Source organism: Salmo salar, chromosome 21 (genome assembly GCF_965601325.2).
Source record: "Salmo salar chromosome 21, fSalSal1, whole genome shotgun sequence".
Classification (NCBI taxonomy): Eukaryota; Metazoa; Chordata; class Actinopteri; order Salmoniformes; family Salmonidae; genus Salmo; species Salmo salar.
The window spans coordinates 46,637,450-46,704,835 of record NC_138311.1 but is presented as its reverse complement, the minus strand read 5'-3'; the positions used below and the strand labels follow the sequence as shown (position 1 = coordinate 46,704,835).

The 67,386-nt window shown below is 43.3% G+C and overlaps 1 protein-coding gene across 1 annotated transcript; it reads left to right on the top strand.

The window, feature by feature from the left end:
* The first annotated feature begins 8,259 nt into the window (after nt 1-8,259).
* Nucleotides 8,260-48,589, top strand: LOC106582406 (ly6/PLAUR domain-containing protein 6). Its single transcript, XM_014165498.3, has 5 exons — nt 8,260-8,529; nt 39,828-40,001; nt 44,075-44,173; nt 45,155-45,285; nt 46,939-48,589. The coding sequence occupies exons 2-5, from the start codon at nt 39,884-39,886 to the stop codon at nt 47,110-47,112; spliced, it is 522 nt and encodes a 173-aa protein (XP_014020973.1). The 5' UTR covers nt 8,260-8,529; nt 39,828-39,883; the 3' UTR covers nt 47,113-48,589.
* The last annotated feature ends 18,797 nt before the right edge of the window (nt 48,590-67,386 follow it).

The window sequence follows — 67,386 nt, the reverse complement described above, 5'->3', positions numbered from 1 at the left end:
TCATTCTCAGATAAAGCATCCGATCGAGCCAAACAGCGCCCCTCTGTCCCAGTATGTGTAGACCATGCATCTGATGATGTCTGGACAAAAATAGTATGGCATGTCATCCTATTTTTAGCCAGACAGAATCAGAACCACACTGTAGACCCAAACGGTTACAGACCTATATCCATCCTGCCCTGCCTTTCTAAAGTCTTCGAAAGCCAAGTTAACAAACAGATCATCAACCATTTCGAATCCCACCGTACCTTCTCCACTATGCAATCTGGCTTCCGAGCTGGTAATGGGTGCACCTCAGCCACGCTCAAGGCCCTAAATTATATCATAACCGCCATCGATAAAAGACAGTACTGTGCAACCATATTCATCGACCTGGCCAAGGCTTTCAACTCTGTCAATCACCGCATTCTTTTTGGCAGACTCAATAGCCTTGGTTTCTCAAATGACTGCCTCGCCTGGTTCACCAACTACAGGCATGGCCAAAAGTTTTGAGAATGACACAAATATTAATTTTCACAAAGTCTGCTGCCTCAGTTTGTATGATGGCAATTTGCATATACTCCAGAATGTTATGAAGAGTGATCAGATGAATTGCAATTAATTGCAAAGTCCCTCTTTGCCATGCAAATTAACTGAATCCCCCAAAAACATTTCCACTGCATTTCAGCCCTGCCACAAAAGGACCAGCTGACATCATGTCAGTGATTCTCTCGTTAACACAGCTGTGAGTGTTGACAAGGACAAGGCTGGAGATCACTCTGTCATGCTGATTGAGTTCGAATAACAGACTGGAAGCTTCAAAAAGGAGGGTGGTGCTTGGAATCATTGTTCTTCCTCTGTCAATCATGGTAACCTGCAAGGAAACACGTGCCGTCATCATTGCTTTACGCAAAAATGGCTTCACAGGCAAGGATATTGCTGCCAGTAAGATTGCACCTAAATCAACCATTTATCAGATCATCAAGAACTTCAAGAAGAGCGGTTCAATTGTTGTGAAGAAGGCTTCAGGGCGCCCAAGAAAGTCCAGCAAGCGCCAGGATCGTCTCCTAAAGTTGATTCAGCTGTGGGATCGGGGCACCACCAGTACAGAGCTTGCTCAGGAATGGCAGCAGGCAGGTGTGAGTGCATCTGCACGCACAGTGAGGCGAAGACTTTTGGAGGATGGCCTGGTGTCAAGAGGGGCAGCAAAGAAGACCCTTCTCTCCAGGAGAAACATCAGGGACAGACTGATATTCTGCAAAAGGTACAGGGATTGGACTGCTGCGGACTGGGGTAAAGTCATTTTCTCTGATGAATCCCCTTTCTGATTGTTTGGGGCATCCGGAAAAAAGCTTGTCCGGAGAAGACAAGGTGAGCGCTACCATCAGTCCTGTGTCATGCCAACAGTAAAGCATCCTGAGACCATTCATGTATGGGGTTGCTTCTCAGCCAAGGGAGTGGGCTCACTCACAATTTTGCCTAAGAACACAGCCATGAATAAAGAATGGTACCGACACATCCTCCGAGAGCAACTTCTCCCAACCATCCAGGAACAGTTTGGTGATGGACAATGCCTTTTCCAGCATGATGCAGCACCTTGCCATAAGGCAAAAGTGATAACTAAGTGGCTCGGGGAACAAAACATTGATATTTTGGGTCCATGGCCAGGAAACTCCCCAGACCTTAATCCCATTGAGAACTTGTGGTCAATCCTCAAGAGGCAGGTGGACAAACAAAAACCCACAAATTCTGACATACTCCAAGCATTGATTATGCAAGAATGGGCTGCCATCAGTCAGGATGTGGCCCAGAAGTTAATTGACAGCATGCCAGGGCGGATTGCAGAGGTCTTGAAAAAGAAGGGTCAACACTGCAAATATTGACTCTTGCATCAACTTCATGTAATTGTCAATAAAAGCCTTTGACACTTATGAAATGCTTGTAATTATACTTCAGTATTCCATAGTAACATCTGACAAAAATATCTAAAGACACTGATGCAGCAAACTTTGTGGAAATTAATATTTGTATCATTCTCAAAACTTTTGGCCACGACTGTACTTCTCAGATAGAGTTCAGTGTGTAAAATCGGAGGGCCTGTTGTCCGGACCTCTGGCAGTCTTTATGGGGGTTCCACAGGGTTCAATTCTCGGGCCAACTCTTTTCTCTGTATATATCAATGATGTCACTCTTGCTGCACTCTTGCTGGTGATTCTCTGATCCACCTCTATGCAGACGACACCATTCTGTATACTTCTGGCCCTTCTTTGGACACTGTGTTAACAAACCCCCAAACGAGCTTCAATGCCATACAACACTCCTTCCGTGGCCTCCAACTGCTCTTAAATGCTAGTAAAACTAAATGCATGCTCTTCAACCGATTGCTGCCCGCACCCGCCAGCACGACTAGCATCACTACTCTGGACAGTTCTGACTTAGAATATGTGGACAACTACAAATACCTAGGTGTCTGGTTAGACTGTAAACTCTCCTTACAAAATTAAATCTAAAATCGGCTTCCGATTTCGCAACAAAGCCTCCTTCACTCATGCTGCCAAACATACCCTCGTAAAACTGACTATCCTACCGATCCTTGACTTTGGCGATGTCATTTACAAAATGCGACCTGTAAGCTCTCGTTGGCTGGCCCTCGCTACATATTCGTCGCCAAACCCACTGGCTCCAGGTGATCTATAAGTCTTTGGTAGGTGAAGCCCCGCCTTATCTCAGCTCACTGGTCACCATAGCAACACCCACCCGTAGCACACGCTCCAGCGGGTATATTTCACTGGTCATCCCCAAAGCCAACACCTCATTTGGACGCCTTTCCTCCCAGTTCTCTGCTGCCAATGACTGTAACTAATTGCAAAAATCACTGAAGCTGTAGACTTAAATCTCTCTCACTAACTTTAAGCATCAGCTGTCAGAGCAGTTTACCGATCACTGCACCTGTACACAGCCCATCTGTAAATAGCCCACCCAACTACCTCATCCCCATATTGTTCTTTTTTTGCTCCTTTGCACCCCAGTATCTCTACTTGCACATCATCATCTGCACATCTATCACTCCAGTGTTAATGCTAAATTGTAATTATTTAGCCACTATGGCCTATTTATTGCCTTACCTCCCTAATCTTACTACATTTGCACACACTGTATATAGATTTTTCTATTGTGTTATTTACTGTACGTTTGTTTATCCCATGTGTGGCTCGCTTTGACTCCTTCTCCAGTAATAGTTTTAGCAGAGAGGAAGAAGCAAAGCGAGAGGGCTCACTCTCGCCAAAGTCTGTCCAGAAAATGCCGAATACGTTTTTTATGGGCATATTATTAAGCAGAACTAAGCTTCTAGCCTGTCTTCCCGCCTTTGGGACAACGACTCCCATTGTTAGGGCGGAGACATGAGCATCTCATCATTATACAGATCTCTGTTTTAGCCTCTTGCGAAATGGAAAGGAAAGTTGGCGATAGCACATTGCTGTCACGTTCTGACCAGTAAAGGGGTTATTTGTTATTGTAGTTTGGTCAGGACGTGGCAGGGAGGTGTTTGTTTTATGTGGTTCGGGGTTGTTGATAATATTGTTTATGTAGAGGGGTGTTTGTTTAGAGTATTCCGGGGTTTTGGTCAATGTTCTATGTTAGTGTATTTCTATGTTCAGTCTAGTCTATCTATTTCTATGTTTAGTTTATTGGGATTGGGCCTTCAATTGAAGGCAGCTGTTCCTCGTTGCCTCTGATTGAAGGTCCTATGTATAGGGGTGTGTTTGTTATGGGAATTGTGGGAGGTTGTCGTCTGTTCGTTTTCTTGGTTTGTTTGGTAAGTGGTCTAAATAAAGTTATAATGAGCACTCACCCGCTGCGCCTTGGTCCAGACGATCGTTACAATTGCACTGTTCGGCTGCTGGCTTCCCCTAAAGCAAATGGATGTCTTGCCAAGATTATACAATTACTCCTGTCTAAATAAAATCATTCAAAATACTTCACCAGAGAGCACGAATTAGCCACAGAGGATCATTAGCTTCTTGAAAAAAAATAGCTGTGGATTGTTTCAAATCCCAAGTGCATAGATAGGCCTATGCCTATTATGGGAAACACGCATTTAAGCGGCCTAGCTGATTGAGTTGCTGCTGTCAGCGAAAAGCATCTAAAATATGTGTCTTGAGTATAATAGAAAATGTTGCAACAAGAAGGGGAAGGGTGTGGAAAATATATAGCGCGTCTCTCTCCAGCATACATGCACTCAGCTCTCCCAGAATGCGCTCAGCTGTCTCCCGCCAATTAGTGCGCATTCATTGTGTGAATGGTTCGCCCTTTGTATATGTTGTATCAATTACCCATTACATTACATGTCACCTGTAGAACTTGTAAATGTACCATTGGTCTACAATTCTCATAATCGGAGTGGAAACTTTGTTTGCAGAGTTCACAACCTGCTGCACTTGTGAGAAACAAGTTTTGGTTTATTTAATAACCATCATTTATGAGTTTTGTCCATTTTTTATTAATACTGTCTTTTGTTTGGAGTGCTGCATGTGAGCAATGAGCATGTGTCTGGTTTCTCTCTACAAAGCGCGCGCCTGAGCACCCAGAGAAGTAGGCCTACCTGGCCTGCTGCGTGCATATGTAGGAAAGTTCCTACTTGGGATTTCTGATTGTCTTAACTCACCACGCCCACCACTAATCATTCATTTTTTTTCTTCACCTCACACAGGAAGTATTTAAAAAAATATATGTTTACATCCTTTGTGAATAATAATAGTTTTTCACAGTATTTGAAACATATTTGAAACATACTCTCCCAGCCTCGATAATCGACAAGCCTCGGTGTGAATGAGAAACATACACTATCATGATCTGATGACCCCGTATATCCAGTGGAAACGTCACAGAAAAACAGCTGTTTGTCCCGAGCTCACAGGTGCAAGAAATTCTAGGCAGACAGGCGGAGTAGAGAGATTCATGTTCATTTGAAAGAAATCTTATTTTCATCAGAATATATGAAGGCTATAGGCCTATGTATTTTACTTAGTTGATGATGGAAGTTACAGGCTTACTGCTGCATTGGCCTATTATAGGCTATCTCTGAGTTCCATGCGCTCATTTCTTTAGCCGCCAATGGATCACAGTGCAGTCTATCAGTGTCCATATGGCAGGGGCTGGTTCTTTCGCCGTAAGTTACATTTTAACATTTATATTTTTTAATTCAGATTATTATGATTAACCATGTGACAATGAATTTGATAAACGAAAATGTTATTATTGAAATTAAACTGTTCCATGAAAATGCGCATATAAAATAATCATAACTGGCACGCAGATCGGTAGAAATGGTAGGATAAATTGTAAGCTTCCCCAAAATTGAAACTCATGAGCTGTCTCTGGTCTTTTCTTTACCATAACACCCAAAAAAAGTGTGAACCGGCAAGCGCGGGAACACACAGGAGGTCTCTTGATAAAATGTACCCCCCTAAGCAAATCAAAGGCCCGTCCAAAAATATTGAAGCCGTGATTTTAAATATAATGATGAATTCATGTTTTAAAAAATGTATTAATTACATAATAGTTGCTCTTATACAAGATAAACAAATAGTTGAGCTAGAAAGTCTGCTTCAAAACCGTGAATCCCAACATTTACTAATAACAACAGAACTCTGAACTCTAGAGACTAGACCAAGATCACAAGAAGCACCAGAGAAAATGAACCCGTTCCCTCCTCACGGGACAATGCACCAGCCATCTATCCATCAACGCTTCCACCAAATAACATGACTTTCATCCACAAGCCTGTTCCGTTCCGCTGACTCTCAGATCCGCACAACACAAATCATACTCAACATCCAGACATACAGTAGAACCTGGGCACATTCCATTTCAGGTGTAACTTTAGGCAGATCGTTTAATGTGTCCTTGATTTATTTACTTATCAAGAGCGAACAACCCTCCCGTTTGGTTTCAGCAAAGGAAGCGGAGATCTTTAAAATACATAATCAGCACGTAAATCATGCCCCCATTTATGTCTCTGTGGTAAATCTGTTATAGCGTCAGCGAGAGACGATTCGCACACAGGCCTACAGTGTTAGTACATGTTGGTACTGTGATTTGTTGTGATTAAAGTGTCATCAAATGTCATATAGGCCTACCTGTCGTTCAACAGTTATCGTATGCACACACACACACCAGGGTTGGGGTCAATTTGAAATTAAGTCAGTCAGTTCAGGAAGTACATTTGAGCTTTTTGCAATTATAAATTCAAATCACTTCCTCAATTGACTGCCATCAATTCGAATTGACTCCAACCCTGACAGCACACAGCTGCATTCACACAAGCACAAACACACACACTGTAAAAAAAAAAAAAAAAGTATTAGCCTACCCTGTAAGTAGTCTTATAAGCATGGGTGATGTTTTGTTTGTTTGCGCTCCCTCCTATTAAAGTTCGACCAGTGGAGGGAGCTGATCGGTAACTACAGGAAACGGAGAGCGGAGCACGCCCCCATCCACATCGACGGGGCGGTAGTGGAGCGGGTCGAGAGCTTCAAGTTCCTCAGTGTCCACATCACTCAATAATGAACATGGTCCACACACACACACAACGTTGTGAAGAGGGCACGTCAGCGCCTCTTCCCCCTCATGAGGCTGAAAATATTTGTCATTGGCCCTCAGATCCTCAACAAGTTCTACAGCTACATCATTGAGAGTATTTTGACTGGCTGCATAGCCGCTTAGTAAGGCAACTGTTTGGCATCCAACCGCAAGGAGCTACAGAGGGTTGTGCTATGGCCCAGTACATCACTGGGGCCGAGCTCCCTACAGACGTGTCAGAGGAAGGACCTAAGAATTGTCAAAGACTCCAGCCACCCAAGTCACAGACTGTTCTCTTTGTACAGAGGCACCAAGTCTGGAACCAACAGGACCCTGAGCAGCTTCTACCCCCAAACCATAAGACTTCCAAATAGCTACCTGGACTACCTGCAATGACCCTCTTTGCACAAACTCTTTGGACTCATCACATATGCTGCTGCTACTGTTTATTATCTGTCCTGTTGCCTAGTCAATTGACCACTACCTACAGTATATGTACAAAAGTATGTGGACACCCCTTGAAGTTAGTGGATTGGGCTATTTCAGTATAACATCTAGCATACAGCCATGCAATCTCCATAGACAAACATTGGCAGTAGAATGTTTGGTGGAGGAGGAATAATGCTCTGTAGCTGTTTTTCATGGTTCGGGCTAGTTCCAGGGAAGGGAAATCTTAACATTACAGCATGCAATGACATTCTAGACAATTCTATGCTTCCAACTTTGTGGCAACAGTTTGGGGAAGGTCCTTTCTTGTTTCAGCATGACAATGCCCCACTGCACAAAGCAAGGTCCATACAGAAATGGTTTGTCGAGATCGGTGTGGAAGAACTTTACTGGCCTGCACAGAGCCCTGACCTCAATCCCATCGAACACCTTTGGATTGAATTAGAACACCGACGGCGAGCCAGGCCTAATCGCCCAGCGTCAGTGCCTAACCTCACTAATGCTCTTGTTTTTTTAATTGAACCTTTATTTAACTAGGCAAGTCAGTTAAGAACAAATTCTTATTTACAATGACGTCCTACCCCGGCCAAACCTGAACGACGCTGGGCCAATTGTGCGTCGCCCTATTGGACTCCCAATCACGGCCGGTTGTGATTCAGCCTGGAATTGAACCATGGTCTGTAGTGACTTCTCTAGCACTGAGATGCAGTGCCTTAGACCGCTGCACCACTCGGGAGCAAGTGGCAAGATAGCAAGTCCTTGCAGCAATGTTCCAATATCTAGTGAAAAGCCTTCCCAGAAGAATGGAGGCTTCCCATAACAGTTATCGTTACTCATTGTGGATTTATTCATTCTGATACAATTGTTTCTATATTTTCTCTGCATTGTTGGGAAGGGCCCATAAGTAAGCATTTCACTGTTGTTTACGAAATATATGACAAATAATATTTGATTTGATCCACAAAATAATGAGTCATCAACGTTTTTTTTATCAATACTAAAATACACAATTTAAAATGAAATTGACATCATGCTAATGTGGGCTGCAATGAACAATAGCCTTCACTCTAGTTCTGATGTTGCCGACAAACTGGAGAAGATGGACACAGAAATATTGATTGGCCTATATTTTTGAAAGAAAAGTATTGGTTGCACTTCAAAGACGACAGAAATATTACTTTAATGGAAGAATAAGGGATAAGTGAAAGTGTGTTGTCTGTCTGCCTCATTTCAATGTATTCCTAATATCGAGGTGCGCAGCCTATTGGGACAGTCCCAGACGGTATTGAACACGCCTCCCGCAACCTCTGATAGGATCGGCGTTGCAAATCATCCCAATAACCCGTCAACTAATGCAGCTTTTTCCCTTTCCAAGACGCTCAAAGACTCACATACGTAGCTAATACACCGACCTAACGCGAAAAGCCAACAAGCGGAGGAGTGTATGTTTGTTTTAGAGCCGTGGACTATTCAAAAGCTTGGACCTGGGGCGAAGTTTGAAGGCTGCAGGAGGAATTCCTGGTGAGTAAAGTGTTTCGTTTATTTAGGAACCGCAAATACACATGGGATCAATAAGCGACAATACGAGTGGCTATGCCGTGGCATATAATGCGAACGGAGCCCCCCCACCAAGAAGGCTTTGGATACATTTACATGATTTATAATTTGAGAAAGAAAATGCATAGTACAACAGGAATAGAAAAGCCTAGTGCAATATGATACTATATGTAGTGCGTACTGTTTTTGTGTTGAGTTTCTGTGGTAATACGCTTCTTGTTGACCCACTTTGACCCCCATCCTCCTGTCAGGAGTCACGATTATAACATGATAACCAGAATAGAGAGAAGAAATATGATCCAATGACTACATGAATAATACTTCCTATATGGGTGGAGAAAATGTAACCTGTCATTTGATTAAAATGAGACGTTCTATTTGATTATAATGTGAAATATATTTGAAAATCTGTTTTTGTGTTTGATATTAACAAATGATACTCCCTGAACAAAAGAGGACTGTTTGATTCTCCACAAGATAATTATTAGGCTACAGATTACTAGTTACCGTTATTATTACACAATAATTACCTAATTTCTACGTTTTGCACATGTTATATTCCTAAATCAAGAGGTTGGTTTATTCAAGGAGTAGACACTATGAGCTCCATTTGGACCACAACACACCCCTGTCAGATTGTACTAAATACACACCACCCTCTGTGTGCAGTGCTATGCCATGCATACAGCTTCAATTTCACACGTTTGGTCAGTATTACAGGGTCCTAATCCACTGTGGAAAAGGAACCCAATATTACAATGGAGGTTAATGTAGACTAACATGTGCATGGAGGCTCCCATACCCTTGTCTTGTCCATGTACAGTGTTTACCCTACCCCCAGACAGATGCATCCATGGAGGCCAGAGGTTTTGGGTTGTACGTAACACCCTCAGTGGTGGAGAGAAGGGGGCTTTGTTCACGGGGGGGGGGTGTTGCTGCTGTTGCTATGTGGATTTTAGTGCATCTGTTTGGGAGTGGTCTCTCTCGTTGCTCCATATTCTGCAGTCAGAGGTTACTCCCCCTGGTCAGCCCTGCTCCTCCCTCCTCCTCCCTCCTCCGTCCTCCTGCTAGGCTGCTCCCCTCTGTGTGCTCATACTATGGTGGTAGTCCTGTCAGTTTGGCTCAGATCACTTTTCTGTGCATCCCTGTACCCATTTATGCCATGTATGAGTTCCACTAAAATCTGGTGGTCAGAGAAAAATGTCTGTTGATGAAAAGAGGGTCCCTCCTCAGCCTGATCACTGGAAATATACTTTGATTTCGGACATTTGAAAAGGTCCTGAGAACGTCCTGCTCAGCGCTCACAACAAAAAAAGGAAAACGATTGACCAGCACTGGGCACGAGCTCGTGATGCTCGGAGCCAAAGCTCGCTGCTCAGACCACTGTGCCACTGCAGTTCACAATGCTCTAGCAAGCCGTGAGAATACCTGATGATACTTGATGGTAATAGCGAGTTGTTTTTTTATAATACTTTTTTAAAGCCCTTCCCCAAACCATAGCCCTAACCTTAACCACTCGGAATTCATGCCTAAACTCTTAACCTTTTGAGTTGTTTCTGTTTTAACCCTGTCACCACATGAAATTAACCCTGTAAACAAGCAGAATTATTGTGTCAAAAATAGACGTTTATCCAAAATAGGAAGAATTTAGAAGGGAAACTATGAGATGTTGTTGTCCTCCTATAGTAGCATAGAGCCCTTTATCACCCAGTATGGTATTTTCCCTGAGGTTTCATCTGTGTCAACGGTTAGATAAGGACAACAATACATGGAAGGAAAAAAATTGAAAAAGCCCTTCTCAACAATCTGTGCAACTAGTTGAAATCCCTAGCACATCATCACCAACGACGACCAACGACGACCTTATGAACTGATATGTGATCAGAATAGAGGAGTATATGAAGTGATATGTGATCAGAATAAGAGGATAAGTGTGTTTAATTCAGTGTGAAGAACCATCAGTAGTCTGGCTCATATTGATAACCGTGTGGCTTGTGAGTTGGGGCTCTGCATGCTTTTGTTTGGGAGGCCATCAGCAAAACTACATAGGATGACTCATTTGTTTTTGAGATGAAAGGTCCTCCAGTAAACTAAGGATGCGTCCCAAATAGCACCTTATTCCCTTCATAGTGCACTAATGTTGTATTTATTATGGATCCCCATTAGTTCATGCCAAGGCAGCAGGTACTCTTCCTGTGGTCCAGCACAATTAAGACAGTTATACAGTTTGAAAAACATGGCAATTGATTTCACAACAGCTTTCACAACACACTGTGTGCACTCACTCTATTCCTCTATCTACCCTATTCCTCTATCAACTCTATTCCTCTATCCACCCTATTCCTCTATCCACTCTATTCCTCTATCCACCCTATTCCTCTATCCACTCTATTCCTCTATCCACCCTATTCCTCTATCCACCCTATTCCTCTATCTACCCTATTCCTCTATCCACTCTATTCCTCTATCCACCCTATTCCTCTATCCACCCTATTCCTCTATCCACCCTATTCCTCTATCCACCCTATTCCTCTATCCACCCTATTCCTCTATCCACCCTATTCCTCTATCCACCCTATTCCTCTATCCACCCTATTCCTCTATCCACTCTATTCCTCTATCCACCCTATTCCTCTATCCACCTTATTCCTCTATCCACACTATTCCTCTATTCCTCTATCCACTCTATTCTTCTATCCACTCTATTCTTCTATCCACTCTATTCCTCTATCCACTCTATTCTTCTAGCCACACTATTCTTCTATCCACTCTATTCTTCTATCCACTATATTCCTTTATCCACTCTATTCTTCTATCCACTCTATTCTTCTATCCACTCTATTCTTCTATCCACTCTATTCCTCTATCCACACTATTCCTCCTCATTAGCTTGGACACAGTCCATTATGTGGTGTTCTGATGGAAAGTGCTCCCGGTCACCAATTGTGACATCATCACCGGTCAGCGTGGTGCTGCGGCTGGGCAGAGACAGATGTGCCACCTGGGGGGGGGGGTGTAGTTGTATGTGGTGGTGTGATGGACCAGGAATGGGGGACGGTGAGACACCCCCGGGTGTAATTTGAGACGTGGTTAATAACAACAAGGATGTGGAGACAGGATGCAGGCTGTCTGGTCGTTATCCTCGGTGGCTCCTGGCAGGGGATGGGGGATGGGGGTTGTTACCTGGCTGGAAGATGCAGGTATGGTGCTGGTGGAGGATGGTAATGGGCTGCTGTAGTAACCCTCACTCAGTCATGTCCTGGGACAGACAGGTCCGCTGCTGAGCCTCCCTGCCAGGTTGATGGATGGCTTGTGTAACGTGCCTGATGGTCTTTGGTCCGTCCCTTTTTGCCTTCAAACACATGATAAACCAGGCCTGTTAAAGTACACTGTCAGTGCTTTCAACTCTATGTTGGTCTTGCTAGAATGCTGTGTTGACTGTTTTCTCAGTGATAAATTGGTTCTCCCTGCTGTTTACAGTATCTGAGTTAGCTGCAGTAATTTAGCCCCAGTAACAAGATGCTGTTGGAGAAAAAACAGGAGAGTGGTGATAGTGCGCGCTCTCTCTCTCTCGCACGGACACGGGGAGTCGTTGTGGAATATGCCACCCTGTTTCCTGGTGTAGACCTGGATGGCAGACCAGAGCATGTCTGGTAGTTAATCAGCAGACAGATAAAGAAACAGCAGTTTTCCATTCCTCTCGCTCTCTCCTCTCTCTTTCACTCTCTTTTGCTCTCTCTCTTTCCTTCTCTCCGCTCTCTCCTTCTTTCTCAGCTCTCTCCTTCTTGCTCTCTCCATCTCTCTCAGCGCTCTCCTTCTCTCTCAGCGCTCTCCTTCTCTCTCAGCTCTCTCCTTCTCTCTCAGCTCTCTCCTTCTCTCTCAGCTCTCTCCTTCTCTCTCTCCTTCTCTCTCAGCGCTCTCCTTCTCTCTCAGCTCTCCTCTCTCAGCTTTCCTCTCAGCTCTCTCCTTCTCTCTCAGCTCTCTCCTTCTCTCTCAGCTCTCTCCTTCTCTCTCAGCTCTCTCCTTCTCTCTCAGCTCTCCTCTCTCAGCTCTCTCCTCTCTCAGCTCTCCTCTCTCAGCTCTCTCCTTCTCTCTCAGCTCTCTCCTTCTCTCTCAGCTCTCCTCTCTCAGCTCTCTCCTCTCTCAGCTCTCCTCTCTCAGCTCTCTCCTTCTCTCTCAGCTCTCTCCTTCTCTCTCAGCTCTCTCCTTCTCCCTCTGCTCTCTCCTCTTTCTCTCTCTGTCTGCTCTCTCCTTCTCCCTCTGCTCTCTCTCTCTCTGTCTCTGTCTTGCTCTCTCCTCTCTCTCTCTTTCTCTCTCTCTCTGTCTCTCTGCTCTTTCTCTCTGCTCTCTCCTTCTCTTGCTCTCTCTGTCTGCTTTCTCCTCCTCCCTCTCTTGAATTTGTTTTCAGATTGCTTAATTGGTATGAAATACAATTTGTAGATATTGCCAAAGCAGTATAGTGGTACAGTATTTCAGTAAATAAAGTACAATGCAATGAGTATAAGGAAATCCAGTTCATTTCAGTAGTAGTAGTAGTAATGGTACATATAATCATGTGTACAGGTACAACACTAGTGCAGTTGTATTCTGTAATCTTCGCTCGATAAATGTAATTAAAGAAAATACGATTATAAAAAGAAATAATGGCTAATAAATAAACAACAACATGATGATGATTACACTATGTATTACTGTCAGTTATATACAATGTAAATACTTCAGGGAATTACTGGTCATGGGATGTCCCTCAGGCTATGGCAATCATATACATATATTCAAGGGCTCCCGAGTGGCGCAGTGGTCTAAGGCACTGCATCTCAGTGCAAGAGGCATCACTACAGTCCCTGGTTCAAATCCAGGCTGTATCACATCCGGCCATGATTGGGAGTCCCATAGGGCGGGCGCACATTTTGCCCAGCGTCGTCTGGGTTTATAATATTTGCGGTTCCTCCCTCACCCAGAATAATTCCCAGCTTTATGTCATTAGTAAATGGACAGAAGTTGGGAATTGATTGAGATATTTCTTGGAAAAAGATTATGTTATTGAGGAGTATTTATCACAGTAGAGGGAAAGTGCACCATCTGTCTCTACCTCCCATGTCGTGCAGTGATCACATAGACCCTCCTCTTTGGGTAGCCTTTTTCTATATATATATACACACACACACACACACACACACACACACACACACACACACACACACACACACACACACACACACACACACACACACACACACACACACACACACACACACACACACACATATATTTGGTCAGGATCGGTCTCTCTCTCTCCTCCTCTCTCTGCTCTCTCTTTCTCTCTTTCAATTCAAGGGGCTTTATTGGCATTGCCAAAGCAAGTGAAATAAATAAACAAATGTGAAATAAACAATAAAAAGTGAAGAGTAAATATTACACTCACATAAGTTCCAAAAGAATAAAAGAATTTCAAATTTCATATTATGTCTATATACAGTGTTGTAGCGATGTACAAATAGTTAAAGTACAAAAGGGAAAATAAATAAACATAAATATGGGTTGTATTTACAATGGTGTTTGTTCTTCATTGGTTGCCCTTTTCTTGTGGCAACAGGTCACACATCTTGCTGCTGTGATGGTACACTGTGGTATTTCACCCAGTAGATATAGGAGTTTATCAAACTTGGATTTGTTATCAAATTCTTTGGAGATCTGTGTAATCTGAGGGAAATATGTTTCTCTAATATGGTCATACATTGGGCAGGAGGTTAGGAAGTGCAGCTCAGTTTCCACCTCATATTGTGGGCAGTGTGTACATAGCCTGTCTTCTCTTGAGAGCCAGGTCTGCATACGGCGACTTTTCTCAAAAGCAAGGCTATGCTCACTGAGTCTGTACATAGTCAAAGCTTTCCTTAAGTTTGGGTCTGTCACAGTGGTCAGGTATTCTGCAACTGTGTACTCTCTGTTTAGGACCAAATAGCATTGTAGTTTGCTCGGTTTTTTTGTTAATTCTTTCCAATGTGTCAAATAATTATCTTTTTGTTTTCTCATGATTTGGTTGGGTCTAATTGTGTTGCTGTCCTGGGGCTCTGTGGGGTATGTTTGTGTTCTCTCTTTCTCTCTCTGGACTGAAAGACATTATACAGAAATAATCCACAAGGAGACTCAGGCACTTCTCAGCTGCCCTCACACAGTCCTCGCAAATCAAAGTTGCACACTTGTCATCGCCATGATGTTCAATTGGGTCACTGCTCATAGCAGAGGTTAGTGGTGGGCGAGATCTGAGTTCCGAGCTATGATAGTGATGTTTAAACCAGTTCAAACCAGTATTAACCCTTCAGCCAGCCCCGTGGGCAGAGAGAGAGAGAGGCTTTCTGTCTGCATTACCTCAGAGGCTGGGCGTGTAATGTAGGGTACTCCCTACTCTCCAGTCGGAGTGTCACTGAGGAGAGACTGTCAACAGGATCAGGGTCAGAGATGAGATGGCCTGCTCCATAGCTCGGTCTGGGTTTTCCTCCAGGGCGTCTGTAATACTCAGATCATTCACAAATTAGTCCAATCAGGTTTAAGATGGCTCTTTTGATTATTCTCAATCAAATTATCCATACAGTTACTGTATTTTTGAGGACAGTACTTTAATTGTAATCTATAGCCTACGCGTGTTAAAATGCATACAGTTACTGTATTTTTGAGGACAGTACTTTAATTGTAATCTATAGCCTACGCGTGTAAAATGCATACGGTTACTGTATTTTTGAGGACAGTACTTTAATTGTAATCTGTAGCCTACGCGTGTTAAAATGCATACAGTTACTGTATTTTTGAGGGCAGTACTTTAATTGTAATCTATAACCTACGCGTGTTAAAATGCATACAGTTCCTGTATTTTTGAGGACAGTACTTTAATTGTAATCTGTAGCCTACGCGTGTTAAACAACGATTACTGTAGATTATGTGGTTCCCTGTAACTGTTGTGTGTTCCTGTAGTCTGACATACTGATAATGCTGCTTTCTGGGAATTATTCAGCAAAGTTTGTGGAAGCTTAACTGCATGGATGACTTTTACTACCAGATGTTTCTGTTCGGTCACTGCTCCGACGCTCCGTACCGCCAGGGCAGAAACCCCTCTAACCTCTAGTGGAATCATAAGGGCATGGGTGTGCAGTGTGCACTCATGTCTCGGGCCCAGTGACGACAGAGGGATTTGAATTCTATTTTTCCTGGGGAGACTTTTATTGTAGAGTTACATGCAAACCCCACTGGACACATTGCGTGCGCGAGCGTTGCAAAATACATTTACACATACATGTTATACAATCATTTCACCCGTACAGCTCACGCAAGTGAACAGGCGTCTGTATACCCAACATGGTTCTGTTAGAGCCGTTCTGCGCGCTGCAGGTCCCTTCCTTATTGGATATCAGGAAGATACAGACCCATATGGATACATGAAACACCAACGAGGAGAGAATAATTAAAACAGTGTCCAATCAAGATGCATATTTTGACCAGGGGCGCAACTTTCACTGGGGACAGGGGGAAGAGGTGTGCAGTGTGAAATTGCATTTTTGGCTCCTAGTTTTATCATTGGAATGTGATCCAAAACGAGGCAATGGTGTGCTATAGGACCATGTGGACGCCTCCGAGTGGCCAGGGAGGATGTTTGGAGTGTTTACCCCACCCCCCAAAAAAATTATTTTACAAATTATGTCCCTTCCACTGCCCAAAGTTGCGCCCCTGATTTTGACCAATGTGTAAAATAATATGTTAACCGTGTAGATAATTCTATAAGAAATCCAGTGGTCCAAACCTCATGTCTATTATCATAATCAGTTCATAAGTTCTTGGAGTTTTTATCCTTGTGAATGGCCAGAATTAGGGTGACTAAATCAATGGAGGCCAGAGAAAAAAAAGTGGTTTGAAATCAGGAAAACTGCATCATGTCAGCTACACTCTTAGGAAAAAAAGGTGCTATCTAGAACCTAAAAGTGCTCTTTGGCTGTCCTCATAAGATAACCCTTTGAAGAACCCTTTTTGGTTTCAGGTAGAACCCCTTTGAGTTCCATTTAGAACCCTTTCCACAGAGGGTTCTACCTGGAACCAAAAAGGGTTCTACCTGGAACCAAAAAGAGGCCTCCTATGGGGACAGACGAATAATATTTTTGGAACCCTTTTTTCTAATAGTGTCAGCTTGATTCTGGGCTACTAGCTACCTGACAGGCTCACTTTCCTGTCGAACTCATCTTTCTTCTGGAATCCGCAGGACATAAAACAATATAGAGGTAAGAGGGATGATGATTTTGAGATGTTCATATTTTCGATTTCGCACAAAAACAGGCGTGCCTGTATGAAATGTCAACAGAGCACTGAGCATATACCAAGCTTTTTATTTTCAAAGACTTTAACATTTAATTCAGGTCGTCTCATTCTAATTTTGCTTTTTGCGACCCACGGGAACAACTTTGATGACGACGACGACCACAAAATGTATTCAAGGCTCCAACCACCCAGGGTAATAATGTAGGATATATTATGAAATCGGACTTTTTGGATTTAATGTTAATGATATGTGAGAGGAAGACCCCACTGGACGATTCAGAACATCAATAATCATATTTGTCTTGGTGAAATGTATTTTATAACATAAGGAAGGGAAATGTCATCACCAAAGCACTATTTCACTCACACTGGGCAGCGTTGGTGGACACCCTATAATTAAGCAATACTGCCTGAGGGGGTGTGATATATAGGCCAATTTACCACGGCTAGGGGCTGTTCTCATGCACAACGCAATGCAGAGTGCTTGGACACAGCCCTTATCCACTTAGCCGTGGTTTATTGGCCATATATCACAAACCCCTGAGGTGCCTTATTACTATTATAAACTGGTTACCAATGTAATTAGAGCAGTAAAAATAAATGTTTTGTCATACGCCTTACGTCATACGCTGTCAGCCAATCAGCATTCAGGGCTTGAAACACCCAGTTTATAATTAAGGATTAACTAAAAACTGACTAGGTTTACTTTTTTTGTCTGTGGATTAATCGTTGTGGAAGAGAAACACATGATTTTGTATGACACCAGATCAAATCAAATTGTATTTGTCACATACACATGGTTAGCAGATGTTAATGCGAGTGTAGCGAAATGCTTGTGCTTCTAGTTCCGAATACAAAAAGGAACCAGATACAAAGAGGTCCATATGTATGTCAGGTAAAATAACAACCCAATGTTCATCTTCCAGGAGTAACTAGCTAGCAACATGAATGTTTCATGTGTTTCGACCTGCCCCGAAATGAATGTAATTGATTCACAGTTGATTTTGGTATTTTAACCTGCGTAGTCATGATCGCGATGGCGGTGTAGTCAGTATATTAGTTCATAGAAAACCACTGGCAGGGTTTTCCTAGGATTTTCCATGGCTGCAGAGGGGTGTGTCCTTGTAGAGTTCAGTTCAGTTTCAGATTTTGATTCTAATCACCACCCCTTTGTAACGCTTGTCGTCTGTAGAAGAAGGGGACCAAAGCGCAGCGTGGTGAGTGTTCATATTAATGTTTTAATAATAAGAAACACTTCAAACAAACAAGAAAATGAACAACAGCCAACAGTTCTGTCAGGTCACAAAATGTACAAAACAGAAAACAACTACCCACAAACCCCAAAGGAAAACAGGCTGCCTAAGGATGACTCCCAATCAGCGACAACGATGTACAGCTGTCCCTGATTGAGAGCCATACCAGGCTAAAACAAAGAAATACAAAGCATAGAAAAAAAGGACATAGAATGCCCACCCAAATCACACCCTGACCAAACATAAATAGAGACATAAAAAAAGGCTCTCTCAGGTCAGGGCGTGACACCCTTGGCATCTTTCCGAATGGTTTCATGAAAACAGATGTATTTGATTTGTCCACACCGCATCCCTCACGCCACTGTGTGCCTGGAAGAGGCTTCCATCTTGGGGTGAACCTGCTGTCTCTTTTTGTCCTGGTATATTGGGGTTAGGATGCTTGATTACCATATTCTGCTGTAGCAACCGAGTGGCATATCCTAAATATTCAACTGATATGAATTCTCTGTGTTTTGATATCTGGGTGGTTTCATGCTGTGAATTTTCTCATCACAGAGTGTAGCGATGTTCATTTGCATTGCAGTGAAGTATGAAGAACCGCTGATTAACCTCCATTTTAGTATGCAGGCAAGTTCATCACCCTGCTCAACCCTTTGAATGGAACAGAGCGTAAACGGGCACGGTTCTTCTATCTACAACCAGAGATACAAGCACGTCTCTTGAGATATGTCGTTTGATGATATTTCTTTGAAGTTCAGCACTTTTATTCCATGAATGTGATTGGGTGGTGTCCTATGCATAAATCATGCTTTGTAGTAGTACTAGGAGTATCCATGTTTTTTTTCTGAAAAGTTACACATGTTTCTGGCACGCAAAGGGAAAGCAAGCAATAAAACTCACTCAAATAATGAGAGGATCATTCATTTCCTTTCTATGAAGCCATTTCCTGTTTTACATTCTGTTTATTGAATTCCTAAGTGTGGATATACTACAATAATCACAGTTGTTCTTTCCGTGAGTAAAATAATAATTCCCTTCCAGGACCTGAGCACTTCCAATAGTAAAATGTAACATTAAACGTTTTTTTTTTGTCTCTAAGACTTAAGCCCATCTTCAATTGAACGCTTGAAACTATATTTCCTGACTGTGAATCGATCAGTCCAATTTTCCTCAGGTTACATGGTCATTTTCTTCCAAACGAAGCGGCCAGTCATTCTGACTTTGAAGTCAGGCCTTTACAGAACATATTGTTTAAAGCTGAAGCACCGTGTCTAATTGTGTGCTTTTTTATGACAGACTCTTGTTGGGAAGAAAGGAGAAAAATGTGGTCCTAAACCTGTCATATTTACTGAGAGAAATGAGTTCTCTGGGAGCTCAGATCGTCACAATTCGAGCAGACCTGTAAGATCTCCTGTAACTTCAGCGTTACTTCCACGGGCTGCTAGGGAGTAAATCGGAGAACCAGAGATTTGTTGAGTTTTGTTTGGAAAGATCAAATGAAATTGTATTAGTCACATGCCCCGAATACAACAGGTGTAGTAGACCTTACAGTAAAATGCTCACTTACGAGCCCCTAACCAACAGTGCAGTTTCAAAAAGATACGGATAAGAATAAGAGATAAAAGTAACAAGTAGTTAAAAGAGCAGCAGTAAAAAATAACAATATATACGGGGGGGGGGGGGGGGGACTGTCTTTTATTGACAGTTAACGGGTTGTTTATATGGGTCGTGTCGTCTGTCTCTTACTGCAGGCCCAGCCTCAGCACTGGCCTCAAATGTTCAATCAATCTCAAACAAAATCAGAACCAGTCCAGTTTTATAGCTGTTCAGCTTGCTGAAACTGAAAAGCTGTACTGTACATTTATCCATCTACCTGGGGAACACCCAAGAGGAGCTTTCCTAATTAAACCTTTAAAGTCACCAGTCCATTCCCTGCACATGTGCTGTGAAATGATTTTGTCACTGAGCAGGGAGGTTTGTCCCGTCCTGTGTACTGTACCTCTATTAAAACAAAAGAGATACATCCCAATTAGCTCCTATGTTGACTTTCAACTGGACCCATGTTGTCATCAAGTTCACAGGGATCAGGTCCTCCCCTGCAGACCCTCTCTCTGAGTCCGAAGCTTCTACAGCTGTTACTGGGTACATTACCCCCCCTCAGCCCCTCTGTTTCCCATCAAACCCCAGTCACAGTCACACGTGAGATATTAAAAAGTATTCTGTTTCACCCTCTTTTGATGTTATGAAGTTCACATTCCTATAGAACTTTGTTTAATCCTGCTCATATTTGTATATTTTCTTAATGATCATAATATATTTACTGTTTTCATATTCATAGGTTATGTGTAGGTTGTAAACATGATTCGATACTAAAGGACACCCACATTTTCTTTTTAGTTGGACTCAACACAGAATGACTTGTTTTGCCCTGAAGAAATGCAGGCAAATTTACAAGCTTTGTTTGAAAAAAAAGCAACAGCTACAGGCCAGAAAACACAGAATGTCAGGATAAAGGTCATTATTTAGACATTTGGGAAATGACCCTGTGATTAGGAGGATTGCTCGCCTGGTATTTGTTGTGTGATGTCACGACAGCATTTGAGTTAATGTGATTTATGTAGGCCTAAATACTTCAATGCATACTGATCATATTTTAATGGGATGAAGTTAAAAGTAAAGGAAGCTTTGATCGCATTGCACTTGGAGCATTCCTTTATTTTCTAGAAGGCCCTAAAACATTAACTCCACAGTTGAAAGTTCCCTGCTCCTTTAAATGGAGTGGTGTCTTGTCTTCATATTGTATATAACTAGCCTACTCACTAGCAATTGAATGGAACAGTTTATTAGGTACACCCATCTAGTACCGGGTTGGACACCCCTTTGCCTCCAGAACTGCCTGAATTCTTCGGGGCATGGAAACGTTGCTCAATTGGTATCAAAGGACCTAACGTGTGCCAGGAAAACATTCCTCACACCATTAAACCACTGCCTCCAGCCTGTACCGTTGACACCAGGCAGGATGGGGCCATGGACTCATGCTGCTTATGCCAAATCCTGACAACAGGAACTGGGATTCGTCGGACCAGGCAATGTTTTTTCTCTCCTCAGTTGTCCAGTGTTGGTGATTGTGTGCCCACTGGAGCTGATTATTCTTGTTTTTAGGTGATAGGACTTTCGTTCTGCCCCACCACTGTTGAACTGTTATTTGCCTGTGGTAGCCCGCCTGTTAGCGTGCGCGATTTTTGCCATTCTCCTTCGACCTCTCATCAACGAGCTGTTTTTGCCTACAGAACTACCGATGCCAGGGTGTTTTTTGTCTGCTGCACCATTCTCTATAAACCCTAGACACTGTCGTGCGTGAAAATCCCCGGAGGTCAGCCGTTTCTGAGATACAGGAACCGGCGCGCCCGGCACCCACGATCATACCACACTTAAAGTCGCTTAGGTCACTCGTTTTGCCCATTCTAACGTTCAATCCAACAGTAACTGAATGCCTCGATGCCTGTGTGCCTGCTTTATATAGCAAGCCACGTGTCTAAAGGAGTGAACCATTTTCGTGAACAGGGTGGTGTACCTAATAAACTGTATACACCAACACAAACAGGCATTGACTATAATGACTATATTCCCAAACTGTTGAGCCATACAATCCTAATTAAGTCTTCATTTGATCAAGTGTCCTGACACTCTCTTATTACAGTCCCAGACAGTTTCACCCTACTGTGGTAAATCTGCACATCTCATAGCTTGTGTCTATCATCATGTGACTTACAGTAAGTCTGGTTTAAAAGGAGTACCTAGGCAGATCCCATGTCATGGTAAGGCCAAGGCAGGGGACATTCTGCTGCTTTATTATTGTAGAGTGGACACCCTTTATTCCTGGCCATGGCATTTGTAGGCTGTAGCCAGCAGCCTGTTCCCTCCATGAGTACCAGCTACATGGCTAATCCTCTGGATCTTCGTATGTGCCAGCGGTCGAGATGGGGATTAGAAAGTTATACAACTGACTTGGAGCACTTCAAAAGAAAACTGCTGAATTAGGGTTGTGCTGGTCGCATGTAGGATTTCAATTAGCCAGCCAGTGATTCTGATCCGATCTGACTCCCAGTCTGCTTCCCAAATGGCACCCTATTCCCTATAGAGTGCCCTACTTTTGACCAGAGCTCTATAAGCCCTGGTCAAAAGTAGTGCACTGTATACATTTTATTTGTCACATACACGTGTTTAGCAGATGTTATTGCGGATGTATCAATATGCTTGTGTTTCTAGCTCCAACAGTGCAGTAATATCTAACAATTCACAACAATACACAAACATCTCAATTAAAGGAATGGAATTAAGAATATATAAATATTTGGATGAGCGAAGTCAGAGCAGCATAGACTAAGATACAGTAGAATAGGATAGAATGCAGTATGTATGAGACAAGTAATGCAAAATATGTAAACGTTATAGGGAATACTGGGTGCCATGTGGAATGCAACATGTTTGTGGGTAGGCTACCAAGGGGCCAGGGCTTCGTTGGCTGCTGCCATATGGCAAATGACAAGAGGGATGGTCGTTGGTGAAGCATTGTTCTGGCTCTTTTGGATCAATGGGGGTTTGTCTCGACTGTGGTTGTCAGCCCTACGTTTAATCAGCTTTACTTTGTTACTCTGAATCAGTCTGAGAGAATAGCATAATTGGATTTGTTAAGGGACAAAAGGTCTTCATACTGCATAGATTTGTTGAGCTTTTTTTCAGCAGAGCAGGCAAGTTCAGGCCAACCCCTCCTACTGTTGCATGTACTGGGGCTTATTATGCTATAATAATAACTTTTATCATATTTTATTCCCTTCTGCTCCCTGGGTCCAACGCGGTTTAAATGTGCACAACTGTAAAAGGCACACAGCACAGGAAGAAAAGCTTGCAGTAACTACCTTACCACTCTCCCCTCCTTCTCTCCCCCCCTCTCTCCCGTCCTCCCTCCCTACCTTCTCCATTCCTCCCTCCCTTACTGAATCTGATCAGACCAGTTCTCGGAGTCACAAGACTGCTGGTGATTTGCATTTGTGCTGCTCAGTCAGAAGGGAGGAACCACAGTTCACAGGTCGTTGCTCAGGCCAGGAGATGGTGTTGCGGTTCACTAATTGCCTTACAATGCCTGCAGCAGTACAGAGAGGGACTCTGCTGCTCTCACCCACTAGAAGGCTCAGGCTCTGAACCGAAACGTTTTGGGTCAGGGTTTTGATTTTTATATCTAAAGTAATATTAACGTGAGGTCTGACTTTGGCAACTGATCTGAAAGGAGAATGGGATGGGATGACATTGTGTCCAGTTGTACGGAGGCAAGGCAAATGTCATTCTGTGTCTTACAGTATGTGGATCTACAACTAGAGAATACATTTCACTAAGGTTGTGTGATGAATGGGGTTTGTTTGTTTATGAGTGGTGTTAATGTTTCCCTCCTCCAATATCCACAACCACCTGGAGTTATTCACTACTCCCCTTGGGCCATGAGGGGCACTGAGAGGGATCTTACAAAGATGAAGGGCTGCTTTGGTTCATTACTTCCCTATTGACCTCTCACATCAGGCTAATTAAACGTAAACTCTCCCAGATACACACCTTTTCCTATGCATTTGCATTTAAAGCCACAATCCCGAGTCTGTGATCGGTTGCCCCGTCCAGCCACTTGTTTTGGTGAAAAACTAAAAGGGAGAGTGTTGGGGAAATGCAACCACTCTAAAATGCGTTAAAGGCTGGAGTGTGATGCTTTGCCCTTTAACCTGTCACCTCAGGGTGAGATTCATCCTGGCCGTGTTGTGGAATGGATAAAGAGAGAGTGAAAAATACTACACAGGTAAATAAATGAGATGAGAGCTAAGAAATGAGACTGTCGGTTCTTCCTCTTCTCCTCCAAAGTGATAACCTCTACGGCTGTGCCATCTGCCAACCAACAGTGTATCAGCCCTGCCCTCAAACCTGTTGAACAAAAGGGAACATTCCAACCTTATACAAACAAGTGACCACAGCTTCCATTTGCACCGCGTGCCAGCAGGTATGAAGGTTTTCATGACAAGTTTAGCTTATGACAGACGACCTGGCAGAGGTTAAGAGAGGGAGGTGCCATTGAAATTCCAATCCAAGAATTTCCTGACTGAAAGGTTGCCCTTCTCAACCACCCATTAATTATTATGACTTATTAAAATGTTTCTCAGATTTTTTTAAATAATTTTTTTATGCTCTCTGTCTGACCAAGGATCTATGCTTATCTCAGATAGCATGTTAAGATTATTAATGAATTAATCGAAGAGGAAGCTCTGTTAAAGAAATTCCTAGTGCTGATCTCAAAACAGACGAAGACCGACAACAAATGCCATTTGAAATCTATTTTCAAGAATCATATCAAAGGGTCAATACAAACATCCATAGTTTGTGGGAAGCTTCTAGCTAGTGGTCATTTTTATCTCAATTTGTAGGCAATTCCTTTGTAATTCTGTTATCCATTTGACCTCAGTTTATCTACAATGTTGTAGTCGCCCTGTGTCTTTCTCGATCCTTCTCCATTTCTGTTAGAATCCTGTCTATTTGTCTCCTCCAAAGTCCTAGTGGTCTTTATCAGGCCAGGCACCTGCTGACAAGGTCACAGTGTCACCTCCCAACACAGAAGCATTAGCATGTAACATGTAAATCTAGACTCCTTGCAGAGAGATGGAGGTAAAGAAGATGTCCACAGGCGTGTGGAGACCTGTAGGTTGAAACCAGACCCTTGTCCCCACTCCCCATGTCAATGGGATGCCTGTGAGGTTGTGTCCGTTAGCTTTCTCCTCATTCATATAGGAGCTATTCTTTTGTATTCCCCAGAGTTGTAGAGGTTCAGGCAGAGTTTAGTCTATCAGAAACACACATCTGATCTGCCTCGTCAGTTCTGTGGCGAGTCAACGGTTTCTCTGGCTTGTTTTAGAACCTCAACAGTCCTCTAAGGACTTAATGTGCTACTGAGAAAGTGATTCCATATGGGAAAATAATGGAATTAGGTAATCACTTCACTCCAAATGGGGGAGGTCTGGAATGCTGGTATTTTCTAAATACGTGTTCTAAGACAGACTTGGTGGTAAAGAAACTCTTGACAAAGAAAGCCCTTTGCCCTAGAGCTTATACTGTAAGGTCATGCAAGAATGTGTCTGTTCGCATTAAGTTTAGGTAAGTAAAATGGTTTCAAGTTAGTGTTTACCACATCTCTCGAACTGATTAAGTAAAAGTATTTGAACTTTTGTCAGACTTGTAGTTTCTGTTGAACTTTATCTATCATACGTCTATTGATAGTTGTTTTTCTTCTTTAGTGTGTCTACAGTGATTTTACTGTACTGTCAATATGCTTCATGTATGTGTCTGGCTACCTGCTACAGTAGTTGCTAATGTCTACCCTGTTGACAGACCGAAGCAGGAAACAGGAAATGGGTCAGGGTTGCCGCTGGTTGATATGTACACCTCTCTCTTTGGTCTCTCCCTGAATACACTGTGGACCTTCAACCATGATAACATCTCTGGGAGCAAAGTCAATGCAGTCCAGCGTGGCTACAGAGTGCCACAGCCCAGTGTCCAGAGGGCCAGGAGGCAGTGCAGTCCAGCGTGGCTACAGAGTGCCACAGCCCAGTGTCCAGAGGGCCAGGAGGCAGTGCAGTCCAGCGTGGCTACAGAGTGCCACAGCCCAGTGTCCAGAGGGCCAGGAGGCAGTGCAGTCCAGCGTGGCTACAGAGTGCCACAGCCCAGTGTCCAGAGGGCCAGGAGGCAGTGCAGTCCAGCGTGGCTACAGAGTGCCACAGCCCAGTGTCCAGAGGGCCAGGAGGCAGTGTGGTACATGGGGCCGGGACTCTGCATAGCCTGTATATGTTGGTTTGTGTTGTTTTTTTTGTGACGCTTAGCTCAATAAATAGGTGGTGTTGGTTTTCCTGGCATCAAATTGGAAGTAGAAATTGCATAACACGATGTATGTGTTTACAGGAGAGCTGTAATGAACAAGTGTAGTTGAGAGGCACTGATTCTGGTGTTGAATGTTAACACGTCGTTTTCTAAAGAAACTATTCGACCAACCATCCCTCATGACTTCCCTCGTCAGTTTGCAGTGGAGCGTTGCCAATACTCATGTTATCGTACTCACAGTTACTGTAACACAGTCAACAACATGTTTTAATAGCATTCAAATGGCAAACCCTGATTTTATTTGTATTTTTTTATTGAACCTTTATTTAACAAGGCATATCAGTTAAGAACACATTCTTATTTACAATGACGGCCTACCAAAATCCAAAGGCCTCCTGCGGGGACGGGGGCTGGGATTAAAATGAAAATAAAAATATAGGACCAAACACAAATCACGACGAGAGAGACAACACTACATAAAGAGAGACCTACGACAACAACATAGCAAGACAGCAACACATGACAACACACCATGGTAGCAACACAACATGACAACACAGCATAACAACAACATGGTAGCAACACAACATGACAACACAGCATAACAACAACATGGTAGCAACACAACATGACAACACAGCATAACAACAACATGGTAGCAACACAACATGACAACACAGCATAACAACAACATGGTAGCAACACAACATGACAACACAGCATAACAACAACATGGTAGCAACACAACATGACAACACAGCATAACAACAACATGGTAGCAACACAACATGACAACACAGCATAACAACAACATGGTAGCAACACAACATGACAACACAGCATAACAACAACATGGTAGCAACACAACATGACAACACAGCATAACAACAACATGGTAGCAACACAACATGACAACACAGCATAACAACAACATGGTAGCAACACATGACAACACACCATGGTAGCAACACAACATGACAACACAGCATAACAACAACATGGTAGAAACACAACATAACAACAACATGGTAGCAGCACAACATGGTAGCAGCACAAAACATGGTACAAACATTATTGGGCACAGACAACAGCCCATAGTGCAAGAAGGTAGAGACAACAATACATCACACAAAGCAGCCACAACTGTCAGTAAGAATGTCCATGATTGAGTCTTTGAATGAAGAGATTGAGATAAAACTGTCCAGTTTGAGTGTTTGTTGCAGCTCGTTCCAGTCGCTAGCTGCAGCGAACTGAATAGAGGAGCGACCCAGGGATGTGTGTGCTTTGGGGACCTTTAACAGAATGTGACTGGCATAACGGGTGTTGTATGTGGAGGATGAGGGCTGCTGTAGATATCTCAGATAGGGGGGAGTGAGGCCTAAGAGGGTTTTATAAATAAGCATCGACCAGTGGTTCTTGCGATGGGTATACAGAGATGACCAGTTTACAGAGGAGTATAGAGTGCAGTGTTGTGTCCTATAAGGAGCATTGGTGGCAAATCTGAAGGCCGAATGGTAAAGAACATCTAGCCGCTCGAGAGCACCCTTACCTGATGGGCTGGTATCATTTGGGGCTTGACGTACTTTACCTTAACAAATGATCCTACATGGTTCTCTCCAGTCAGGTTAGTGTGCTGCTGAAGGGAAGAGTCTGTGTGATTGTAGAGATTAGTTCAGGCTTGAATGCCACCGTTCAGCAAATGCAGGATTTTTTTTGAATTCCCCTTTTTTCTGATAACTTTGACAACCTACAGGTAACTGCCAATATAAAGGAAAAACCAACATAAAGTGTCTTAATAGGGTGTTGGGCCACCATGAACAAGAACAGCTTCAATGCTCCTTGACATATATTCTACAAGTGTCTGGAACTCTATTGGAGGGATGCAACACCATTCTTCCATGAGAAATTCCATCATTTGGTTTTGTTGATGGTGGTGGAAAACTCTGTCTCAGGTGCTGCTCCAGAATCTCCCATAAGATCTGGTGACTGAGACACACACACACACGCACGCACGCACGCACGCACGCACACACTTTAAACCCCTGATGCTCTTTTAAGACCCCTCTTTCAAAGTCACTGATATCTCTTCTTCTAGCCATGGTAGCCAAAATAATGGGCAATTTTATACATGACACTAAGCATGATGGGATGTTTATTGCTTAATTAACTCAGGAACCACACTGGTGTGGAAGCACCTGCTTTCAATATAATCTGTATCCCTCATTTACTGAAGTGTTTCCTTTATTTTGGCAGTTACCTGTATATAAAGTATTCTACTATTACATATCAGTTGTCTGAACACACTTGTTCTCGTCGTGATGTCTCTGTCGTCGTGATGTCTCTGTCGTCGTGATGTCTCTGTCGTCGTGATGTCTCTGCCGTCGTGATGTCTGTCGTCGTGATGTCTCTGTCGTCGTGATGTCTCTGCCGTCGTGATGTCTGTCGTCGTGATGTCTCTGTCGTCGTGATGTCTCTGTCGTCGTGATGTCTCTGCCGTCGTGATGTCTGTCGTCGTGATGTCTCTGTCGTCGTGATGTCTCTGTCGTCGTGATGTCTCTGCCGTCGTGATGTCTCTGCCGTCGTGATGTCTGTCGTCGTGATGTCTCTGCCGTCGTGATGGCTTTGCCGTCGTGATGTCTGCCGTCGTGATGTCTCTGTCGTCGTGATGTCTCTGTCGTCGTGATGTCTCTGTCGTCGTGATGTCTCTGTCGTCGTGATGTCTCTGTCGTCGTGATGTCTGCCGTCGTGATGTCTGCCGTCGTGATGTCTGTCGTCGTGATGTCTCTGTCGTCGTGATGTCTCTGTCGTCGTGATGTCTCTGCCGTCGTGATGTCTGCCGTCGTGATGTCTGTCGTCGTGATGTCTGTCGTCGTGATGTCTGTCGTCGTGATGTCTCTTTCGTCGTGATGTCTGTCGTCGTGATGTCTCTGTCGTCGTGATGTCTGTCGTCGTGATGTCTGTCGTCGTGATGTCTCTGTCGTCGTGATGTCTGTCGTCGTGATGGCTGTCGTCGTGATGTCTCTGTCGTCGTGATGTCTCTTTCGTCGTGATGTCTGTCGTCGTGATGTCTCTGTCGTCGTGATGTCTCTGTCGTCGTGATGTCTCTGTCGTCGTGATGTCTGTCGTCGTGATGTCTGTCGTCGTGATGTCTCTGTCGTCGTGATGTCTGTCGTCGTGATGTCTCTGTCGTCGTGATGTCTGTCGTCGTGATGTCTCTGTCGTCGTGATGTCTCTGTCGTCGTGATGTCTCTGTCGTCGTGATGTCTCTGTCGTCGTGATGTCTCTGTCGTCGTGATGTCTCTGTCGTCGTGATGTCTGCCGTCGTGATGTCTCTGTCGTCGTGATGTCTGCCGTCGTGATGTCTCTGTGATGTCTGCCGTCGTGATGTCTCTGTCGTCGTGATGTCTCTGTCGTCGTGATGTCTCTGTCGTCGTGATGTCTCTGTCGTCGTGATGTCTCTGTCGTCGTGATGTCTGCCGTCGTGATGTCTGTCGTCGTGATGTCTCTGTGATGTCTGCCGTCGTGATGTCTGTCGTCGTGATGTCTGTCGTCGTGAAGTCTCTGTCGTCGTGATTTCTGTCGTCGTGATGTCTGTCGTCGTGATGTCTCTGTCGTCGTGATGTCTCTGTCGTCGTGAAGTCTCTGTCGTCGTGATGTCTGTCGTCGTGATGTCTGTCGTCGTGATGTCTCTGTCGTCGTGATGTCTGTCGTCGTGATGTCTCTGTCGTCGTGATGTCTGTCGTCGTGATGTCTCTGTCGTCGTGATGTCTGTCGTCGTGATGTCTCTGCCGTCGTGATGTCTGTCGTCGTGATGTCTGTCGTCGTGATGTCTCTGTCGTCGTGATGTCTGTCGTCGTGATGTCTCTGTCGTCGTGATGTCTCTGTCGTCGTGATGTCTGTCGTCGTGATGTCTGTCGTCGTGATGTCTGCCGTCGTGATGTCTCTGTCGTCGTGATGTCTGTCGTCGTGATGTCTCTGTCGTCGTGATGTCTGTCGTCGTGATGTCTGTCGTCGTGATGTCTCTGTCGTCGTGATGTCTCTGTCGTCGTGATGTCTGCCGTCGTGATGTCTCTGTCGTCGTGATGTCTGTCGTCGTGATTCGTCGTGATGTCTCTGTCGTCGTGATGTCTGTCGTCGTGATGTCTGTCGTCGTGATGTCTGTCGTCGTGATGTCTCTGTCGTCGTGATGTCTGTCGTCGTGATGTCTGTCGTCGTGATGTCTCTGTCGTCGTGATATCTCTGTCGTCGTGATGTATCTGTCGTCGTGATGTCTCTGTCGTCGTGATGTCTGCCGTCGTGATGTCTGTCGTCGTGATGTCTCTGTCGTCGTGATGTCTGTCGTCGTGATGTCTGTTGTCGTGATGTCTGTCGTCGTGATGTCTCTGTCGTCGTGATGTCTCTGTCGTCGTGATGTCTCTGTCGTCGTGATGTCTGTCGTCGTGATGTCTCTGTCGTCGTGATGTCTCTGTCGTCGTGATGTCTCTGTCGTCGTGATGTCTGTCGTCGTGATGTCTCTGTCGTCGTGATGTCTGTCGTCGTGATGTCTCTGTCGTCGTGATGTCTGTCGTCGTGATGTCTGTCGTCGTGATGTCCCTGTCGTCGTGATGTCTCTGTCGTCGTGATGTCTCTGTCGTCGTGATGTCTCTGTCGTCGTGATGTCTGTCGTCGTGATGTCTGTCGTCGTGATGTCTGTCGTCGTGATGTCTGTCTTCGTGATGTCTGTCGTCGTGATGTCTCTGTCGTCGTGATGTCTGTCGTCGTGATGTCTGTCGTCGTGATGTCTCTGTCGTCGTGATGTCTCTGTCGTCGTGATGTCTCTGTCGTCGTGATGTCTGTCGTCGTGATGTCTCTGTCGTCGTGATGTCTGTCGTCGTGATGTCTCTGTCGTCGTGATGTCTCTGTCGTCGTGATGTCTGTCGTCGTGATGTCTCTGTCGTCGTGATGTCTGTCGTCGTGATGTCTCTGTCGTCGTGATGTCTGTCGTCGTGATGTCTCTGTCGTCGTGATGTCTCTGTCGTCGTGATGTCTGTCGTCGTGATGTCTGTCGTCGTGATGTCTCTGTCGTCGTGGCTGTCGTCGTGATGTCTCTGTCGTCGTGATGTCTCTGTCGTCGTGATGTCTCTGTCGTCGTGATATGTCTGTCGTCGTGATGTCTGTCGTCGTGATGTCTGTCGTCGTGATGTCTCTTTCGTCGTGATGTCTGTCGTCGTGATGTCTCTGTCGTCGTGATGTCTGTCGTCGTGATGTCTGTCGTCGTGATGTCTCTGTCGTCGTGATGTCTGTCGTCGTGATGTCTGCCGTCGTGACGGCTCTGCCGGAACGTTTTGTGCTCTTAGTTATTGCTTAATCTATTCAAATCAAATCCATTATTGCGGACTTATATTCAGCATTACGATGGTTTCTGCCTTCTCTTGAGGCTTTATTATATTTCATATGCCAAGTTGGAGCACAACCACAACCTCAGGCCCTATCTTCTCTATCACAGAAACATCCCTACATCAAACGGTTCTGTTGTTTTTATAAATCAGGTACCCTGCCAATAGCTCAGACTAAAGTGAAAATATTTGCTCTGGGTCATTAGTTAAAAAAAGAAGCTGATTTAACATGATAAGATAGACAAATGTATCTTATCTCTCCAACAGCAGTGTGACGTAAAGAAGGGAAAACACTCACAGTACGCTATGAGCCAGAGCCCAGAAAATGAAAGATGTTTTGTTTTGGTATGCTGAAAATCAAGCAGTGTGTCAATAAGATAAAGATAATTTCCTTAGTCTTTTAGATTTCTTTGGCCCATGTTACTTTAGCTACCTGCCTCAAGGTTCATACACAATACAAATCCTAATCCACAGTAAACTTGGTTTAGCAGCTTTGATATAACAATGTCAAATATTAAAGCTTATAAGTCCAGAGTAAAAGGATGTGGTTTGGCTGTGTTCTTAGATGGTGCTGCTTGGTTAAATACATTAAAGTGCTTTGTCACTCCCCAACCACAGCGGCCTGGTCGCCCTGGGCGACAGAAGCACTAATGGTTTTCGTACGCCTGTCCTTAATGACATCACCGGTTAACTGAAGAGGCAATGGGATGTACAAAAGATGGCTTACAGGAGACTTTAAAGTGTAACGTCTCAAGGAGATGCTGCCATTTGTGAGCAATATTTGATTTGGTTTGGTGAATTCACTGCTCAGTTTGGGTCACCTGACTTTGAGAGCTAATCCTAAAATTACCCAGTGAGGCTCAGAGGTAAATCTTGTAATAAGAATCAGTTTGACTTATGACTGGGGGTGTCAGATTTGACCAGATGAAATTGAACTGAATGTGAAGTTTAGAGGAATGTATTTGTCGTTGTTTCTTGTTTGAATTCATCTTAGGAATGAGCCAAATGCAATTTCTTACTCAAATACAGTTTCTTAATCAGTTTGCTTTGTACCCTTCTCTGTGTCTTGTACCGCCATACCTAGGGCTTGATTCAAGTGTATGTGACAAATGCGTAAATGGTTTCAATCTTTGTTTAAAGAATCAAAAACAACCACAGGGCTATCCCTTGTCCCCTGACAAGGCTCTCTTCTGTATACCTTTCAGCTCTCTCTGACAGAATGGCCCAAGGTCTTTCTCAGGGTGAGGACAACACAATTACGCCAGCCAACACCTACATTTCCCTCGGGGTTGATGGACGAGCCTTGTCTTCCATCTCTCAGGCTGTGTCCTGTGGTCTAGGCTCTGACAGAGGTCCAATCTAACCTGGCTATCCCGGCCCTGTCAGGCCATTTTACCATTCTCTGGAAGGTCAGGCCACTTTACAATTCTCTGGACAGACTTTTACAGACTTTAAGAGAAGTTAACATCTACCCAGAATCGCTAAGTAGGATAACAAGGTTGCCCTTGGAAAAAGAGACAATTTCCTCATCTCCTCACCCTTTTGCAGATGCATTCCTCATCCTAGTGAATTTCACAATATTGTGTCTAGGTAAGGCTGGTTTATCTATATTGGCCATGTTGTGGGTAACTGTATATTTTTTCAGAGAGAATTATTCAATCTTTTCTGGAAAAGTCAAAGGAGATCCCTAACCTAATGGTAAAACAATACATCTTAATGCGCACAAACATCGCACCAGTGGCGGTTCTAGACCATTTCAACTGGGGGGGCCAAGCTGGGGCCAGTTGTACTGTTAGAGGGGCCAGTTACATTAGACGTTATTGTTGTCATATCATTTTCTTCACTGCATTGCAGGCATTATCAGGCAAAAGACCATGTGTATAATCATCATCGTTGCCACTGTCTAATAAGGGATGTAAAAACGATAGCAAAAATGTATGTAAAAATTATTTCATACTGCACATTTAGGGGGGCCACAAGGGAGTCCAAAATTGTTGTCACAGGGACACTGCCCCCCCCCCCCCCCCCAGAACCGCACGTGGATCTAGCGTTCGTCTGCCGATCGTTCAGCAGGCTGTGCTTTAGGGACAACTCACTGTAGACGTCTGACTTACGTCATTCTGCATGTAAAATCGGTGCGCACTAGTTTGCAAATTACGTTCAGAGGTGCTAAGTACTCTCAGCCAGAAAACGCTTTCGGTGTGTCTGAGCCCTTAACCATGCTCACACAGACACTCAAGGACACAGGCATACCATAAAAGGCATGCACAGCTGAAGTTAGAGAGTACAATATACAGTACATGCTAATGCATTAACTTCCTCCTTCCCCCTGTAATGTTGCTAGGGAATCTTATTTCTCTGTTCTGTTAAGTCTGAAAGTGTAGGCAAAAGGTTATTCCCTTTGTTGTGATGGTGATACATCAATCCAATGGCAGTCACCCTACTTTACGTCACAATGCCTCAGGCTTTGAAGAAGCCTTCCGGAATAACTTTTGATTAAATCATATTTCCCTCTCATGACAGGTGTATAATAACAAACCAATAATATTTCAGTCAGACTTTTTATTTATTTATGGTTAAAGCAGAGGAAACAGAAAACTGATTATCATTTACAGCATATTTGTGTCAGAGCTCTAGAGAAGTGACTTGGAAGCAAGTTGATACATTGGGTAACAATAATGTAATCTAATAAGAAATAAATTCAAGTAAACAATAAGTAAAGAATACTAATATAATAAAGATCTACTTCTTATGTTCTTTTTAATATCACAAACAGCAAACATGACACAATAATAAAACACTATTATAAAACACAATTACAAAACACAATAATAAAACAATACAATTACAAAACAACACAATTATAAAAAAAACACTATTATAAAACAATACAACACTATTATTAAAAAAAGACTATTATAAAACCATACAATTACAAAACACTATTATAAAACAATACTATTATAAAACACAATTATAAAACACCACCCCTTCCACACACGAAATGACACAAACAGAAAAAATGGAAAGGTATGTAGTTAGAAACATAACGTTTTATAGATATAACCCTTACATGTTGGAATTTTGATGAATTCCTCACCCAACATACCGTCACTCTCCACTTCAACTCTGCTGTTCTGCTGTCCAGGAGGCTGGGCTGCGACCCTCCTGCTCTTTTCAGAAGCCTGGTCTCTTCTCCTGGTCTTCAGGTTCAAAGTGAAAACATGTTTCTAGAATTTTTTGCAAATTTATTGAAAATGAAATACACAAATATCGGATTTATTTAAGTATTCCCACCCCTAAGTCAGTACTTTGTAGAAGCACCTTTGGCTGCGATTCTGGGTGTCTCTAAGAGCTTTGCACACTTGGATTGTACAATATTTCCCCATTATTATTATTTTTTAATTCTTCAAGCTCTATCAAGTTGATTGTTGATCATTGCTAGCCATTTTCCTGTCTTGCCATAGATTTTCAAGACGATTTAAGTCAGAACTGTAACTTGGCCACTCTGGAACATTCAATGTCATCTTGTTAAGCAACTCCGGTGTAGATTTGGCCTTGTGGTTTAGGTTATTGTCCTGCTGAAAGGTGAATTTGCCTCCCAGTGTCTGTTTGTAAGCAGACTGATCCAGGTTTTCCTGTAGGATTTTACCTGTGCTTATAGCTACCTGTATTCCGTTTATTTTTATTTAAAAAAAACTCCCTTGCCGATGTCAAGCATACCCATAACAAGATGCCGCCTCCACCATGCTTGAAAATATGAACAGTGTTAGTCATTGATGTGATGTGTTGGATTTTCCCAAAACCAAACTTTTTTTTATTCAGGACAAACAGTTCATTTCTTTCCCACATTTTTTGCAGTGTTTCTGGGCAAGAGTAGTAACCAGATTAAATCCGGTACGTTTTTTTCACCCGGCCGTGAAAATACTGCCCCCTATCCACAACAGGTTAAGTTCCTTGTTGCAAACAGGATGCATGCTTTTTTATTCTGTACAGGCTTCCTTCTTTTCACTCTGTCATTTAGGTTAGTATTGTGGAGTAAGTACAATGTTGTTGATCCATCCTCAGTTTTCTCCTATCACAGCCATTAAACTCTGTAACTGTTTTAAAGTCACCATTGGCCTGTATCTTTGTAGTGACTGGGTGTATTGATACACCATCCAAAGTGTAATTAATAGTTTCCCCATACTCAAAATATTCAATGTCTGCTTTTTTTTTACCCATCTATCAATAGGTGCCCTTCTTTGCAAGGCACTGAAAAACATCCCTGGTCTTTGTGCTTGAATCTGTGCGTCAAATTACCTATTCGATTGAGGAACCATACAGATCATGTGTGTGGGGGGTATGTGTGGGGTACAGAGATGGGGTAGTCATCATGTTAACCACTATTTGTCACGTCCTGACCAGTAAGGGGTCATTTTGTAATTGTAGTATGGTCAGGACGTGGCAGGGGTGTGTTTGATTTATGTGTCTTGGGTTTTTGGGTGATGTTCTATGTTGTCCATTTCTATGTTTGAATGTCCATTTAGTCTATTTCTATGTTCAGGTTTTGGTTTGGCCTTCAATTGGAAGCAGCTGTTCCTCGTTGCTTCTAATTGGAGGCCATATTTAAGTAGGTTTTTTTTTTGTCACTGTCTTTGTGGGTAGTTGTTCCATGTATAGCTGTGTAGCCTTACAGGACTGGGTTTTGGCATCGGTATTTTTTGTTAAGTGTTCACATTTATTCCAAATACAAAAAGGAAGACGAGCACGATACCCACTGCGCCTCGGTCCACTTTTTACGACGCTCCTGACAGAACTACCCACCAAACGAAGACCAAGCAGTAGGGTTTGGAGCACCAGGGAGAAGGATGGACTTGGAGTGATGAATGACGATTCTGGGAGGACAAACTACGGGAGCTAGAGGAGGCACACGGGGAGTTGGGTAGAGTCAGGATGCAGACCTGAGCCAACTCCCCGTGCTTATTACAGTGAGTGACGGATCAAGAAAGCACCGAGCTATGCGGAAATACGCACTATATTGCCCAGAAGCATTCAAAGGCCGGTGTGATTGGTTAAAGCTCCCCAGTATGGCCAGGCGATGTTGAGCACTCAGCCAGGAAGGGTTGTGCAGGCTGTATGCTCCAGACCTCCAGTGCGTCTCCAGGTCCAGTTTACCCTGTTCCTGCTCCTCGTACTAGCCTTGAGGTGTGTCTCACCAGTATGGCGCCTCCAAAGCCAGCCCGACGCACCAGGCCTTTAGTGCGCCTGCCCAGTCCAGTACGTCCTGCTCCTCGCACTAGCCCTGTGGTACGTGTCACTAGTCTGGCGCCTCCAAAGCCAGCCCCACGCATCAGGCCTCTAGTGCGCCTGCCCAGTCCAGTACGTCCAGTTCCTGCTCCCCGCACGAGCCATGAGGTGCGTGTTACTAGTCTGGCGCCTCCAAAGCCAGCCCCACGCATCAGGCCTCTAGTGCGCCAGCCCAGCCCAGTACGTCCTGTTCCTGCTCCCCACACTCACCCTCCAGTGCGCCTCCATAACCCGGTACAGCCAGTGCCTGCAGTGAGCACTTGGCCCGGCAGTCCGGCGCTGCCATAGTTGCCCGCCAGTCCGGCGCTGCCATAGTCGCCCGCCAGTCCGGCGCTGCCATAGTCGCCCCTCAGTGAGGGTGGACAGGTTAGGTTGGGGACTAGGGCCGGAACCAGAGCCTTCAGCGAGGGTGGACAGGTTAGGTTGGGGACTAGGGCCGGAACCAGAGCCTTCAGCGAGGGTGGACAGGTTAGGTTGGGGACTAGGGCCGGAACCAGAGCCTTCAGCGAGGGTGGACAGGTTAGGTTGGGGACTAGGGCCGGAACCAGAGCCTTCAGCGAGGGTGGACAGGTTAGGTTGGGGACTAGGGCCGGAACCAGAGCCTTCAGCGAGGGTGGACAGGTTAGGTTGGGGACTAGGGCCGGAACCAGAGCCTTCAGCGAGGGTGGACAGGTTAGGTTGGGGACTAGGGCCGGAACCAGAGCCTTCAGCGAGGGTGGACAGGTTAGGTTGGGGACTGGGGCCGGAACCAGAGCCTTCAGCGAGGGTGGACAGGTTAGGTTGGGGACTAGGGCCGGAACCAGAGCCACCTCCGTGGGGGGAGTTTGGGGAAGGGGGGGGGTGTTTGCACAGGAACTGTCGGTGGCCACCCTCCCTTCCCTCCCTTTAATTTTTGTTTTTTTGTTGTGGGTTATTGTTGGTCTGTTGGTTAAGGTGAATTCGGGGTCTGCACCTTTGGGGGGGGGGTGGTACTGTCACGTCCCGACCAGTAAGGGGTCATTTTGTTATTGTACTATGTTCAGGACGTGGCAGGGGTGTGTTGATTTGTGTCTTGGGTTTTTGGGTAATGTTCTATGTTGTCTATTCCTATGTTTGAATGTCTATTTAATCTGTTTGAATGTCTATTTCTATGTTCAGGTTTTGGTTTGGCCTTCAATTGGAAGCAGCTGTTCTTCGTTGCTTCTAATTGGAGGCCATATTTAAGTAGGGGTTTTTGTCACTGTCTTTGTGGGTAGTTGTTCCATGTATAGCTGTGTAGCCTTACAGGACTGTTTTTCGTTGTTAATTGTTCACGTTTATTCAAAAAAAAAAAAAAGGAAGATGAGCACGATACCCGCTGCGCCTTGGTCCACTTTTTACGACGCTCCTGACACTATTATTGAACACGGATTGAGTCCAAGCATCTTTTTTGCAATTTGTTAAGCACATTTTTACTCCAGAATTTATTTAGGCTTGTCATAAAGGGATTCTTGAATCAAGACATTTCAGCATTACATTTTTATTAATTTCTAACATTTTCTATAAACAACATTTTACTTTATGGGGTATTGTGTGTAGATCAGTGACAATCTCAGTTTAATAAATTTTAAATTCAAGCTGTAACACAACAAAATGTGGAAAAAGTAAAGGGGTGTGAACACTTTCTGAAAGCGCTGTCTTCTCACCATCTTTCCTCTGATTTAGCTTTCTGCTCTTACTCTACAGAATAAGAAACTGCTCATTTTCCCCGAAATCATTTGAGATGCTGTCAAGTCCTTCTCACACGCATGAATGTCATAGCTGAGGACATTTTTTGGGGGAGAAAAATGGATTAGTGTAATGATCTAATAAACATTAGATATTTGACATGGCATTGCTACAAAACCTCACTGAAGGCCTATTCATTTCAATACAAGTTTATCCCCTCAGGGGCAATGAAGAAAGGCACGTCAGTAACTAGTATAAATAATCAGCACTGCACCCACTACACACTGGGGCTCCCGATTGACGCAGCGGTCTAAGGCACTGCATCTCAGTGCTAGAGGCGACACTCTGGTTCGATTCCAGGCTATTTCACAACCGGCTGTGATTGGGAGTCCCATAGGGTGGTGCACATTTGGCCCAGCGTTGTTAGGGTTTGGCTGGTGTCGGCTGTCATTGTAAATAAGAATTTGTTCTTAACCTACTTGCCTAGATAAATTAAATAAAAGGTAAATAAGATTTTTATCGTAACTGACTTGCCTAGTTAAATAAATACATTTAAAAAACACTCTGAAAAAAGGACTTTCTGTAGAGGGGTGTGTCTTTAATGTGCCCAAGATTTGACTATTCTCAATTGATACCTTGAAATATCGTATTCAAAATCATCTGTGACATTTACATTTTTACATTTTAGTCATTTAGCAGATGCTCTTATCCAGAGCGACTTACAGTAGTGAATGCATACATTTCATACCATTTAAAAAAAAAAGTATTTTAATTTTTTTGTACTGGCCCCCCGTGGGAATCGAACCCACAACCCTGGCGTTGCACACACCATGCTCTACCAACTGAGCCACAGGGTAGGCTATCATTGGACTGCAAGACATTGTTGCGTGTATCCACTGTTTATTACTCTCCCAAATGTTTATCCATGTCTAGCTCTGTTACTCTTTTCTCCCTGCGCTAAGACTGAGCTCGATCAGAATGAAGATTGTATGAGGGCTGATGATGCATCTGGCCTGGTCCCTGGCAGACTGTCATTGATCTAGTGAGGAGATGTTTGACTGGGGGGATAATAGATGTAGGCTGCATCCCAACTGGCACCCAATTCCATATGCAGTGCACTACTTTTGACTGAAGTCTTATGTGCCCTGGTCAAAAGTAGTGCACTACATAGGAAAAAGTATGCCATTTCGGACGCAGATGTAATGAGGAACACTGCTCTGTTGTTCTGGTCTGGTGGATGTCCAGTGGCTTTCCTCTGTGTTTTCCAATAGGGCTGGAGACACCCATGGTCACTGTTCAATGGCATGTAGTTGGGATAGGCAGTCAGGATGCCTTGATCAGACATCCAAAGGGATTGTCTGCATTGTGCAAAATGAAGCATGATTTCATATAGACTAAAACAGTTACTTTAACTAAGAATCGGGTTACATGTGGGCTCTCTTTTCCTCTGCAGGTGTCATCGTGTTGTTGTCCAATCAGAGACCTGCATGTGTGAAGCCGCGGCCAGCAATGGAACCCTGGCCTGCAGTGGCCTGGGTCCTACTGCTGATGGTCCTCGCTGATTGGCTGAAAATGGCCCAATCAAAGGACTTCACAGAACAGGATATCATCTACCTCCATCCCTCAAGTAATAGTTTTTATTATTATATTTTTGGGGACCACTTTTGGCTCGGGAGCCTACTTTCAGGACTATTTGCTAAAAAGTAAACAAAAGCACCGGAGAATCTCTTTAAGGGTTATGAAAAAGTGGGTCAGAGGCTATGCTATGCATGAATAGCAGTTAGGGGTATCCAGTGAACTTGTGATCCCCCAGCCTAACCAGACAGATCCACAGCTGGCACAGCAACTGTCTGCTGCCTCCCCACCCCTCTGCACCCCGCCACACCCTCTCCACCCCCCACCCCTCTGCACCCCGCCACACCCTCTCCACCCCCCACCCCTCTGCACCACCAGGCACATCTCATTGATCTGAGGTGTGGGGTCACGTGACTCCGTGCATAGCTACTGGGCTGTCAGACGCCCCATGTTGTCAGTGCTTTCTGCCCTCTTTAGTCTCATCCACCCATTAGCAACATTTTACACACTGTATCTATACGTTATTGATGTCTGTTTAATATTTCCATGTCATCCAAAAAGGTATACTTTTGTCTCATCTGTCCATAGAACATTCTTCCAAGAGTCTTGATGATCATCCAGGTGCTTTTTGGCAAACTTGAGTTAACTTTTTGGATGAGATAGATCCCATTTTATGTCTGCCGAAAACAAAACACTGTATTCCACAGTAAGAACCTCATACCAACGTTGAAGCATGGTGGTGCTAGTGTGATGGTTTGGAGATGCTTTGCTGCCTCAGGACCTGGATGACTTGCCTTATTAGAAGGAACCCTGAATTCTGCTCTGTATCAGAGAATTCTACAGGAGAATGTCAGGCCAACCATCTGTGAGCTGAAGCTGAAGCACAGATGAGTCATGCAGCAAGACGATCCAAAACACACAATCAAGTCGACATGAAGATGGTCAACAAATTTGAAGTTTTGAAATGGCCTTGTCAAAGTCCAGACCTAATCCCAATTGAGATGTTGTGGCAGGACTTAAAACAAGCAGTTCATGCTTGAAAACCCACAAATGCCGCTGAGTTAAACCAGTTCTCCATGGAAGAGTGGGCCGAAATTCCTCCACAGCGAAGTGAGAGACTGATCAACAACAACAGGAAGCATTTGGTTGCAGTCATTGCAGCTAAAGGTGGTACAACCAGTTATTGAGTGTAAGGGGGTCATTACTTTTTCACACAGGGGAATTGGGTGTTGCGTAACATTGTTTATTGAATAAATAAAATACGTATATATATTTGTTTGTTATTTGTAAACTCAGGTTCCCTTTATCTAATATTAGGTTTTGCTTGAAGATCTGATAACATTCAGTATAAAAAATATGCAAAAGTAGAGAAAATCTGAAAGGGGACAAATTCTTTTTTTACAGCACTGTTAGCTTTGTCTCTTACCGTGTATGACGTTTATGACTTCCTTTATCAACAAATCAAAGATAATTCGAACAGCAAACAACTGTCATGTAGATTAGAATTCTAGTAGCATGAACCAGCAATGTGACAATGATGATCAACAAGACCCAGCTGAGGGTAACTGATTGATTATTGTCCTTTGGCTGTCCCTATGACTCGAACAGAATGTTCCAGCGTGGCCAGAATGTGGACGCTCACTAATTGGTCCTCAGTGTCAATTAGATCATGTTCCCAAGCCACAACTTTTTCTCTCTCTCTTTTTTCTTTCTCTCTCTCTCTCTCTCTCTGTCTCTCTCCCTCTCTCCCTCTCACTCTCTCTCTCTCTCTTTCTCCCCTGGCACTCCCCTCACCCCAGTCCGTGTACAACAACAGGCTGGGTCACTATACTGTAGGCCTCTGAGAAGGACATATGCCAGGTATAAGCCGCTAGATTAGGGACTGAAACAACCCTAACTCTCCCCAGGGCGCGGGCATGTTAGAGGTCAGCCCTCCCACGTCTCAGAAACAGGCCCCTGCATAGCCAGAAAGCAAACTCTTAAGATCTGTGTCTCTTTCATCACAGAGAGACAGAACTCCCGGGATCAGGTTTCTGGAATACTGGAGATATCTGTGTCGGCTCGAGGCCACCCCTCTAATCCCCCACTGGGGATTTGGTGTGTGTGTGTGTGTGTGTGTGTGTGTGTGTGTGTGTGTGTGTGTGTGTGTGTGTGTGTGTGTGTGTGTGTGTGTGTGTGTGTGTGTGTGTGGCAGGGTGTGTGTGTGGCAGGGTGTGTGTGTGGCAGGGTGTGTGTGTGTGAGAGGGCTGCTAGGGAGTGGTATGGTAACTAACCAGACTTCCTGAGGAGATGAAGGAGTAGTCTAGCTAGCTAGCCATGGCAAGGCGGTATCATGTTCTAGCTAGCTAGCCATGGCAAGGCGGTATCATGGTCTAGCTAGCTAGCCGTGGCAAGGCAGTATCATGGTCTAGCTAGCTAGCCGTGGCAAGGCAGTATCATGGTCTAGCTAGCTAGCCGTGGCAAGGCAGTATCATGGTCTAGCTAGCTAGCCGTGGCAAGGCAGTATCATGGTCTAGCTAGCTAGCCGTGGCAAGGCAGTATCATGGTCTAGCTAGACATGGCAAGGCGATATCATGGTTTAGCTAGCTAGCCATGGCAAGGCAGTATCATGGTCTCGCTAGACATGTCAAGGCAGTATCATGGTCTAGCTAGCCATGGCAAGGCGATATCATGTTCTAGCTAGACATGGCAAGGTGGTATCATGTTCTATCTAGACATAGCAAGGCGGTATCATGGTCTGCATCCCAAAGGGAACCCTATTCCCTATGAACTGCACTACTTTTGAGCAGAGCCCTTTGGGATATATATTGCACTACATGGGGAATAGGGTGCCGTTGGAGATGTAGCCATGGTGATTGGCAACATACTTTGTGTTCTAAATGAAGTTTGCCTGCCCTGCAGACCTTCAGCTGTCACTGGGGAAGGGTGTGGAACTGGCCAATTAGATTAATGTAATGGTGCGAAATTGGAAAGACTAACAGCCTCCTTGTCTGTTTGATCACAACAGATGGCCTCCATGGACATTTTCCAACCTCTGGGGACCAAGAATTGAGAAGGGAAGGGAGCAACTGGGCTACATGCTCTTAGTCTTAGTGTTTTACTGGATTAGCAGAGTGCATGATGGGTTAAACTGTACTTGACACTATAGGTCTATATCAGAACAATTGTGTGAGAGAGATAAATGGTTTGGCTGGTGATAACAGCTATAAAGAGAGATAGATTAAACTACAGTATATGTTTGGAAGGACTGAGTTCCCCAGAGAATGGTTTCTCAGAGTCCATATTAGAAGTGTGACTATATTAAACCAATCCAAAATAAGGCCTTTGATGCATTCCAAACTTTTTTATCCATCTTAATTATCCAGATGTTCCATATTTTTCTGGCCAGATTTCCTAAACTAATGTTATTAACACAGTTTATGGTATGAACTTGCAAATCTTATTCAACGTTTCAGGACCTCTGTATACACTGAGTGTACGAAACATTAGGAACATCTTCCTACTATTGAGTTGCAGCCCCTTTTGCCCTCAGAACAGCCTCAATTAGTTGGGGCATGGACTCTACAAGGTGTCAAGTGTTCCACAGGGATGCTGGCCCATGTTGACTCCAATGCTTCCCACAGTTGTGTCAAGTTGGCTGGATGTCCTTTGGGTGGTGGACCATTCTTGATACACACGGGAAACTGTTGAGTGTGAAAAACCCAGCAACGTTGCAGTTCTTGACACACTCAAACCGGTGCGCCTGACACCTACTACCATACCCCGTTCAAAGGCACTTAAATATTTTGTCTTGCCCATTCACCCTCTGAATGGCACAACCCATGTCTCAATTGTCTCAAAGCTTAAAAATCATTATTTAAGCTGTCTCCTCCCCTTCATCTACACTGATTGAGGTGGATTTAACAAGTGACATCAATAAGGGATCACCTGGATTCACCTGGTCAGTCGATCATGTTCCTAATGTTTTGTATACTCAGTGTATAACTTCTTAAACGTTTCAGGACCTCTGTACATAGCTTATTCAAGGCTGAATAGGTTGTTGGCTATGTCTGTTAAGGTGATTCGTTATGGCTATCCCAGTGCCCTGTGCATGACCCCTTCTAAGTGTGTGTATGTTATCCGCAGCTACTCCATTCCCAGGCGGGTTCAAGTGCTTCACCTGTGAAGAAGCACCTGACAACTATGAGTGTAATCGCTGGGCGCCAGACCTGTACTGCCCACAAGGTGAGTCCGACCACTAGGACAAACCATTGTTCTTCTCAGCACTGTTGATGATTACATTATGACTTCAAGATCAGGAAGTAATACTCAATGTGTAAATTCTACACTCCCTCTGCTCTCGGATTGGCCTACTCTTATTTAGTATTTAGATTAGGTGTTCTTTCCTTCTCTGAGTGCTTCCAACAAAGTTGTAAATGACCACTCTGTTTGTTCAATGGAGGCCTCTGTACCTGTGTATTATTGAGTATAATGTCACCCTGCTGTTGACATGTTTAGCTCATAAATAGCTAACCACATCAAGAGAGTTAGCGTGGCGCGACCACAATCAGGCCAGATTTACAGCACTCTCTTAAGGACTAATAAGTTACTGTGGCCGAGCCCAAAACAAGACACATTCTTTGTATGAATAACAACCCCATAGATCGTTGGATAGAGAGATGCTGTGCTTGACCTAAACTGCCTGGAATGCATTGTGTAACGTGGTACGATTGGCATTTCCTTCAGGTTTAAGTGACCAAGGTGACCTACAGTCATGTGTCACTTTGGAGTATATCAGAAACCGTATGGCAGAGACTTCAATTCAGATACCGTATGGCAGAGACTTCAATTCAGATACCGTATGGCAGAGACTTCAATTCAGATACCGTATGGCAGAGACTTCAATTCAGATACCGTATGGCAGAGACTTCAATTCAGATACCGTATGGCAGAGACTTCAATTCAGATACCGTATGGCAGAGACTTCAATTCAGATACCGTATGGCAGACTTCAATTCAGATACCGTATGGCGGAGGCGTCAGATGGAGTTAGTCTATAATGTTTTTACCCCACAACCTCAGAACAGAAAAAATAACAGTTTTTCTCTCAATTCTTAGTCCCTCGTTAAGCTGAGTTAACTCAGTATCCATCCATGCTAACCAAAAAGTGGTATTGTAGCTACCAGGTCAATATGTTTTATTTACTATCTTTATTATTCTCAACAGAGGCTAGATACTGTTACACGCGGCACAAGATGGACATGGAGGGGGACAGTGTCTCTGTGACAAAGAGGTGTGTGGCTTTGGGAGACTGCCTCTCTACTGGATGCTCTGAAGAAGACCATGAAGGAACCAGGGTAAGGAGTGGGGAGTATTCAATAAGGAACCAGGGTAAGGAGTGGGGAGTATTCAATAAGGAACCAGGGTAAGGAGTGGGGAGTATTCAATAAGGAACCAGGGTAAGGAGTGGGGAGTATTCAATAAGGAACCAGGGTAAGGAGTGGGGAGTATTCAATAAGGAACCAGGGTAAGGAGTGGGGAGTATTCAATAAGGAACCAGGGTAAGGAGTGGGGAGTATTCAATAAGGGGAATAGTGTTGGGAGGTTAGATTCAAGATGGGAAGAGGAGAATAGTTTGGCCTGGTGTTGGGAGGTTAGAATGGAATGATGTGGGGTAGGGGTTTCTCTGGCGTAATTATTCTGCTTGACTTTGGGCATGGCATTTTCTTACTTGGAAAATAAGAAAGAATTCTTATATTAAGTAAACCAGACGGCACCATTAAAAAACTTTTTTTTAATGGATAGACGGGAGGCACACTCAGACATTATTTACAAATGAAGCCTGTGCGCTTAGTGAGTATGTCAGATCAATGTCAGTAGGGATGACCAGGGATGTTCTCTTGATAAGTGTGTGAATTGGACCATTTTCCTGTCCTGCTAAGCATTCAAAATGTAACAAGTACTTTTGGGTGTCAAGGAAAATGTATGGAGTAAAAAGTACATGATTTTCTTTATGAATGTAGTAAAGTAAAAGTGAAAGTTGTCAAAAAATATGAATAGGAAAGTCAAGTACAGATACCCCCAAAACTACTTAATTAGTACTTTAAGAATATTTACTTAATATTGTCCGGATCTCAAGCTATGGTTGCGGTCAAAGCTGGAGTGGGATCAGAACCAGGGTCAGACTATGTGAACATGGCCCTTTATGTTACGGCCCTGTCCATGTCACCACCACTTAACAGTGCTTTTCAGTTCATCTGGAGATCCTCCACAGTGCTCACTCCAGTACACTGCCATTCCAATCCCTGGTGAAAGGTGTGTCCTCACAACCTCGGAAGTCTGCATGATTCCCCTGGAGAGAGAGGCGAGACAGAGAGAGAGAGGGAGACCAGAGAGAGAGAGAGGGAGAGCAGAGAGAGAGAGAGAGAGAGGGAGAGCAGAGAGAGAGAGGGAGAGCAGAGCGAGAGAGAGGGAGAGCAGAGAGAGAGAGGGAGAGCAGAGCGAGAGAGGGAGAGCAGAGCGAGAGAGAGAGAGGGAGAGCAGAGAGAGAGAGGGAGAGCAGAGCGAGAGAGAGAGAGGGAGAGCAGAGAGATAGAGGGAGAGCAGAGAGAGAGAGAGGGAGAGCAGAGAGAGAGAGAGGGAGAGCAGAGAGAGAGGGAGAGCAGAGAGAGAGGGAGAGCAGAGAGAGAGGGAGAGCAGAGAGAGAGGGAGAGAAGAGAGAGGGAGAGAAGAGAGAGAGAAGCCTGTAACAGGAAAAGATAGAGCTTGACCCTTATATAAAAGTTGGATATTAACTTTATGAAAGGATGTGTGAAATATTTCAAAAGGAGAATTCCCTTTAGAAGTAAACGCCATATTCAATAATATAGACTATATGTCTGTCAAAGGCTATACTAAAGGCTGTATGTCTGTTAGTAAAAATGGAAAACTGCAATTGATTCCACTGGAGGAAGGGAGGGAGAGAGAGAGAGAGCGAGTGTTGTATCTAATGGTGAAACTTTTCTCCTTAGGTTTGCACAGCGTGCTGTGAGGGGAATATCTGTAACCTTCCTCTACCCTGGAACGTGACGGAGGCTGTGTTCGCCACCACCTCACCCCTCAGCGGCACCACAGGGCTCTCACAGTGCTACACACTAACCTCCAGCCTGCTCTACTTCACCCTGCTCATCTCCAGCTATGTCTGACCAGTGGAGAGAAAGACTGATATAAGGTCTGATACGACTAGATGGACTCAATATACACCCTATGGAGATAGGGCTCACTGCAGGTTTTGGACAATTTATTTCCCTTTTAATTCAATAGGAAACCAGTTTGGATTATCTTTCATCTTTATGCAGGGCCTCAATAAAACAAGCACTTAGAGCTCGACACTGCTTCTGAAACAGGCAATATGGCTGTCAATCTTGAAGGATCAATCATACTAAATATCACAGTATGACATTGCATCATTCTCCCCTACTAGTCTTCTGCACAGGGACGGAAGGAGGGGGAACTGTGGCGTGTTTGGACTCGTCAGTAGGTTATAGGCCATTGTAAAAGCTGCAATATTTTCCAGTGATAAGGAAGAATAACAGACAGACAGCAGCTTCTGTGAGGATTAGTCTGCTTGAACCTTTTTCTGCTTTTATGTTTTCACATTTGTGAGTCAGTTCCCCATGTTGTATGTTTGACACATTATGTACATATACATAGTATTTATTTTTTTAAAGAACATGGTTGTTAGACAGTGAATATGTATGTGTGAAATGTTAGCATTTAGGTAAAGTGGAACAGATAACATAGGCACTGCTCATGCTTTTATGTGTAGTATGTGGAAAGTATTTTTAACAACAGAAAGAGAGCCTGGTGCCCATCAAACAAACGTATAACGCTTTGCATGAGGTGGTGTTTCTGTTGTGGAAAAACTATTTCCTCAAACCTTAAAAAGGATTAAAGTTAATTACAGGTCTATTTTGGCTTAGCATTTTCCGATGATGAAAAATAAATCTGACTTTCCACACAGTACAGTAAGCTATCCCCATAGCACAGCACTTTGCTTGGGCTAGGCTTTGGGAGCTGTACTGTAATTCTTGGACTTATTGAGAGGCAACAATGCATGACACCATTATTTACTGATACTACATGACATATGCTCTTAACCAGAGCTCCTTACAGTAGTGAGTACATACATTTTCATACTGGTCCCCCATGGGAATTGAACCCACAACCTTTGCGTTGCAAGCACCATGCTCTACCAACTGAACCACACAGGATGCGCTTCAGTAGTCTTTTACTCACCCCTGTTTTAATGTTTTCCGTTCTCGTGACACATACCTCTGGTGTTTATACGGTGTTTTGTGACATGTTTGTCATCCATCACTCTTTGTTGGCCGGTGTGACCGCCTGGCTGGCCGAGAAAAATGCAGAGTTAGCAAATACAGTGTTATTGTTCTCCAGGCTTTTATGATTTGTTTAGGCTGACCGCCCGAGACATAGAGGAGACCGGTCATTTCAAATGGTATTTCAACCAAGGTGTGTACGCCTCCATCTCTACTGTCTGTTCAGTAGCACTCCAGCCAAATGGTAAGAGGAAAAGAGTGAAGCGTGATTTACAGATGTAGTCTGTAAATTGATCTACTGTAGTCTGCTCTGTTCACATTTAATAAATTACATTTCATTTTATTATGGCGGGCCTTGTGTTTTCCACTATCATAGCAAGATTTTATCCTGTATTCTAAGCCTTATCCAGAAATGAGAATTGCACCAAATTTGCATTTGTCTGAGGATGGTGCTGGACCATCTGAAATAAACAGAAAAGGGGGCGGCTTTAAATAAAGGTTCAAATCCAGGTCATGTGACGATTGCTCAAAACACAGGGCCCTATTTATTTATGGGGTAACAAAGGGACTGTTTGGGATTTTGGCAATGAGGCCCTTTATCTACTTTCCTAGAGTCAGATGAACTCATGGACACCATTTTATGTCTCTGTGTTAAGTACGAAGGAAGTTAGAGGTAGTTTCGCTATTAGCATGCTAGCAGATACCCATAGACTTCCAGTCATTGCGCTAAAGCTACTTCACATTGGCTCGCGAAATTACCTTTAACCTTCATACTGGACACAGAGTCATAAAAATGGTATTCATGAGTCCTTCTGACTCTGGGTAAGTAGATAAAGAGCCTCGTTGCCAAAATCCCGAAGTATCCCTTTAAGGGCTAGAACATGTTGTGTCCCTTTAAATCAATCAGGAAATACTGGAGTTTATCTTTAAAATATTTCACAAGGGCTTTTGCATTGTGACCTGAGAGCCAACATATCTTGCCAGATGTTTCCTTAATCTGACTCTAGAGAAGCACCGTACAAGTACGTTTGCATGAGTTTATCAACATTGATAATGTGGCTGTTGCATGTTATGTTGTGCCAATTGATATTATGTAAATATCATCTCTGTTTTTTTACATGCAATGTTTTTGTAAATAACTGAATATATAGATGTGAAAGACTTTGTAACTTCATATTTAAGATGAAGACATGACCACTTAGTCAATGGCTTATGAGATAAATGTTATTTGAGTAACAAAACAATACTACTGTAGTGCTGGATACCAATTCAACCAATGGTCTGACCAACCTAGGGCTGAATACCCATTCAGAGTCAGACAAGAGAATCAGCATTCAACCACTACGCTTCGTCCTCTCACTACAGTAGGAATTAGTGGGAGATTCCTGTAGGTGAGGATCATATGATAGATGTCCCATTTTTGCCATGCATCTGCATTCCATTGCTATTCACATCCGTCCTTTTTCCACAGATTGCAGAATTTCCATCAATTGCGGCCCAAGCCCCAGCCCAAGCCCCAGCCCAAGCCCCAGTGTGGTGCCTATAAATCTGTTTGTTTTTCTACCCGTCCAACTTTCAGTGGTCATAAATATAAAAGTGACGTCTGAGGATGACTCTTCGGAACCGAGCAGACCATGTCATCAGTAGAATCGGCAGCGGTTCCTGATAAGCCATCCCTGGAGTGTTGATCTAGGGGCCCCTGTGTGCCTCTGACAGGCCCCTGATTCCCTGTTCTAATACTTAGGGGTGGCATTAGCAAACAAACAACCCTTCTGGACAGTGTTTATGTCCCCCTTGGTTGCGGAATGGTCGCTATGCTGATCCTCAGGGCAGGGTAGCCCTACTGGTAGTATACAGTGTCTGGTGTATTGGACAGCAATGGGATGGAATGCAACAGTATAAGCAATAGGCACTAGGTAAAAGCGCATCATTCAAGAGTAAATATGACAAATTGACGGTTTAACATTGAAAATAAAGGGAATTGTGGTGCTTTGTTCCAATTCAGATCCAGATTACTTGAACAAACAGTCAAAACAAGTGGTCAAATACAATACACCAGTAAAATCTGTTTGGACTGGGTGATGTCCTCCATGGTGAGTTAGGGTCTGGTCCCAGTGGCCTCAGACTGCTCCCATAGTGAGGCGTTGTTTGGGAACATGACCCCAGTTGGATAGAACTCCAGGGGAGTCAGGGGTTAATATCCTGGGGCCTTTGTCCGCTTCGTACCGCATATGGACTCCGCGGCGAAAATGAAGTCGACTTTGTAGAAAATTCTAAAGGCTTTAGGTTTCACTCTGAGGTGGCGTCAGTGGTAGCTGGGGTTCTTAGGTAATGTCCTAATCTGGAAACAGCCGTATATGTATGGCAGTCAGTGGGAGAAAAATATCTTGTTCTCTTTTTCGCCTTCTCCTCTTTCAGGGGCAGCGAAAACAGCAATAGCGTTCTCAGGCTTTAGACCCTGCAGTGTAATTTCCAATCCTTTTTTTTCAAAGGGATTAACCTCTTTCACTTTTGCCTCAGGATCTGTGTTCATTTAAAGGTGACCGTGGAGTGGTTGTGTTGCCCAGAGATCTGCTCTCACAGCCTCTCACCGTAGGAAAAGAGAAACCCAGAAACATGAGTTAAGAGGAGTCAACAAGAAACCACAGAAAAACAGAAGCATGAGAGAGAGAGAGAGAGGGAGAGAGAGAGAGAGAGAGGGAGAGGGAGAGAAGAGAGGAAGAGAGGGAGAGCAGAGAGAGAAAGAGAGAGACAGAGAGAGAGAGAGAGAGAGAGGGAGAGAAGAGAGGAAGAGAGGGAGAGCAGAGAGAGAAAGAGAGAGACAGAGAGAGACAGAGAGGGACAGAGAGGGAGATAAGAGAGAGGGAGAGCAGAGAGGAAGAGAGGGAGAGCAGAGAGGAAGAGAGGGAGAGCAGAGGGAGAGCAGAGAGAGAGAGAGACAGAGAGAAGAGAGAGACAGACAGAGAGAAGAGAGAGAGCAGAGAGAGAGAGACAGAGAGGGAGAGCAGAGAGAGAAAGAGAGAGACAGAGAGAGACAGAGAGGAACAGAGAAGGACAGAGAGGGAGATAAGAGAGAGGGAGAGCAGAGAGGAAGAGAGAGAGACAGAGAGAAGAGAGAGAGCAGAGAGAGATGCCTGCAACAGGAAAATATTGATCTTGACCATTATATAAAAGTTGTGATTGAGGGATGTTTCAGGTCTGGTTGTTAAATGTCATGTTTTTAGTGATTGTGATTGAGGGCTGTTTCAGGCCTGGTTGTTAAATGTCATGTTTTTAGTGATTGTGATTGAGGGCTGTTTCAGGCCTGGATGTTGAATGCCATGTTTTTAGTGATTGTGATTGAGGGCTGTTTCAGGCCTGGATGTTGAATGACATGTTTTTAGTGATTGTGATTGAGGGCTGTTTCAGGCCTGGTTGTTGAATGACATGTTTTTAGTGATTGTGATTGAGGGCTGTTTCAGGCCTGGTTGTTGAATGACATGTTTTTAGTGATTGTGATTGAGGGCTGTTTCAGGCCTGGTTGTTGAATGTCATGTTTTTAGTGATTGTGATTGAGGGCTGTTTCAGGCCTAGTTGTTGAATGTCATGTTTTTAGTGATTGTGATTGAGGGCTGTTTCAGGCCTGGATGTTGAATGTCATGTTTTTAGTGATTGTGATTGAGGGCTGTTTCAGGCCTGGTTGTTGAATGACATGTTTTTAGTGATTGTGATTGAGGGCTGTTTCAGGCCTGGTTGTTGAATGACATGTTTTTAGTGATTGTGATTGAGGGCTGTTTCAGGCCTGGTTGTTGAATGACATGTTTTTAGTGATTGTGATTGAATGCTGTTTCAGGCCTAGTTGTCGAATGCCTGGCTGGTGCAGGGTTTCAAGAATGACCCTCATTGTATGAGGGCACGGCTGCATATCCTGTTCAGCTTCTACCTGCTGAGATTTTAATTACCCTTAGAGGACTCTCAGGGAAGAGGGATCTGCAATGGAAACACATCAAGTCCTCTCTCACTGCAGGGGAAAAACCCAACCACACAGCAGAGTACAGGGCTCTCTGGATTCCTGTGCCATTTAGCAGACGCTGTGCATTGAAACAAGTGGTTGCCGGTGGCAATGGTATTCTTGTAATGGCAATAATGGTCACCTGACATAGGCTACAGTACACATGGTCACCTGACATAAAGTAGGCTACAGTACACATGGTCACCTGACATAAAGTAGGCTACAGTACACATGGTCACCTGACATAAAGTAGGCTACAGTACACATGGTCACCTGACATAAAGTAGGCTACAGTACACATGGTCACCTGACATAAAGTAGGCTACAGTACACATGGTCACCTGACATAAAGTAGGCTACAGTACACATGGTCACCTGACATAAAGTAGGCTACAGTACACATGGTCACCTGACATAAAGTAGGCTACAGTACACATGGTCACCTGACATAAAGTAGGCTACAGTACACATGGTCACCTGACATAGCTTTTAAGTGGAGTAAAACAAGGCTGTCCATTGTCTCCATATCTAAACTCAGCAAAAAAAGAAACATCCCCTTTTCAGGACCCTGTCTTTCAAAGATCATTCGTAAAAATCCAAATAACTTCACAGATCTTCATTGTAAAGGGTTTAAACACTGTTTCCCATGCTTGTTCAATGAGCCATAAACAATGAACATGCACCTGTGGAATGGTTGTTAAGACACTAACAGCTTACAGACGGTAGGAAATAAAGGTCACAGTTATGAAAACGTAGGACACTAAAGAGGCCTTTCTACTGACTCTGAAAAACACTAAAAGAAAGATGCCCAGGGTCCCTGGTCATCTGTGTGAACGTGCCTTAGGCATGCTGCAAGGAGGCATGAGGACTGCAGATGTGGCCAGGGCAATAAACTGTAATGTCCGTACTGTGAGACGCCTAAGACAGCGCTACAGGGAGACAGGACGGACAGCTAATCGTCCTCGCAGTGGCACACCACGTGTAACAACACCTGCACAGGATCAGTACATCCGAATATCACACCTGCGGGACAGGTACAGAATGGCAACAACAACTGCCCGAGTTACACCAGGAACGCACAATCCATCAGTGCGCAGACTGTCTGCAATAGGCTGAGAGAGGCTGGACTGAGGGCTTGTATGCCTGTTGTAAGGCAGGTCCTCACCAGACATCACCGGCAACAACGTCGCCTATGGGCACGAACCCACCGTCGCTGGACCAGACAGGACTGGCAAAAAGTGCTCTTCACTGACGAGATGCAGTTTTGTCTCACTAAGGGTGATGGTCGGATTCGCGTTTATCGTCAAAGGAATGAGCGTTACACCGAGGCCTGTACTCTGGAGCGGGATCGATTTGGAGGTGGAGGGTCTGTCTTGGTCTAGGGCAGTGTGTCACAGCATCATCGGACTGTGCTTGTTGTCATTGCAGGCAATCTCAATGCTGTGTGTTACAGGGAAGACATCCTCCTCCCTCATGTGGTACCCTTCCTGCAGGCTCATCCTGACATGACCCTCCAGCATGACAATGCCACCAGCCATACTGCTCATTCTGTGCGTGATTTCCTGCAAGACAGGAATATCATTATTCTGCCATGGCCAGCGAAGAGCCCGGATCTCTATCCCATTGAGCACGTCTGGGACCTGTTGGATCGGAGGGTGAGGGCTAGGGCCATTCCCCCGAGAAATGTCTGGGAACTTGCAGGTGCCTTCGTGGACGACTGGGGTAATATCTCACAGCAAGAACTGGCAAATCTGGTGCAGTCCATGAGGAGGAGATGCACTGCAGTACTTAATGCAGCTGGTGGCCACACCAGATACTGACTGTTACTTTTGACCTCCCCTTTGTTCAGGGACACATTATTCAATTTCTGTTAGTCACATGTCTCTGGAACTTATTCAGTTTATGTCTCAGTTGTTGAATCTTGTTATGTTCATACAGATATTTACACATGTTAAGTTTGCTGAAAATAAACTCAGTTGACAGTGAGAGGACATTTCTTTTTTTGCTGAGTTTATTTATTATGGCCATTGAAATGCTAGCTATTAAAATTTTGATGCAACAAGAACATCAAGGGGTTAGAAATCCAGGAGATAAAAAAAAGTGTATGATGTATGCCGATGACTAGTTTTTTTCTTAAGTCCGCAATCTGGATCTCTGGATCTCTGCACAGTCACATTAAAGATCTTGAACACTTTTCTAGCCTCTCTGGATTAAAACCTAGTTATGACAAGTGTACCATATTACGTATTGGATTGTTAAAAAATACAGTGTTCACACTACCTTGTAGTTTACCAATAAAATGGGCAGATGGTGAAGTAGACATACTTGGTATTAACATCTCAAAAAATATAAATGAACTTACCACAATTAATTTCAATAGAAAGTTTGCAAAAATAGATAAGATTCTGCAATCATGGAGAGGTAAATGCTCGTCTATTTATGGAAAAATCACATTGATTAACTCATTGGTCCTATCACAGTTTACTTTCTTACTAATGGCACTGGCTCCAGATGACTCCTTAAATCATATGAGCAAAGAATATTTCATTTTATTTGGAATGCTATGCCAGACAAAATTAAACGTGCCTATATATATAATGAATATGAGTTTGGGGGGCTAAAATTATTAAATATTAAAGCTTTAAACCTCTCACTAAAAGCTTCACTCATACATAAATTATACTTAAACTCCAAATGGTTCTCCAGTAGATTATTAAGAAAGGCTCATCCTTTGTACAAAAATTGCCTTTTTGCCTTCATACAGATTACAACCTCTCCTTTCCGACTAAATGAAAATGTAATTTTGGTTAAAGTATCGCCCTTTCTTTAACAAGCCATACGAAGCTGGTTACAATTTCAGTTTTATCCTCCAGAAAAGATAGAACAAATATTACAAAAAATGTTATGGTTAAAATCAAATATACTGATTAATTAAAAAAACGTTCTTTATGGAAAAATTGTTTAAAAAAAATCTTATATTTATTAATGATATAATGAATAGAAACTGAGAAGTTATGTCACATCAGTTATGGAAAATATATGGGAAAATCTGCTCAATCCAAATTTACACCCAACTGATTGTAGCATTACCACAAAAATGGAGGAGGCAAGTGGAAAAGGGAGAAGGTAGGGAACTTGTTTGCCTGGCATATATTAAAGATACAAATTGGCTGAAAGGAACTGGCATAAATATAAAAATATACCAGTTTCATCTGAGGACAAAAATGTTGACAGCTGCACCATACAGGTTGGAAAATAAATGGGAGGAGATTTGAATTACCAAATCCATGGCATATGGTACAGTAGTATGAACTGATACAAAAACTACACGATTCAACACTTAGAGTTTTTCAATTTAAATGATTATATAAAATTCTTGCCACCAACTGAATGCTATATCTACAGTATGGGGCATACAACAATCTCAGCTCTGTAGATTTTGCTGCGAAGAGACAGAATCAATAGATCATTTATTCTGGTATTGCCCCAATGTAGCTTGTTTCTGGTCACAGGTTCAGGAACGGTTAAAAAAAATCACAACTTGCACTTAAAATTAACCTTACAAATATCAGTGTTGGGCGATTTGAAAAGACATAGTCAGTGAATAAATAATATAATAATACTCGTAGGAAAGGTTTTCATCTTTAGCTCACAATCTGTGGATAGTATACGATTAGAAAGGTTAAGAAATTGTGTAAAACATCACAGCACAATTTAAAAATATATGGCACATGGAAACCAAACGAGGGGGGGTCTATGGTGATAGGTGGGATGGGCTGAGAGAGGGGTGGGATTAAAGAGTTTATGTTGGGAAATGTATTATTGTTATGTGACGGATTTATATTAAAGTACCATGTATGTAAAATGTGTATGTTAAATGTGTATGTAAAATGTGTATGTTAAATGTGTATGTAGTAAAAAAGCTGTAAAAAAACAAATATTTGTTTTCTGAAGAGGGGGGTTTGGGGGAGGGGTTAATATATATATTTAAATAAGAGGGTGACTGTAGCTAGGCGAAGTGATTGTGATTCTGAAAATGGCCAGAGATTAGGACACTACCTTGTACGAATGTTAATTTGATCCCATCTTTAATGTTCTTACATGTAATGAAACAGTGATAGGACTGATGAAGCCGTTGCACCTGGACTGGTAGGGGTGTTGTGAACTGTAGAGAAGCAGAGAATGGAGCGTGAATAACCATGACAGAGATTTTATGGATGGTTGGTGATCCATGGAAAGGATGAGACAGGAAAGAGAGGAAGGGGACATAAGTACAGGGGGGTACAGGGGTGGATGGGGGGTACGGGGGGTGGATGGGGGGTACGGGGGTGGATGGAGGGGTATAATTACAGGGGCATATGGGTGCCCTGGTGACTGGGTTGGTCAGCTGTGAACCACAATCCCCCTGGAATGTCAGGGAAGGGGATTAAAAGTGTATCTGGAGCACAGGCCAGATAAGATTACAGTGTGTGTGTGTGTGTGTGTGTGTGTGTGTGTGTGTGTGTGTGTGTGTGTGTGTGTGTGTGTGTGTGTGTGTGTGTGTGTGTGTGTGTGGTGTGTGTGTGTGTGTGTGTGTGTGTGTGTGTGTGTGTGTGTGTGTGTGTGTGTGTGTGTGTGTGTGTGTGTCAGTCAGACCTGGGTTAAAATACTATTTAGGGGTATTTCAATTACTTTCAAAGACATTTGGAAGTAAGTATTTCGATTTTTTTTAATAAAAAATTCTCAAAATGACTAAATTACACTGACTCATACACACTGGCTCAAAATGACTAAAATACACTTGACTCATACACACTGGCTCAAAATGACTAAAATACACTAACTCATACACACTCCCATGCATTTATCCCAGGTATTTGAAAACAGTATTTGAAAATACTTTCAAACACTTCCAATAGAAGTAGTTGATTTGGGCCACATTATCTGAAGATACTCAAACACATTGAAAATATTTATTTAAATAAAAAATACTCAAATACACATGTATTTGAACCCAGGTCATGTGTGTGCGTGTTTAAAGAACTCTGGAGACATTGTTTTATACAATGAGTGTACAAAACATCAGGAAGTCTCTCCATGGTACAGACTGATCAGGTGAATCCAGGTAAAAGCTATGAACCTTTATTGAAGTCACCTGTTAAATCCACTTCAATCAGTGTAGATGAAGGGGAGGAGACAGGTCAAAGAAGGATTTTTAAGCCTTGACACAATTGAGACATGGATTGTGTATGTGTGCCATTCAGAGGGTGAATGGGAAAGACAAAATATTGAAGTGCCTTTGAATGGGGTATGGTACAGTAGTAGGTGTCAGGTGCACCAGTTTGAGTGAGTCAAGAACTGCAACGCTGCTGGGTTTTTCATGCTCAACAGTTTCCCGTGTGTATCAAGAACAGTCCACTATCCAATGGACATCCAGCCCACTTGACACAATTGTGGCAAGCATTGGAATCAACATGAGCCAGCATCCCTGTGGAACAGTTTTGACACCTTGTAGAGTCCATGTCCTGTGTTGGCACCTAGGAGGCCAACACAAGTTCTCCTCCAACTCTTTCCCATATGTATTGAATTGCCGTAATCACCAGCTCACTCAGACTACTTAATCATTTTTTGGAACACTTCAATGTGTCACTTTTTCCAGATCTTCCAGTCTGGCTAATAAAATGTTTAAATCGATGAAAGACTTTGGTGCATGTTAGAATTATCAGTGAACAGCCCAGGGCCTGGTTTCCCACAAGGTTCTAACATGAACTTAGCCTTAAGATACTTTTGGGAAACTGGGCCCTGGCCCTAAAGATCAAACACCCTGATTTGTCGTTGTTAATGCTTCTAGCATATAGGAAGTATTAGTGTAGGAAATGATATGAGGTGAAAATGTCAGCCTTGCTGAGAAGGATTTCTATAAATGAAGACATTACCGTGGGAACGGGGTAAAAGGGCACAGCTATAGTGTCTCTAGGCGTAACCGCCAAAACAATAAAGTGGATATTGATGTAAATGTGAACGCTTCTCAAGGGGAAGACATTGACAGTAAGGAAGCATGTTGTAAGAACCCCCAACATATTTATGGGTGTTGTTTCTGGTTTTGGAAGTGATCCAGGAAGTGTAACTGTTTTAGATGCGTTACGGAAGTTTGCGTCATGGCAACTTGTTAGGGAGAGAGTGACGGACGGATAGATGGATGGATGGATGGATGGAGGGGATTCTCTGACCCCTTTACAGTAAAACAAAAGAACAGAACCAGCTTTCAACACCTGATTATAAGTAAAAAAAAAAAAAAATTGCTTGCTTGTTAGAAAAGTTGGTATGGAAGGGAATCACTAAAATAGCATCGATTTTGATTTTATTTTGTATGTCTAACCTCCAATTTGGCAACACACACTTTTGCTCAACTAATTCAACTATGTGCCATGGTGCAAAGCTTTCTATGCCCAGCACTCCCACACCGCAGCTTTCCCAGAAGCACCCTCTCGCTATGTCAGGTAAGCTGTGTTTGCTTTTGTCTGCCCAAGACCATGTCCTGTAGTTCATTGCAAACCCCTGTGCTAATCTGTGTCTTAATTAAATGCATTCCCTGGTGTGAAGGTCTAACAGGATTAAGTGGTTGTGAGTATGAGAATGAAAAGACAGAGCACCCGTCCCTGCCCTGGACAACCCTGGGATTATTGTAGGCCGTCATTGTAAATAATAATTTGTTCTTAACTGACTTGCCTAGTTAAAACATGTTTAAATAAAGTTGGAAGTTTACATACACTTAGGTTGGAGTCATTATAATTTGTTTTTCAACGACTCAACACATTTCTTGTTAACAAACTATAGCTTTGGCAAATTGGTTAGGACATCTACTATGTGCATGACACAAGTAATTTTTCCAACAATTGTTTACAGACAGATTATTTCACTTATAATTCACTGTATCACAATTCCAGTGGGTCAGAGGTTAACATACACTAAATTGACTGTGCCTTTAAACAGCTTGGAAAATTTCAGAAAATGATGTCATGGCTTTAGAGCTTCTGATAGGCTAATTTACATCATTTGAGTCAATTGGAGGTGTACCTGTGGATGTATTTCAAGGCCTACTTTCAAACTCAGTGCCTCTTTGCTTGACATCATGGGAAAACCAAAAGAAATCAGCCAAGACCTCAGAAAAAAAATTGTAGACCTCCACAAGTCATCCTTGGGAACAATTTCCAAACGCCTGAAGGTACCACGTTCATCTGTACAAACAATAGTACGCAAGTATAAACACCATGGGCCACGCAGCCGTCATACCGCTTAGGAAGGAGACGTGTTCTGTCTCCTAGAGATGAACGTACTTTGGTGCGAAAAGTGCAAATCAATCCCAGAACAACAGCAAAGGACCTTGTGAAGATGCTGGAGGAAACAGGTACAAAAGTATCTATATCCACAGTAAAACAAGTCCTATATCGACATAACCTGAAAGGCCGCTCAGCAAGAAAGAAGCCACTGCTCCAAAACCGCCATAAAAAAACCAGACTACGGTTTGCAACTGCACATGGGGACAAAGATCGTACTTTTTGGAGAAATGTCCTCTGCTCTGATTAAACAAAAATAGAACTGTTTGGCCATAATGACCATCATTTTGTTTGGAGGAAAAAGGGGGAGGCTTGCAAGCTGAAGAACACCATCCCAACCGTGAAGCACGGGGGTGGCAGCATCATGTTGTGGGGGTGCTTTGCTGCAGGAGGGACTGGTGCACTTCACAAAATAGATGGCATCATGAGGCAAGAACATTATGTGGATATATTGAAGCAACATCTCAAGACATCAGTCAGGAAGTTAAAGCTTGATGCAAATGGGTCATCCATATGGACAATGACCCCAAGCATACTTCCAAAGTTGTGGCAAAATGGCTTAAGGACAACAAAGTCAAGGTATTGGGGTGGCCATCACAAAGCCCTGACCTCAATCCTATAGAAAATGTGTGGGCAGAACTGAAAAAGCGTGTGCGAGCAAGGAGGCCTAGAAACCTGACTCAGTTACACCAGCTCTGTCAGGAGGAATTGGCCAAAATTCACCCAACTTATTGTGGGAAGCTTGTGGAAGGCTACCTGAAACGTTTGACCCAAGTTAAACGATTTAAAGGCAATGCTACCAAATACTAATTGAGTGTATGTAAACTTCTGACCCACTGGGAATGTAATGAAAGAAATAAAAGCTGAAATAAATCATTCTCTCTACTATTATTATGACATTTTACATTCTTAAAATAAAGTGGTGATCCTAACTGACCTAAAACAGGGCATTTTTACTAGGATTAAATGTCAGGAGTTTAAATGTATTTGGCTAAGGTGTACGTAAACTTCCGACTTCAACTGTATATATAATTACACTGGCTACAGTATCTGACTGGGGTCAGCAGCAGGTCTCTAACTGACTACACTGTGTCTATCTGACTGGGGTCAGAGCAGGTCTCTAACTGACTACACTGTGTCTATCTGACTGGGGCCAGAGCAGGTCTCTAACTGACTACAGTGTGTCTATCTGACTGGGGCCAGAGCAGGTCTCTAACTGACTACACTGTGTCTATCTGACTGGGGTCAGAGCAGGTCTCTAACTGTCTACACTGTGTCTGACTGACTGGGTTCAGCAGCAGGTCTCTAACTGACTACACTGTGTCTACCTGACTGGGGTCAGAGCAGGTCTAACTGACTACACTGTGCTATCTGACTGGGGTCAGAGCAGGTCTGTAACGTTTGGAACGTGGAACATGAAATCTGGTTCTGGGGATCTGAATGAAAGCTCTGCTACAGAGATGTTCTGTACATGAATGTAATGCAGACGAGGTATCGGCATATGTTTTGAAATAGATTCATGTCAATTTGAAGGAATGCAGTATCATTCAGACAGCTAATTAAACAGGAAATAATGAATTATGGATCGTTTTGTTTCTCCATTGTTCTTTTAAGTGGATAGACATTCCCACTCCCTGCAATAATATACATCCTCCTGGCCAGCCTGAACAGCTGGCCCTGACTCAGTAAACTTGAAACAATAAACTTAGCAAGCGCTGATTTCTTATGACTGTATGCTTTATGTTTTTGCAAGTGGTCCTTGGAGCCTGTTTATCACAAGAAGTGTGTGTGTGTGTGTGTGTGCGTGTGCGTGATACAGTTGATTAATGGGGTCATTTAATAAATATAGGCTAAACATGTTTTTATCCTATTTCAATTGAATGTCGGAAATGATTTGTCTTTGGGAGTCAGGTTTGATGTTAATTATTCCTTTTTTATGCAAACTAACAAGCAACTAGTCTGACCTAGCTATATCAACCTTGATTAAATATGAATAAAGATTAATTAATGTGATAAATTCTGCCAGCATGTGTGAAACCCCACAGTAACAGTATCAGATATGTTTTGTATTGCTGACAGGATCAATCCATAATCAGCTCATATCAAGACCGACAGACAGCTTTTTCTTGTCTGGCGGCCATTGCCATTTCCTTCAGAAAGTAATTCCAAGGAGGGAGTCAGACTTTAGGAAATGATAAGAACCCCTCTCATCACTAACAGAACAACCTCCTTGACCTCTATTCTTTAGACAGGAAACGGAGACCATAGAGTTTTCATCCACATACTGTACAGTATGTATAATATTTACACTAACCCCTTGGTTACAGTTGTGGGGACGATAAATTAAAATACACACTGATTGACTAATCGGACATTAAACACTTTACTTTCATGTAATATTCCATCAACACAATAGCAGAAATCACAATGACAGAAAAAAATAAGTGTTGTCACTGGCATACAAAGCCATGACTAGCATTGAGTTGTGAGCAGAAATAAGAAGTACTTCGTGGTTGAACCGAGACTGATCTGTGAGACTGACAGACCCAGTCAACCACAGTCGGTAGGCCTACTGTATGTAGTGATGAGAACTTGAGACTAAAACCTTGGAGGCCATGGTTTGAGATGTCCGATAGCACCAGACTTCAGAAGAGTTGCGGGATTCAGAGATAGTACAACCAGATTAACTTGTTTGCTCCCTGGCGCTCGCCAACCATCACATCTCTGTCTCGCAACATGCCTGGAATTTGGGCTAATTGTTGTGTGCCTCATGGCCTGATCTGTCAGCAGCATGGGGCCTTGCTTCAACCATTAACCCTTCACTGTCTGATGGGAGAGAAATCACACAACTAAACAGTTCCAGAGTTCTAGACCCATGATTAGCACACAACTAAACAGACTAGAGTTCCAGAGTTCCATGCCCCCATGATTAGCACACAACTAAATAGACTAGAGTTCCAGAGTTCTAGGCCCATGATTAGCACACAACTAAATAGACTAGAGTTCCAGAGTTCTAGGCCCATGATTAGAACACAACTAAACAGACTAGAGTTCCAGAGTTCTAGGCCCATGATTAGCACACAACTAAACAGACTAGAGTTCCAGAGTTCTAGGCCCATGATTAGAACACAACTAAACAGACTAGAGTCCCAGAGTTCTAGGCCCATGATTAGAACACAACTAAACAGACTAGAGTTCCAGAGTTCTAGGCCCATGATTAGCACACAACTAAACAGACTAGAGTTCCAGAGTTCTAGGCCCATGATTAGAACACAACTAAACAGACTGGAGTTCCAGAGTTCTAGGCCCATGATTAGAACACAACTAAACAGACTAGAGTTCCAGAGTTCTAGGCCCATGATTAGCACACAACTAAACAGACTAGAGTTCCAGAGTTCTAGGCCCATGATTAGCACACAACTAAACAGACTAGAGTTCCAGAGTTCTAGGCCCATGATTAGAACACAACTAAACAGACTAGAGTTCCAGAGTTCTAGGCCCATGATTAGCACACAACTAAACAGACTAGAGTTCCAGAGTTCTAGGCCCATGATTAGCACACAACTAAACAGACTAGAGTTCCAGAGTTCTAGGCCCATGATTACAACACAACTAAATAGACTAGAGTTCCAGAGTTCCATGCCCCCATGATTAGTTCCATACACCGGAACTAGATGTGCCTACAAAATGAATGTGTACCTACAAAGTATGTTACCCATTCTGACAATCTAATCGTCAGCTTCTGAAAGCATCATCCAAGTGAGAAAATATACACACTAATACACCACTGAGTCCATATCTGTAATATCTGCATATATACAAGGTTGTCGCTAGTTGTTACCCAGGATTGAGCTATTTAAAGTGAAGTGTAACTTTATAGTTACCTGTGAGCATTATCTATATAATTACTTATTACTCATTACCAAGTGAAATTTCATACAAACAAAAAATGAGCTTCTACTTTAGTCAACTTTATTGCAACATGTAAAAGACCTTACATTCCTTACAAAATAATAAGGATTGTTAGATTAATAATTAGAATTTTATTTAACCTTTTATTTAACTACTGCAGGCAAGTCGGTTAAGAACAAATTCTTATTTACAACGACGGCCTACACCGGCCAAAACCGGACGACGCTGGGACAACTGTGCACCGCCCTATGGGACTCCCAATCACGGCTGGTCGTGATACAGCCTGGATTCGAACCAGGGTGTCTGTAGTGACGCCTCTAGCACTGAGATGCAGTGCTTTAGACCGCTGCACCACTCGGGAGCCCAGATGAATTAGTTAACAAGTAACAATGGAAATTGCCAACTCTGTCTCTGTCCTTGTCTGTTTTTTTCTTGTAAGCATTTTCCCATCCTGGAGTCTGAGACCTTGTGGGAATCTGTGGTAGAGAAGAAGAATGTAGGACAATTTAGCATTGGCTCTCTACATTACCCCTAGTTATCATCAATATCATTCCAGGCGCACATCTTTGGTTTTAGAAGTGGGGGGGACATCACTTTTTTTTTTTTTTTTATCCAGTCGGATAAACACTCCAAACAGCCAACCTGACTGCTCGGAAGCTCCCGCATGGTCATAAAGCACACCATTGCCTCATTTTGTATCACATTCCAATTAGAAAACTGGTGTGACAAAAATGCAATTTCAGAATGTTGGGGGGACATGTCTACATTGAAAAGGAACTAATGTTACTCATAGTGTGTTGACACAAGTAGCTAGCTAGCTGGCTAGCTAACGTTAACATGCTGGGTGTGTCTCACATAATACCCTTGGGTAATTGATACCGTGAGAATAAGGTTCTGGGAAGATAAGACCATCGAGCCCAGCTAACGTTAAATAGCTAGCTAGTTAGCAAGAAGCGACCATAGCATATTTACCAGCTTTAGCTAGCTAGCTAGTCAAGGTTAGAAAACTAGATGGCTATCGTGCTAGCTAATCCACAAAAACTCTACAGATTTCATGGAAAGTCTATTCTGTAGATGGTATCTAGCTAGGTAGATAGACTAGTTGGTAGGCCCAACAAACAGGCCAGCTAACGTTTACTATCTAGCTCGCTACAGTTAGCTAGCTAACAAACTATGCTAAATCGTCCAGTAAAATTCCTGTATTCAAAAAATATAAACAAATTTCTCTCTCCTGACCTTCTCGACCCCGTTCTCTGAGCACTGTTACATGACGCCAGTGTCATAACATTTTGGCACGTCTGAGGTCGTCGTTATTTCGAATGTGTTGCGCAGATGGACAGATCTTGACATGATGCCTTAATTCCTGGGATAAATAAATAATTGCACCAATGCATCCCATCCAAAAGTGAGAATGTTCCTCAACAGTGAAACTCTTGCAGTGTTGCATGATGGAATAAGAGTTTGTCTTACGACCATTTAGGCTTAGAATTTGACAAGCACGAATTACTCTCACAATTTACATCTTAACGTTTTATTAATGTGTCTAGAAATGGTTAATTGATTGTTCAAGTAATAGACCCATTGTCAAATGCACCGTTAAATGATTTAACAATTTCAAGTATTATTTTTAATGTAAACCATTTGTGAACCCGTTTTTGCATTAGACTCCAGAGCCCTTTACTGTAGAGTTGTGTTTTTAATTGGCTAACACTTATCACATGGTTAGTGCAGGCTGAAATATGGTGCGTTGGGATGCTATCGGAAACTTTAACATTTGTAACAAACATGGTAAAAAGCATTTGTTGTTACACCCTTGTAATTACAGACAGCAATTACCACCATTTACATGTTGTTATTACAGTGTAACTATCAATTATTACAATTAATTACAATACTTGTTAGTGTAATTAAATATGTAAAGTGGGCAAACTTAGGCAGGAAATGCCAACAATGAACATTGAGCCATCGTATTCATGCATGAAAAAAGAAATAACAACAGAAAAGCATTGCAAGTTTGAATTCTGTAAAATTAGTGTCGGAGAAGTGGAAAATGTTTTGTTTTCAAATCAATAAACCTCCTGGCATTGACAACTTAGCTGGAAAGCTACTGCCTTGAAGGCCAGCATCCCGGAGTCACCTATTTACTGTTGATGTTGAGACTGGTGTTTTGTGGGTACTATTTTATGAAGCTGCCAGTTGAGGCCTTATGAGGCGTCTGTTTCTCAAACTAGACACTCTAATGTACTTGTCGTCTTGCTCAGTTGTGCACCGGGGCATCCCACTCCTCTTTCTATTCTGGTTAGCGAGTTTGCGCTGTTCTGTGAAGGGAGTAGTACACAGCGTTGTATGAGATCTTCAGTTGCTTGGCAATTTCTCGCATGGAATAGCCTTCATTTCTCAGAACAAGAATAGACTGACGAGTTTCAGAAGAAAGTTATTTGTTTCTGGCCATTTTGAGCCTGTAATCGAACCCACAAATGCTGATGCTCCAGCTACTCAACTAGTCTGAAGGCCAGATTGATTGCTTCTTTAATCAGAACAACAGTTTTAAGCTGTGCTAACATAATTGCAAAAGGGTTTTCTAATGATCAATTAGCCCTTTAAAATGATAAACTTGGATTAGCTAACACAAAGTGTCATTGGAAGTGATGGTTACAGATAATGGGCCTCTATTCGCCTATGTAGATATTCCATTAAATATCAGCCGTTTCCAACTACAATAATCATTTACAACATTAACAAAACAATTGCCTTTCTTTCAAAAACAAGGACATTTCTAAGTGACCCCAAACTTTTGAACAGTAATGCATGTGTTATGGCTTTTCAACATCAGCTCTGAATCCACAACACGGCAATCTATCTAATAGAACTCGAAGGGTTTTCTTTAATGGAAGCTTCTCTAATGTCAAACAGGTAGTGTACCGCAGGGCAGTTCTCTAGGCCCTTTACTCTTTTCTATTTTTACCAATGACCTGCCACTGGCATTAAACAATGCATGTGTGTCCATGTATACTGATGATTCAACCATATACGCATCAGCAACCACAGCTAATGAAGTCACTGAAACACTTAAAGTGTTGCAGTTTGTTCTGGAAGAGGTCACCAGTAATAAACTGGTCGTAAACATCACTAAAACTAAGAGCATTGTATTTGGTACAAATCATTCCCTAAGTTCTAGACTTCAGCTGAATCTGGTAATGAATGGTGTGGCTAAATTACTTGGTGTTACCTTAGATTGTAAACGGTCATGGTCAAAACATATAGATTCAATGGTTGTAAAGATGGGGAGAGGTCTGTCCGTAATAAAAAGATGCTCTGCTTTTTATTTCATTTTATGTTTATTTAACTAGGCAAGTCAGTTAAGAACAAATTCTTATTTACAATGATGGCCTACTTCGGCCAAACCCTAACCCGGACGACGCTGGGCCAATTGTGCGCCACTCTATGGGACTCCCAATCACAGCCGGTTGTGATACAGCCTGGAATCGAACCAGGGTCTGTAGTGACGCCTCTAGCACTGAGATGTAGTGCCTTATACCACTGCGCCACACAGAAGCCCATGCTTTTTTGACACCACACTCTAAAAAAAAAACTAGTTCTGTAGGCTCTAGTTTTGTCTGCTGCAAGGAAAGACATAGTTAAGCTGCAGATGGCCCAGAACAGAGTGGCACGTCTTGCTCTTCATTGTAATCAGAGGGCTGATATAGATATTATACATGCCAGTTTATCTTGACTAAGAGTTGAGGAGAGACTGACCGCATCCCTTCTTTTTATAAGAAACATTGTGTTGAAAATCCCAAGTTGTTTGCATAGTCAACTTAGACACAGCTCTGACACACACACTTACCCCACCAGACATGCCACCAGGGGTCTTTTCACAGTCCCCAAATCCAGAACAAATTCAAGAAAGTGTACAGTATT

Bases quoted from the DNA above. Each gene is read 5' to 3' on its own strand.
- LOC106582406 (XM_014165498.3), top strand. From the start codon at position 39,884: ATGGAACCCTGGCCTGCAGTGGCCTGGGTCCTACTGCTGATGGTCCTC. The intron at 44,174-45,154 runs GTGAGTCCGACC...TATTCTCAACAG, and splicing joins AGACCTGTACTGCCCACAAG to AGGCTAGATACTGTTACACG. The intron at 45,286-46,938 runs GTAAGGAGTGGG...TTTTCTCCTTAG, and splicing joins AAGACCATGAAGGAACCAGG to GTTTGCACAGCGTGCTGTGA.